The 72,089-nt window shown below is 35.9% G+C and overlaps 1 protein-coding gene and 1 pseudogene across 4 annotated transcripts; both read right to left on the bottom strand.

Annotated features, from left to right (window-relative positions):
* Positions 1-16,580: 16,580 nt before the first annotated feature.
* Positions 16,581-63,485, bottom strand: LOC121319952 (transcription factor EC-like). Of its 4 annotated transcripts, none has more exons than XM_041257951.1 (9): positions 63,403-63,485; positions 50,597-50,828; positions 26,450-26,692; positions 25,603-25,704; positions 22,641-22,686; positions 20,896-20,952; positions 19,847-19,922; positions 19,067-19,214; positions 16,581-17,707 (listed from the first exon to the last, which is right to left on the bottom strand). In XM_041257951.1, exons 2-9 carry the CDS (start codon positions 50,822-50,824, stop codon positions 17,312-17,314), a joined length of 1,296 nt encoding a protein of 431 aa, XP_041113885.1. In that variant the 5' UTR covers positions 50,825-50,828; positions 63,403-63,485; the 3' UTR covers positions 16,581-17,311. The 4 variants fall into 4 exon arrangements, with proteins under 4 accessions (XP_041113885.1, XP_041113884.1, XP_041113886.1 ...); XM_041257950.1 differs by having other exon boundaries at positions 16,584-17,707; positions 22,566-22,686; XM_041257952.1 differs by lacking the exons at positions 50,597-50,828; positions 63,403-63,485 and adding an exon at positions 31,886-31,999 and having other exon boundaries at positions 16,584-17,707; positions 22,566-22,686.
* On the bottom strand, positions 51,381-70,487 carry LOC121319135 (annotated as a pseudogene).
* Positions 70,488-72,089: the final 1,602 nt, after the last annotated feature.

Raw genomic sequence — 72,089 nt, 5'->3', positions numbered from 1 at the left:
AACAATACATAATACATAAAATACAAGGCTAGAATGTAAAAAATCTAAAACATTGTGGGTGCGTATGTCGTATAGATTCATGAGTATAAAAAAGTTAAAAATAGCAAAGACGCAGCAGCTAATAACAGATATCAGGCTTAAAGAGCTTGGAAAGCAAGGGAGAAAAAGTGGGTTTTGAGGGTTGATTTAAAGCGAGCGATGGTGGGAGCATCATGCACCAAAGCTGAGAGAGAGTTCCAGAGTGTCGGAGCCATGAAGCTAAACGAGTGTTCTCCAAGTGTGGTGCACTTTTGATTGGGGATACAAGCTGGCCAGAGTCAGAGGACCTCAGCTTGCAGACAGGGACATATCGGGTCAGCAGGTTGAAGAGGTACTCAGGATCTGTGTGATGAAGGGCATTGTAGGTGAGCAGGAGCAAGACGGGGGGTAATGTGTTCACATTTTTTTACATCTGGGAAGGATCCTGGTGGCAGCATTCTGAACTAGCTGCAGTCGGTTGATGGTTGACCACCATAGAGAGAATTGCAATAGTCGAGTCGAGAGACAAATGCATGACAGAGTATCTCCACATCTAGGAGGGAAAGGTAGGGATGGAGTTTGGAGATGTTTTGAAGGTGGTAGATTTGACCATGGAGATGTGGGCATCAAAGGAGGTTTACACCAACACTTCATACATTGGGGGAAGCCAGCAGCAGACAGTTTCCAAGGTTTAGGGCAGCTATATTGAGATTCTTAAGTTGAGTTTTAGATCCTACTAGAAGGAGTTCAGATTTGCTAGTGTTGAGCTGAAGAAAACTGGCAGACCTGCAGGCCTCGATGTCTTGAATGCAAGTCGCGATCAGGATCATAGCAAAGGGACATCCAGGGTCGAGTTTTAAATAGAGCTGGGTATAGTCAGCATAGGAGGGAAACAAGAGGCTATGTTCATGGATGAGATAACCTAAGTGAAGCATGTAGATGTTGAACAGGCTCAAGAATGGACCCTTGAGGGTCACCACAAGTGACTGGGTTTGCGACATCACTTCATCCAACACAGAAAACAGACTGCATGTGTCAGGATAGGTAAGATGACATCCAGGAGAGACAGGTTAGAGAGATCCCAGCATACTTCTGAAGGTGGTCAGGGAGCAGCAGCATCAGCATTAAGCAGAAGGTCAATCCGGAGCAGAACGATTTCGGTACTGTGATGCGGCCAGAAGCCAGACTGCAGAGATTCAAGCAGATTGTTGTCCGTGAGATGTTTCATCAGCTGACTGGCTACAGCCCTTTCAAGAGTTTTGGAGAGAAAAGTTTTAGCAGTAATCACTTGGTAGCCGTAGGCATTGAGGAACCTTTTCGCATGGAAGGCTTGTCAAACTGGAAAAAGACAACTGAAATATTTAGCGATTACCAAAAAGACAGTTCACTTGTGAAGTATCCGTGAATTTGGTTTGCCCCCTCTATACACATTTTTTTCATTACATTCAGTTTATCGTCCATTTCCACTGTTTAAATTGGTTTTCAATTTTCCATAATGTATCATAATTTACTACCATTTGCTATTTTACCAAACTTTAGATTTGGATTTGGCCATAAAAGCCTGCACTACATTGTTAAGCCATTACACTGGTGCAGTAGGGATATAACAAATCTAATGCTGTCTAATCAAGCATATCATTAAAGCCTGGTACACACAACCCTTTGAGATCGCTGAGCAACACACTAGCCGAGAGAATCGCATCGCAAAATATTAAACATTCTTAAACTTTGCGAGCCAACTGAAATTGCATAACACATTGCATCGGGCAGTGTGTACCAGGCTAAAGTCACTTACTCCTCAGTATACACTGTGTGTGTTTTTCTGTGTATAGCTTCATTTTGTCAGGATTTATCATTGGTGTTAACCAAACAATGGAAATGAATGCCTATGTAATTATGACAACAGACATAAAACAGACTCATGTGATGCGTGTCCTTGGTAAAATGTCAAGTGTTTGCATAATTTACTGTCTTGACTGGAATTATTAATGACAGTGACTTCAACTTTGGCATTTGTTTTTTTAATATAGATAATGCAATTAGAAGCTTTAGACTGTAAACATACAAACTCTGGTTTCTCTGATTTCCGGAGAAACCAGCACAGTTCTTTTCCAATTGGCAAGTAAGGTGTCGTCAAGCAGAAAAACAATTCTCTGGCAGAAGTCTAGTTCGTAGTGTGTAAAGCTTTTAGTTTTTACCATCAGTGCAAAAACTTTCTTGTGCTTGAAACCATTTAATATTCCCAGATACATCTTAACCCAATTGTTCAGACATTTTTAATGCTCTATTCTGTTTATTTGTATAGTTTGTTTTTTTCTTTATTACTAATTTACAGCAGAGGCAGTATTATTGAATTTGAACAAATGTGTGTATCGTTCATATATTTTTCTTGTTTCCCATCAAGTAAGAAAACTGGACTGCAGTAATGCAACTCTGCTGTTTGGGTTTATTTAAAATGTTCCTAGACATATGTTCAAATGGAAGCATATACAGTTTTGATAACTAATGATGCTGAGACCATTGTTTATTTGCTTGTTCTGAAACAGGATCATATTTATTCTGTGCCCCTCTTTTCTTCTTTCTGATATATAACTAATTGTTGGCAGATGTGGCAATATCTAAGGCCAAGACATATTTGTTTGCACAGTCTGATTTTTCAGACTAAACCGGTATCAGGCAGTTGCAGCTGGCTTTTATCAAGGCTCTGTACACTGTAGTCTCCACCTGGCAAAACAAGATGTGCACATGTGACTTATGCATAAAAGCTTAAAAAATGAGTCTTAACTTTGGCAACAAAGAAATATTGATACGCGTGTTAAATATTAAAATTGTAATTAGATCTATATATAATGCAATGGATAATACCTGGTAGACTGTCTTTATTTTTTATCATTTTGTAATATATTTTATTACTAAGTTTCTTTTTAGTTATATTGTATTTGATGTGTAGTTGGAAGTTACCAGAAATATGTTCTGTTGTATTCTGCATTGTCTGTAATCTTTACAGAAGACTTAACTTTAAAAATCTGACAAAAACAGGGAAGTCGTGTCTCAACAGCTAAATATTCAGTACAGAGAGGAAACTCTCACTCCTGTTGTGATTACATCTGTGTTACTAAAGGAAGAGTAGTCTTGCAGTGATGCATGTTCCAGCTATATTATCAGTTCTGATACATGTGGCTGTAATGAATCTCCTCCAAGCAGCTAATGAGTTAATAATACTGACACTAGCGTAAGACTCGTACTTGTCTTTTGACTACAGAGCTTGTTCTTGATGTTAAGTCGTTCGTCTTTGAAACGTATGGTTTGCAGCTCATGTCCGGCCATTGCCTTCCCATTCAATTCAAGTGAGCTGAGATGCTAATTCATTTCAGTAGAGCCAACTGGGATTAGCCCATTAGAAACAAGCAGCTAATATTAAGCAGTGATTGGCTGCCCAAGTCCCTGTCTCTTGTGTATTAGCATCCGGCTGTTCACAGAGCTAGACTTCCTAAGACGGAGGTGAACGGTGGCTCCTGATCATATTTTTGGTTGTTTTGGGTCACTCGTTAGTGGAGCACATGTGGGTTGGGATTAGTCACTGAAGGTGATTGGACCAGTGAAAACAGTCAAGGGGAGAGAGCTTAGGCTAGCATTTAGAGAGATGTGGAGTATGCAGGCTGTGTCAGATCTGTTACATTCCACACAATGCAGTCAGTGAGGAACTACTGTAGTCCCTGGCTGTGGTTCTTAGTTGTTTGTTATCTCATTATAAAATGACTCTTGTTGAGACACTTCTAAGATGGTTTTTCTTAATATCCAAATCAATAACCCCCTGGCTTAGTTATAATAATTTGAAAAAGTAATTTTTAATTATGAGACACTTCATGTAAAATTTCAGATATGTTTTAAATACCAGTTAACTTATTTGAATTCAACTCACAATTAATTTCTGCCACACATATCCTAATTAGGTGAGCAATTGTCAAATGGCAACAGGGACACCTGCTGGTATGGCGGGAGAATCGCAAGTCCACTGACCCACTGAACCTTGATTTAGCGGCTGCAGGCTATTCCAAACTTAAAACCCAAAATAGAACATCTATTTTCTTCATGAACTGAGAAAGATCATGATTGAGATTAGCAATATTAACACATTTTTATTGAAAGACATTTGCCAGGAAACTCCAGCTTATGGGGTGCAGGTGGGAAAAAAAAGTGCATTGCTTACATTAAACCTAGAGATGAATAATTGCTTAGTAATAATTATAATATAGCACCTTTCATAGTGAACCACCATCACAATGACCTTTACAAGACAAGTGTGTGTAAACTATGCATCAGCTGCAGAGTCACTTACAACAACTAATCACCCGAAAGACGGAGCACAAGGAGGTTAAGTGACTTGCTCAGGATCACATTGTGAGTCGGTCAGTGGCAGAGGTGGGATTTGAACCGGGAACCTCCTGGTTATAAGCCTGTTATTTAATTTCTGAACAACAAAGCCTCCTAATATGAGGTACTGTACTTCAAATTACATCCACATCATACATTTAAGGAGTAGGGTTTTGTTTTTCTGCTGTTTGTATTCTGGAAGTTAATGTATAAAATTGAGCATATTTATAATGCCAAGGATGAATAAAAATAATTATACCTATTATTGTTAATGTTTATTACCAGGGTCTCATCCAGGTTGCCATAATAGAAACAACTAATTAAGGATTTCAGTAGAACCCATGAAGTAAGAAACAGCAGGAGCAGAAGTATGACCCTATGGACATTTCCCAAGTGTTGCTATAGTTTAAATACATTAAGCCATGCCCACGCTGATGTAGGTTAGAATTTATAATGTTCTCATCACTCGCCAATGAGGGCTCACAAAATGATATTTCTGTGTACAGGTGCTTTTGACACACAAAAAAAGCCCATTTGTTCTATTTCCCAAGTCCTGAGTTTAAATATGACTTAAATAGTGTAATATATAACTCTTTCAATATAGGTTTTAACTTCTTTATTAGAGTACTTTGCACATCAAACAACAGTTGGAGGAATTATTTTTTGAAATTCAGCAAATAAATCCACGTTTGGTCGCTGGACTGTTGTTCTATGTGGTTTTATATTGATTTCTGTACAGTTCCTGAGCCTTGCTCAACTGTACACTAGCAATACTTGTGTGATCATCAGTACTCGACAGGACTGCTGCAACCAAATGTGTTTGTATACCTTGGTTAATGGAATTACAATGGAAAGCTCCAGTTCATTAAAATAAAAGCCTGTTGTGTCTTTGTTTCCCCCTGATTTTGCTACAGTAACGCAATCTCAAAAAGTATGATGCAATGGAATTCATTATTGTACTACACTATTTTTGTATTACATACCATCCTGTTTCTTAACCTTAACCCCTTCTCTGCTGAGGCTCTGGTGATTTTGGGACTTGCCTGTTTTACATCAAAATTACTATATGTTCCTTTTTAGATACTCTGAAGTTTATATTGGTGACAAGTTTTTGTGGTTTACTTGGTCATGTGACCACAAAATACAGCTGTTGTAAAAAATAAAAAAAACCTACTTTTTTGTAAAATGTATTATACCTGCATCACATTTTGTCCCTAAAATGCTAATGTTTGGTGTAAGAATGTACAAACTTTTAAGCTGCTGCATGTGCCCATGCCTAGGTGTTTATATTTTCATTGATTTTGTGGGGGTCTACTTGCTCTAGACAGACAGCAGACAACTTTGACTTTTCCACTTCAAAATATGCAGCCCACGGTCCATAGCACCCACCCCAATTTTAAGTGCCCAGTGCTCCACCTGGTATAAGTACACTTTTTTTTTTTTTAAACTGCACAAAACTGGGGTTTATTTAGTCTTTCCAGTACTCATGTATTGTGTGGTATCTTACAAGGTTGTCCTAGAAGAAAACTTGCTTCCTTCTGCTCTGACAATGTTCCCCAACTCTGAGGATTGGTTTTTCCAGCAGGACAATGCTCCATGCCACACAGCCAGGTCAATCAAGGTGTGGATGGAGGACCACCAGATCAAGACCCTGTCATGGCCAGCCCAATCTCCAGACCTGAACCCCACTGAATACCTCTGGAATGTGATCAAGAGGAAGACGAATGGTCACAAGCCATCAAACAAAGCCGAGCTGCTTGAATTTTTGCACCAGGAGTCAGCCAACATCAATGTGAAAGACTGGTGGAGAGCATGCCAAGACGCATGAAAGCTGTGCTTGAAAATCAGGGTTATTCCACCAAATATTGATTTCTGAACTCTTCCTAAGTTAAAACATTAGTATTGTGTTGTTTAAAAATAAATATGAACTTATTTTCTTTGCATTATTCAAGGTCTGACAACAGTGCTTCTTTTTTCTTATTTTGACCAGTTGTCATTTTCTGCAAATAAATGCTCTAAATGACAATATTTTTATTTGGAATTTGGGAGAAATGTTGTCAGTAGTTTATAGAATAAAACAAAAATGTTCATTTTACCCAAACACATACCTATAAATAGTAAAACCAGAGAAACTGATAATTTTGCAGCGGTCTCTTAATTTTTTCCAGAGCAGTATATATATATAACTCTATAATAATTTTTTTCCAGAGCATGTATATAGTATATATCTATATATATATATTAATAATATATAATATATAGAATTAAATAAATTTATTTTTACAAAGACGTGAATTAACCTGAATTAACTTTATTAATATTATTTCAAATGTTTCTGCACTGAATTGGAATTGAAAAATATTAGCACTACAGAATTTTTTAAACTGTTAAGAACAGTAAAGAATAGTAAAGATGTACACATCATACGAATGGCCATTATTATTTTTAACTAATTTAACTACACAATTTTAGTATTTCATGTACTGGAATTGGAATTTAATTCGAATTGATTCATTTTAATTGATTAATTGGAATTGGAATTGAATATTTATGGGTATAATTAGAATTGACCTATTTGAATTGAGGTGGAATTTTAATTGGAGTTGGAATTAAAAATAGGAATTGATCCTAACTCAGCACTGCAGTTTTTACAGTCCTGTACTTTTGTCAGTCAGTGATGCACTGCCTATCACATGCAAAGACGGAAGTGCATTGAAGTCTTGCTTTTGCACAGCTGCATCAGCTGGAACACCTCTTTTGCAGCCACAACAGACCAGTTACTAGCAACTCTTAGTTGCTTCTGCTAATGTTGTCCAGAAAGGGCAATAAATGTTTGGCCATGTCCGTTGAATGTTCTTGGCTATTGCACAGAGTGGCTGGTTACAAGCAAGAATGGGGATCTGACCAGGGTTCCATTGCTGTACTGCATTATGTACAATTGTCATAGCATGTTACATCATTGCAATTGAGTCTTCAAACAGTGGCAATAATGCACTTTTTGGCAGCATATTAGAGGACTGACTATTTGCATGGTATGCAGACCAGGAGGTGGGTGGACTCTCATCTTTATCAGGTAAATAGATATATGAATTTTGACTTTCTCTAACTGGATATGTGTCTTTGCCCTGTGCCCATCAACTGAAAGAGCAACAGTTGTAGCTGGCAATGGTGGATACTGTACTGGCAGAGGATAGATACTGGTATTTTTTCCATATATAGCAATTGAGAAAAACTGTAATAAACCTTTTCTAGCCACATTTCTAGTGCCAATAATTTTGAATCTTAAATACACACACACACACCCACACACACGCACATATAGTTTGGATTCTCTGAACAGAATACTCTACTGATTTTAAAGAAAGAGGATAGTTTTCACTGTGTCTTCTTTCTAGCACCGCTGTCAGCTGTCAGTCCAAAAGTGTTGACAGAGAGAATTAACAGCAGTGGGAAAGTTTTTTTTTTTTTTTTACTGGTACAGTAAGCAACGTCGTGACCCCGCTCGCCTCTACTGTCACATCAACAAAACAAGACGTAGACAAATAGTCAGATGTTACTTAAAAGTTGATTTCATGAAGCACAGCTCGATAAAACAGCTACTGATCAAAGGTAAACTTTTTTTTTTTATTATTATTTTCGATCCTCATTGAAAAGAAAACGAAAGTTACACACAGATTGTTTTAAATTAATTCGGAAAGTTTCACAGTACAAGCCAAGGATATAGCCCGCTTGCGTTCAAATGGGCTGTAAATTACATTTAACAACTATGTCACATCAAATATATTTAATCCATGCAATAGAATGAAATTAAAGCCACCTTTAAGTCCTGGATGAACGACCCTGAGAGAAAAAAAAAATGCAATCCAACTTTTTTAATTATGACGCACCAGATACAAATATAAAGTTACCACCATAAATGGTCTCTGAGATATTTTCCAAATAGTGTTTCCAAATAGTTGCCATAATAATTTTTTTTTTTAAAAAAAGGGCAGAAACTTTTCTTTTTACATTCACTGACAAGCAAGGTTAACCCAAACAATTAAAATAATGAAAGCAAGTGTACAGCTGGAAGACTGAACAGCCCATTCTCTCTGTTTGGTGACACCCACCTTATAATGTATTCAGATCTTTTATTCAGAACTATTAAATCTGTGCCCTTTGGGTGCTCGGTGGAGTGCCTAATCCCTCTTAGATCCTGGGGCAGTGCATCTTTCTACAGTATCAATACAAAGAGGTGCTGATACAGCTACCACATGTACATCAATAAACCTTTCCACAGACCACTCACAATGGTAAAGATTCAAACAAACGTGAAGCGCAAAGTGAATTGGTCTGAAGGAAATTATTAACTAACAATTACATTTACAGTATGTTGCATTTCCTCCTCTTTCCTGCCAATGGTCAAAGTGGACAGTGTCTTCTATAAAGAGGAGCAGAAGAAAATCATACAGTCTGGGGTCAAGGATTTAATTAAGAAATAAGTATTTGTAACCCACCAGGTGTCTAGCTGTTTGCATTTCTGAAATGTTCTGAATAATATTTCTACAAGCCAGCATCCGCTAAAAACCCTCATTATTTACTAAACAGGTCTTCTAACAAGAGAAGACTGATTACCATGAAAACTGCAATAAAACCACACGCTTGAGGAATATCAATCATAATTGAAGTGTTGCAAAGCAGATTACACACATTAGCCTGCACAGCTTTAAATATGACAGCTGCAACTTAACATGACACATGTTATAATATATAAAAAAGGATTTATAAAGTGTTGCAAGTAACATGCAATAGAAGAGGGTTTTTTTTTCCTGTTGCCTTAATGCTTAAGTATTTTACTACCAGGGTATTAGAATGCTCTTCAAGTAACATTCAACAGAATAATTTTTATTTGCGTTGCTTTAATCCTTAATTATGTTTTACTTGTTACAATCCCAGCAGTTAAAAGCATCCAGTAAACAGTTTTGGCTTGGCAAGGATATCCTGGGTATTATAGGATTGCATATGCTATTAAATATGTGGACATGTTTCAACTCATGTTGGAGTATTATTTACTGCACTAGCTGCTAAGGCAAAGGATAAGCTTGTTCAGATTGCTTGTTTATTTATTGAACGCTATTAAAAGCGCTTGCCAAGTTTGGTTATATGAACTGGCTGACATTTATTAAATAAAACCACTTAGAAAACAAAATAATACAGCTGACAGAAATTTATATTTTTGATTGGGCCCGAGTTACTTTTGCCCTTTTTAGTGTGTCTCAGATGTTAGAGGCTGAAATATTGTATGAAGACAGATGCAAATGAGTTGGTGCTCAGATAAGGAATATCATTTTGTTATCAGCTAAATAAACCTTTTTTTATATAATATGCCTGTATACCGCACAAACAGAAGAGACTATAAATCATCAAATACACATATAATAGTAAAATATTGGTAACAGCTATAGTGTTATATATTTTATATGTTATATATAGTGTATAAATTGCATATCACACTTCCAAAGCAAGACATACAGTACTACCCCAATATGGAAATCTGGCTGTGGTGAAGCAATATAGTTTTTTGTAAATAGGGATACTACAGAATGTTTTCATATGAGGCAGGGGACATACCCTTGTGTAATTCACTGTGGGCCTAAGCCACTTACTAATATTTTTGTTTACAGATACATTTTTGTTTGTTTGCAGTTAACAGGTCAAATGATATTCTCATCATTATAACCAACATGCTCTAGTTCACAGCTGCAACATTCAAAGATTGGTAGGATTAACAGACGGTAATAAAATATATCTTAAACACTCAAGTCCTTCAATAAAAACACACGGCACACTAAGGTTTGTTTTGACATTTTGGGGTAGATGTAAAGATATGCGCAAAGTGATCTGTGGGTGCAAAACCGTGTTTAGAAGTCGTAAAGTCCGATTTTAGCGGCCACAAATAATGCAGCGTATGTAAAGAATGGTGTTCACCTGGTGTTCTGCACCCACTATCCAATTAGTACTTTGCCATCATTACTTCATTAAAATGAGCACACACCTGCAGAGACCTGTCACTGGCTTCAGGATGGCTGCTGTGGTGCACTTCCTGATGCGGCAACGCTTGGCTCTTGTTGAGGAGATGCAGAAACAAGTTTGAAGGAGAAGGGCAAGACGAAGAAGACCCTGCATATTCAATCCCAGGGTTACTTTGTTTGGGATGCCTGAGGATCGGGTGCTAAAACATTATCGTCTCACTCCGCAGGTCATACTAGGCCTAATAGTTGAATTGAGGGATGAGCTAGGGGCTGCTATCCCTTCGCCTCTGGTTACTTTCAGACCACAGTTGGAATGTCTGGAGGGATAGCCCAATTCACTTTTTCCAGAGTGCTAGGCAAATTTGTGGATGTCATGCTGAAAAGGGCAGACCAGCACATATCCTTTCCTAAGGATACTAGCATAACTGATGTTGGCTGAGGCTTTTTCAAACAACTCCATTTCATGCTGAGTGACCTCAGCCATGAGGACTCTGCTCCTTCTCAGAAAACTTTTCTTTTCCATGCGCCAAAAAGAGGACTTTGCTAGCCTTCCTCTGACATATATATTTCTTTGTTTGTATTTTCGTGGTATTCAAATGTCACACAGCACCTACTGCTCTTTGTACTTTTGTGGCCACTAAATAGACCGATGCACTCATTGAGACCCTCATTATCATAATTGCGTGCGTGTTGAGTAATTTGCATTGCTGTTAAGCTTATATAGGGTGCAGTGCAAAATAATTGCCTGGCTGCAATGCAATTTGAATTTTGCATCCGCAGTTATTTGCACTGTGCCTTTACTTATATCTACCCCTTTATCTTCAACTTATTTATTTTTAATAGAGCATATTAGAGTTGAGTCCCTCAGGTCTATCAGTATTGCATTTATTTTCATGATGATGTTCATAACAAGAAATGAATTAATATGCACAGGGTGTTTTTAAATAACTACCCCACTAAAAAAAAGGTTGTCCAAGTTCCTCAGGTCAAGAAGCATAGAGCACTTCAAGACAAAAAAATAAGACTGTGAGGTTCTGTCACATAAATATATTCTTAAGCATAAATGAAACAAAACTGAATATTTATGTAAAGCTTTGATCGAATGTTATTACATTCCTTGCATTAGAACATAAAACACAAGATTTATATTTACAAGATTTGCAAGAAATCAACCATTGAAATGTTTTATTTTGAATAGGATGCACAATTGTTCTCTCTGAATAATATCCCAGTGCAGTTACTGCATTTTAAAGACTCTACATTATATTATGCATCCCTTTTGTTGCTTAAAAATGTCAAGATAATAAACATGTGCAGTACAGGGATAACTAAGCATGTCTAAGCATGAATTAATTTCAATGTAAGTCTTCTCAGATATCACAGTGCACAAGTCTAAAGACAGATGCTCCTTAAGTCTAATTTTGAAACTGATGTGGTTTAATTTGCTCAAAGAATGTCTTTCAAATCGTGTGTGGAATAACAGTTTCATTTTATTTTTTCCAGATTAATCTGGTTTTGAGCAGAAAGAAAAATATAAGCTAATTTGCCTATCATACTTTTTAAAAAGATTTGTTAAACTGCATATTCATTTGAAATAAGGTTTGAAATTCATTCACAAGGCCCTGAGTATATTGTGACTGTTTAATTCTGAATTTCAGTAATTATGAGTTTGACTTCTGCAGTTAAGGTTGTACATGACCTTTGATATAAAACTGTAACGAGAGAGACCTCTAGTGGTCCACATTATGTACTGGTTTTGACCAATTAAATTAATCTTCAGTGATGCTTGTTACTAATTTTTCCACATTACCGGAAACAGTTGTATTTTGCTTTCCCTTCAGAGAAAAGACATTGATAAATTCAGTGTGCCTTTTGTGCTAAAACAGCCCACAGAAATTGAATATATGAATATAAATTCACATTTATATGTATTATGGTTGGGTCATATTTTTCTTTCAAGTAGGTTTGGTTATTTTAATGACCTTAAAGTGCCATCTCAATACATAATAGATCATTATAAGAATATAAATGCAGTTACGACTGGCTTAATGTATGTATGCTTGAGAACTTTGCCATTAACACAGACTTGCTTTTAATTGCATGCACATTCAAGTGAGGGTTTAGCTTAATAGGGTCAGGGCTGTGCATTTAATAAACAATTACACATTAATTATAAATGAGCCAGTCTCAAAAGGTTTGTTGGGTGGAGACTAAATTAATAATGCAAAATGATGCATATGAGGTCTAATCGGCAGGGTTAGGACTGCAGCTTTATACTCCAGCATGTTTAGGTAGTAATAATGATCCAAAATCTGGCATTTACATTAAAAAGTTCAGTTAACTGAAGAGATCAAAATTAGAATGGGTTATACAGCCATCATATTAAAGTTTGTATTTGTCTACATCCTCAAGTGTTTAGGCTATTGAGTCCCAGTGCAGCAGACCTGTCAGTCCTATTCTGCACTACAAATCAATCTGAGCTTTACAGCTGTCTCTCCAAGGTCCATATGATTTAGGAAAGGTTCCCCACACATTCCTGGCAGGTGAAAGGATTAGCATAGTTTTTAGAGACACTTGTAAATTAAGCAAAAGTAGACAGTGGACAGGTTCTCTTTTCAGCTTCATTCAAATATCCCCCCTGAAATATTAAGAAGGGGATTTGACCTCACAGATTAGAAAAGTACTACCAGAACAAAATCTATTAACTGTCAAGCCCACAGTCCTATATCTCTCCAGACACCTATGCATGACCAGTGTTATAATAACCTATCCATTAGGCATCCCTCAGGCAAAAGTACATAGGCTATAATAGGATCAGTATAAAATTCCATGGAGGATAACAAGCATATCCTTATTGTCAGTCTCTGGGCCAAGGGTGCTCTCTGCTCCCTTAAAGACAACCTCAAGTTTTATTCATGCTGCACTTTTTATATGCTACCTATCTGTGCATTTTTAAATGTGATTTGGTTGCAAGCCTGTAGTAGCTGACTATTGTACTGCGCACAAACTGATTGCAGATTACCAGAGCATATTGCAGCATACGATTGTTTGAGAGAATTGTCGTGAAATACTGTATAGAGTCTAGTATCCAAAAAAGTCTATTTACCAGATTGTCAATTAAGTGAACCATTACCTGGGGGCAGATTGTGCCTGTGTCAGTTAAGGCGGGATAAATGTTGGTTTTAAAACCAAACTTTCCATACAATACAATGCTTGGCATACAATATAAAATTGAAGGCACTGCACAAAATGGATTTTGCGGCATCTCTAACATGGCGCCTCGTTTGGAGGTGTATCACTTTAACCTAATATGAAAACATATTCATTCAAGCATTGTAGAGTCTGCATTAGGTAACACACGTCCTTTTTTTAAAGACAGCTCCAGAGTTGCTGTTCTATAGCATTCTTTAAGATTCACATTTAAAAAACAAGAACACAACATATAAAGTGTATATGAAATGGGCATTATATCATACTAAAGTACACCAAGCACAAGTATGGACTATACAAGTGTAAATTACACAAAATAACTACTAAGAAAATATATAGAGTATTTAAAGAGACTGTAACCAAGTGCACAGTAAAACCTGTCTAACTTTTCCATTTACATACTGGCACTTTGGATCTGCATAATTTTGGGGTTCCAATCAAATGGAATGCTGTATGAGTTGTAGGTCTCGTCTGTCTAATGTAAACCTTACTGTGCAGTCAATTCCCGTATCTCCTTTTCTAAATGTATAATCAAGCATATTGCTGGGAGAAGGAAAATACCTGAAAAGAAATCAGGAAGTGCAACAGTTGATTTTCCAAAAGCACAATGGCAGTATTTTGAAGTACTGGACTTTCTCACACACGTAGAGTTATTGCCAGATGCTTAGCAGCATTGTCTTGTGATGATCGGACTTACTTGAGTCAACAAGTAAAAAAAATCTTAAATCCTGCAGGATACTCCGAACTAAGCATGATATGCAGCACAGACATTCTGCCGTCCACACTCGAGTTTTTCCATGCCAGTCCTTTCAAAATGATAGGTTGCATTTTGTTTTAAGCCAGTGTAATTATGTAGCATTTTTCAAACTAAAAAAAAAAAAAAAAAAAAAAACGATTTACTGAAAGTGCACAGTATACATACATACATTGCCACTTGGTGGTCAAAAGCAGTAACTGAGCTTCCTATTAGTGAGCAAATGTGCATTTTCTTTTCCTTAAAGACAATGGCAATAATCTGAAAAGCAGTTTCTTGCATTAGCGGGGAAAGGAGAAACTAGTAAAACGAGCATACTCTTCCTCTAGAACTCGTATAAAGATTGAATGAACCAGAAACCACCTATGCTGGTGACTGACTATTATACAATAACTACTGCATCTGTACAAGATGGTAATCACACGAGAATGTCTATATGTGAATGAAGTAAACCGTATTTACTTAGTCAAATTATACGAGTACAAGGAGTGTAAAAGTATAATAGAGTATAAGCACCTTTTTTTCCCTCTGCGAACAGGTTTCTATTATCAAAAAGAGAGGGGGCATGGCCTCTGGTAATATATATTTTCTGTAGATTTGGAACCATGTATGGTTGCATAAATTCCACATACATATTTTAGTAAATAGAGTAAACATTGCTAAAACCTCTTCAAAAATGTTTTGTAGATTGATGATTAAAACCAATTGTGCAAATCTTGAGGTTTTTTATTTATTTCTTTTTTTGCTTTACAGTAAGAGAGAATTACTTTTGTACTGAACTCAGTTTTTCTTGGTTTCCATCTGTTAATGTTTCTTTTTATATACACATAGTTCAGTAATTAAGAAGCCAGAGAGAGAGAGAGAGAGAGAGAGAGAAGCTGTTGCCCAGGCTACTTCGTGATGTTGCTGCCATCATTCCACTTGACTGCAGTTTTTCAAAATTTTCAGAATATTTGCAATAAATCATACCGATAATGGCTATAAAAAAAACAGATGGCAGGAGATTCCATTTCCCACTGCATTATTACATTTAGGGCTGTAATAGATTACCTCTGTATTGCAAGATCCTAAGGGTGGTTTAGTATTGCATTCACGTTATATCTGCTCTGGATCTTGTGAATAGGTTGCCTTTTGTAGCATCTCATTATTATGTTGGATGTGCTTCAAAGATAATATTGCAGATTTCAAGAATGTGTCCATAGATGGGCAGTTCACTTGAGACTGCCTTGAAATGTTTAGACAAAAGTTAAGTTATTACCTCCTTGGAAAAACCAACTAATCACTGAGTTGTTCTTTTAATTGGTCTGATTTATGGTTCATTGATTTTAGCTTTGGGCCATCTACATATTTAGCTAAATAAAAGAGTACTGTACTGATAATCACATTTGTCAATGGAAAGAGCTTGAACTACAATGTTTTTTTTTTTTACTTGCTGTCAAAGTAGTTTTTATTCCTTACTATTTTTTCTTGAATGTTTTTTAAGAAGCTTTCGCATGATTTTTTTTTTTTTTTTTTTTTTTGAGAAAGCAACAAAAAACCCTACCCTTTGGGGAACAACAGAAAGGTGTTCAGTACACAGTACTGAGCACAGTTTATATTAAAAATAAACTTGAAGTATAAAAGCCTGTCAAGTACCAATGCATATAATAGAATATAGAATAATATACTGTAGACATTAATATTGAAAAATGTGAATTTTGGGAATGTACTTTAACATACTAAGCATACCTACTTAAGACATCTCTAACATACAGTATATATCAGTATTGTTTATCAGACACCTCTATCCAAGGCAACTTACAGAGACTAGGGTGTGTGAACGATGCATCAGCTGCAAAGTTACTTACAACAACATCTCACCCAAAAGACTGTTTTGTATTATGCCCTTAATTGAGTTAAAGGCTGAACTGTCCCAAACTCATTTTAATGTGAAGCTTGGCCTGTAGGGACCACTATTGGTTTGGTAACCGAACAGGTCTTTTACTGTGACATCCAATATTTGCTGTCTTTTTGATTACTTTCTCAGCGTCAGCTGTACGAAGTGGTGGTGGTTTTGTAATAGGATTACTTTGAGACTGCCAAACTCATTTCATTTTAACCCGTGTGATCAGGGGTAGTTAGCCTAGTGTATGAACCTACTGTGCCATCTAGCACCTATATTAGCTTAGGTTAAGTAAAATGTCAACTACGGTAAAGTGTAAGAGAAGCTTTATTAAGCATATTGCACACCTGTTTATATTTGTGTAAAACTCTCCAAGTGGAGTGGTCTGTAAAAATAAATCATTTACTAATAATGTGCTTGCATATAAGGCATACAATCATGGGTATATCAAAAAGGCATTTAATTTTCTTTTCACCAACAAAAAAAAAAAATGTGTTACAGGTTAGATAACATAATGAATCATCAATGTAAAATTATTTGAAGAGATTTGATTAAAACATGTATCAGTATACACAGATATTAAAATATACATATATATAAAAGACAAAACACGTACAAATTCTGAAGGCCTCTAAGTTATTGTGGCGCTAGCAAAGAAAATCTCTTCTTGACTTGCTAAAGTATGTTTACGCATCAATCTGACAGTCAATAGCCTTCATTTTTCTTAAACAAATGTAATAATTACAGCCACCCTGTTTAACATTATTGGGCAAGGTGGTGACAGTATGCGCTCCATGAACTTTGCGCCAAAGTTTCCTGAATCCTTACAGCCGATGTCTCCCTTTACTTTACTAGATATGCTGAAGTTTGCTACTGTCCAAGTCATCAGTGCTGAAACTAGTCTCCTTGACCTGTTTTGAATACAATCTTCACAAAAAGTCTGATCAAAAGGAAATGATGGGATTAGTGCTTGGCAGGACAGCCCCAAAACGGGCCAGGATAGAGTCTGTCAACGGGCAGAGTTGTGAAGAAATGCAAACGGCAGTAAAAATCTATCAGCTATCATAAGTCATCCCCATCATCTGTGCTAAAGCTGCTCCTCCTGCTGCTCCCTTTGGAAACGACGGGCGACGTGGCAGACAAGAGAGGATCAGTCCCAAATGGAGACAAGTTCTCATCCATCAGAACCTCATCCAGCCGGTGTTCTTCTTTTAGTGTGGCGCTGAAGGAGAAGTCTGTGAAGTGTGACAGTGGATCGGAGAAGGTCGTTGAGCCGTGATTGAGGTCATTGCCTGAGATCTGAGACATTGCCATCTGCTGCATATACTCTCCGTTTGTGTCCTCCCGGTAAGGGTGCTGCTGTTGCTGCTGCTTCATGAGATGGGAGGCGAGGTCCACAGTCGCTAATGAAGAGACCATGGTAGGGAGTCCATGTGCACGGGCCTGCATTTCCAGCTCCTGCATCAATGAATAAAGAGACAGTTGTTGTTTTTTTTGTCTGTGTGCCTTAATGAACCACTTGAAAATACTTTCCTCTATATCTTACAAAAGTTGTTTAATTGAACCCAGCCTAGGAGGTTGTATCACAAACCCCATAGAGCTTTGCATTATACCTTCTACATCTTATGAGGGCCGTTCAAGGGAACCTTGCCCAGGAGAGTGTATCATGGCACAATGATCTTAGGAAATTGTTATTATTTCCCTCTGAGTATTCCAGGTCAGGTGACATCTGCTCCTTAAAAAGTTGGTGATGTTATTCAGAAGTGTTATACTTGCAGGTGTTGCCCAGGAATGTTTAACCAATGCTTCATCTTTTATAAAAAGGAGTTTCAGGCACACACCTCTTCATTGATTTCTGAAGCACCTTGGAGGATGTGAAAGTCCATGCCCTGGACTGGCCTTACACTGCATCCAGCTATTTTATTTGATAAAACATCATCACTGTAGTACAACAATGGGACAATTGTGTACACATATGTTTTAATCAGAAAGAAAAAACAGTCATAATCAAAATAACTACATAAGAGACAAAGGATTGCATTTGTAGTTTGAGTATGACATTACCTGTTATACATCCCTGTAATTGTTAAAATGTAGTTAACACACCCAATTAACTTTGTATATAAACTAAACACAGGTTCTTCGTATTATGGCAATTGTACAAACTGGCACTAAAAAAGCATAAACTACTAAAATACAGCAGACATTTATAAACTTGAGCAAGTCTGTTTTAGGGCTATATTTGTTAAGGTCCTGGTTTGTATCAACCAAAGCTGCTTCATTCTGTGTATCTAATGAGGTATCACTGGATGTGTGGCAGCATTTCAAAATACATAATTACACAAATATTGTAATCTGATTGTGTCAGCCTTCTCTGTGTCTGTTCCACAAAGGAAAAATTATAGTAACAATTTGTATACAATTGCATTTTTACTGATAACTGCAGCTTGAATGGGGGAATTGCATGTCTTATCGTGATACAGAGTAATTCATTTTGTAAATAATTGGGATGCATCAGGAGGTGATGAGTTCTGTAATGCTTCTGCAACATCCTCTATAAATAGGTCAATATAAACCGCTTCATTTTAATGAATAATTTTAAAAAGAGGTAAGCTACATTTGTCTTCGGTAGATTAGGCGAATCGAATCCACAGCTAATTTCTTTCCTCCTGACACAGCTGTTGTTTGTATGTATTAATCAGGTAATTACTGCTACCCGGTGCAGTTAAAAGCATAGGGAAACTTGTATGCAAATGAGAACCCCACTTGTTTTTTTAGTTGTTTTAAACTGTTGCCGTGTCTGCAGCCTCTACAGACCTGAATTTGCAGGAGAAGCCTCCTGTTGACATGTTCCAGTTTCTTTTGCCTGTTCTCAAGCTCTCTCACTCGCTGCTGCTCTTTCTGGAGCCATTTAATATACTCCACTGATGCTTTTAGAATCGTTCCTTTGTTCCATCGCATATCACTGCAGGATGTAAAGATAACCTTTTCACAAATGTGCACATCAGCAGAATTTTTAAAAACTTACAAAGGCTTTTTATATTAACAAGAAATGATGATTTACATGACCATTATTCACTCTTGGACATTATTGCTTCTGAATAGGGAATTTTAATAGAATAGTTAAGTATTTCTGCAGAAAGTCAATTCCGGAGCCCTTATATGGTAAAAAAAAAATTAATCCCTGAATTAAAATTGATGTCAAAAAAAAAAAAAAATGGGACTTTGGGAGCGAAGCTATATACAGCACATTCCTGATGTCATTACTCCTTTAAGAAATGAGTGGCTGTAAAATGGTCCTTTTCTTCAGAATAAGACGTTTGTCTGATCTTAACTAATAATCTCTTTTATCATGTGCTAATAGCATGGCAGAAACTGTAACCTTCACTTTAATTTTTAGCACAAGTTAAATTGCATTACAGCACTGCCTGCTTTCTATAGTTGATAGGAACTACACTGGCAGATGCTTTGTGTACAGACTTTTACACACGTACTTGGATCTTTACTTTGTATCTCATATATGTATGTGATAGTTTGGACAGTATATGATGCATATAATTCAGCATGCCTACACATATTGTTTTTATTTATACTTACGGATCATTTGACTTTGGAATTAGTGTGCCAAGTTCCTTGATTCTGTAATTAATATTGTATCTTCGTCTTCTTTCAACTGTTAACAAAAAACAGTGCAGGGTTATTTCGTAGGCTTGCTTTAAAATGAATACTGTGTACAGTACAAACATTTTCATAGAGAAGGTACTGCATAGGCAGCTACCAAATATTTCCCAACACACTGTCTGGTCAATGCTAGTCTCCCCTAGAGGAATGTTATAACTTAATAGGAAGAGGGAGGTTCAGTCTCAGCAGCAATGATCATGCCATTACATTACATTACAGTAAAGCCTAGCATCTTTCAACTAGGTATTCAAATGTGCTTGGAAAACTAACAGACTTTAGGTAACACAAGGGCAGCCGTAAGACTTAGGTGCTGTAAAGGCTCTTACCAAACAACAAGTAATGATGTTTTGTTTGCATTGATGTGACATTAATATCCCTTGAATTGAGCATTTTTGTTATAGAATAGCAAGGTTAGTTTGTTAGTGACCGTAGCAGAGAGTTATTAAACTCAAAGTCCGAGATTTCTATACAGCAATGATACATAAATGCCACTGGTTTTGTCTCAAGCTGCCTGGTGATAATAAAGAACTGTCTTGGAGTTCTTACTCCTTCACTCCTGTCAGACATACTGTCTGTAAGACAACGTCACCCCCTTGTGGACAAAGGCCCCTAGATCAAGCACCCTGTGTCAAAGGCCCTGTTCACAAAGCCTAAACTCTGATGTTTTTCAAAGAGTTTTCTGTTGTCGTTCAAAATACATTTTTATGAATAAAATAAACAGATTAGAACTGTGTTGTATTCATAAAAAAAAACACTTTCATGCAAAAAAAAACATTCTTTAAAATAACTTAAAGCTTTGTCTAATCTTACAATGTACTGTTTCCCCTACTGTTAAGAACTAAGGACCTGTTTCTACAAAACTGTTACTTAAACATGTAAAGTGTGTGGGAAGGAGGTGAATATGGTCAATAGGCATATATATAGATGCAGATCTAAAACAGATATATACTGTAAAATGTTCTTACTTAAATTGTGGTTGTCTTTTTTCTGTCGTTCTTTGGCTAGAGCACGTGTGTCAAATTCTGAAAAACACAAAAAAGAAAAATTGTGGCATGAAGTTTCAGTACATTGTATAAGTGGTATTATGACTAGGTTACTGCTTCAGCTGTTTATCCAGATTAACTCGGATTCTTCCTCCACAGGACATGCCCAGACCTTGCATGACCTTGCATGACCCCCTTTGATATTTCTTTCAAGCCGTGTGCCCTCTGATACCAAATGCATTTAACATTTGTTCATAATCAGATCAGTTTGTCAGAAACTAACTCGCAGTTCCAAGTTTGCTTGCTCACACAAACTGTACATTCTATTTCAATTTTTTCTAAAATGATCTAATTGTGTTTTTGATTGAATTAATCAATTAGTGTTTGTTGGTTTAATAAGGTCACTTGAACTTACTATAATGGCCCATTGTCCTACTGCTCAGTTATATGAAAAGATACTAATTTACTTATATATTCTTTGAAGGGAAAAGATCTGGAGACACGGTTTCTATTTCCTAAATCAATTAGGTTTACTTGATGCATGACATTCATAAAAAGTCACAGTGTGCTTTGTGTCTGTGTTGCCAGACTGGGAGTACAGGCATCCAGCTAATGTGTACTGAACCATTGATAATTGGTAATGCTGCTAATACATTTTGAAACCCAAACGTTCCTCCGTTTTAAACAATACTTAGCTGAAGAGATACATCAGTGTTCTTTGGCCTCCCTACATAATATCATTCAGTGTACTTCACTGGTTTTACATTTTGTTCATTAGGGTCTGACAGGGAAATGTGTTGTTTTCTATCTTTTTTTTTTATTGTAACATCAGTGCACATCTGTTGAATATGTAATGGACTTGAAATGGTATTATTGATAGTAAGCTGAGCACATTCTGTGCACAATGTATTATTTGATTACTGCTGTCTATCCACACAGCTGCAGTAGCAGAACTGACAGTAAACCTGTGTTGCTTTTGTAGCACTGCTCAGTGTTTAAAATGCAAACATACAGTACAGTACACTAAGAGCTCTTTTAAGAAGACACAGCATGCACACTGTACTCCAACAGCACCAGGTTTAGGTTCCTTAATAGTTTTTATTTTATTTCACAAATTAGGACTAATGCATTAAGCTAATACACTGACTCGTTTCTATGTGTGCTAAAGGACTTTTAATCCTCAGTAACATTCAAAGGGTAATGCCACGCTTTTTTCCAGTTGAAGTGAAAATATGACAGAGAATGTGGGGTGCTGTTTCTGTGTGGTTTACTGTAAATGTGGGATTTCTTCTTAGCAAAGCAGCCAATAATATTTCTGTAGAAATATTTTTAAATTTGCCACGGATTCTCCTTAAGATAAGAGCATTGATTAAAGCAGTGTACTAGTTAAGTAAGTCTATGTGTGGTAATCATGCTCAACTTCTCTTTGAGAGACACATATTTAACTCCTGAGTGTTTTTTTTTTTTTTTTTATATACCAAATTCATGAAACTATTTTTAAAAGGTTTGTTAAAGAGGTCATTCATATCAAACAGTATTTTATTCATTAACAAAAATGTTCTGTAAATACAGCAACTTGTGAGTTAAAGCTTTGTGAATACATCTCACAATAACTTCAGCTTCTTTTTTTTTTAGTGTGTTGTGTTTCGTACCTGTGGCTTCCCTTTTTTCATTGAGGTTTGTGGGACATGAACCAGATGTCAGTCCGTAGTTAGTAGCTGTCATACCTTGGTTACCGCCGTACGCATCCAAAATACTGCAGGTGAGTGGCAGCTTGTCATAAAAAAATAAAGAGGACTATTAGAATCTGCTCAGCACATGTCTGTGAGAAAAAATAAAAATTGTCATGAAAAACATGCTTCTGTATACAACTGGACTACAGTTTCCAAAAATACAAAGGTATCTGCCAAATAAATACATCATATTAAATATATTAAATACATAAACATGCCATTGTTTTAGAAGTTGTATTAAAACATTTATATTTTACATTTGGTACATGAAAATATGGCCTTATCTTGCTTTTTATTAACCAAGCAAGCACTTTACTGACCGATAACCTGACATAATCAGAGCGTATTCTTTTATGCTCAGGGTTTCACAGTGGATTTTGCAGCTCTTTCATCCCCTGAAACTCTGACTGAAGTCCAGACTAGCACTGTGGAAAGACTAGCCATTCAGGTCACTGCAATGCAGGCAATATTCTATATTGTAATAATCTTAACAGCTGAAAACCTAAATACCTCCATTGTTGAACTTAGTTTAATCCTCCTAATGTTTTCCCTCCAGGGGACCCCAATATTAACACCACTAAATACAATAAGAAATACACTGGAATGCAAATAAGCTGGTTTATGAATTGTAGGCTGCTGTTGTTAAGATCCTGCAATATTAACTAGACTGCTTCAAAAGTATGAACCAAGCTAATTGTATAGCAGACTAGGATAACCTCTGACTATCAGCACAATAGTACGAGCTTCACTAAATGCTGTCTTCTGATGTAACACTGATGGCGTTTGTTAAAGTGCTTTTCTAAGCAGGAGCATAAAAACTGTTGCCTAGTACTTTCTCTCTTTTTTTTTTTTGCAATCACTTAAGTCTAGTGCAATTCGTATGTACTTGTAAGATATGTTGACATAGCAAAATGATGTGATGCATTATATTTCTAATTAAAATTGAATGATCCATGTGAGCATCATATAATTTCATTAAACCCTGAAGGGAACATTTTAATAGCCCTTACACAGCTTGACTGAGCCATTCATCCTTGTACTTTTCTGACGCTACACCAGCTGCAGTTAACAAAATCTGCTTATAAATGTCACACCTCCAAAGGAATTAGCTCAGGTTAAAGAATGTAAGGAACCTGGTACTGCTAAAGTTTCAGCTGAGTTTCGTGTGTAGGATTACATGGATTAAGATATGTTAAGCACTTTCCATTTGAAGAATTCACTTTGTTCTAAATCTAACCATGATGCTGCAAGCATTGTAACTTTCAAATACATTGAAAAGAAAAGCACTGACCTATCATAAACGATGTATAATTTAAGTTATTATAGATCACTGTCTTGCAAAAACAACAGCACATCACAGACTCAACCAGACAGAAACATCTTTTCTCACTTTCTCATGTTTTCAGATAATTACAAACAATAAAATAGGATTTAATTACAGTTTTCTTGTAATTAACAAGTAGGCTATTAACCCAGGGATATAAAATGGTAAATAAAAGTAATATTTAATTTTAGAATTAGAGTTTCAGAAATACAGTTTGATAATCTGTATCTTTTGTGTAACAAGTAACACAAAGATACACAGTCCAACTGTATGAATGTAATTTCTGATAAGGATTCATTATTTCCACAGCCCTCATATTTACAGCTGCTTTCAATTACCATGCCAATGCACATTTTGCAGAAGGTTTTAGAGAAAAATCCAAACCAAACAGATAACCACTATCTTACTGATTACACTCAGCTTGGATATTAGCTGCTACTTTGTAAATTGGATAACTGATTATCAGAAGTATTCAGAAAGAATTACTATTTTTCTTACCTGCTTTATTTTCTGAGAGTCTATAATCTCCACAATTGCAATCGTTTTGCTTTTTTCCTTCATTTTGCCTTCCCTGCTAAAAGCTGACTTGCAAGCATTAATCAAGTGAAAATGTGCTTAGCTTTAGCTCCTGTAAGGAGATGAACTTTGACTCCCTCTTGGACTTTAAACCTAATCTGATCTAGAGTGTAATTCACAAAAGCATTTTCCGCTGTGCCAAAAGTAGCAAGTGTGCTTGTTCATGTTTCCTGAACCTCGTCCTCAGAACCCTCTCATTAGTTACAAAACTGCATGACACCAAATGAAGGTTTGTTCTCATAACCCTTGAGATATGTTGATGCATGCTCATCTATGGTATTATACTTTGTTTACTTTTCTTTACTACAATGGATGTTTCTTCTGTGCAGTAACAATACCTCTAGGGACGTGACATGCTAAACAGCAACATTTCAATTAATGATATGCTTTTTCCAAACAATTACATAATCTAAATACCCTTATAACATTGTTCAGCAGACTATAGCCCCTTAATATCCCCTATAGCTTAAAATTGTCTTTTTAAAAATATGTTTATTTTTCTGTTAAACTCAATTCTTAAGAATATAATAGGAATTTTGAGGCATTTCAAATGTTACTATTATTGTTGATGATGATGATAATAATTGTTAATTAATTCGTTTACAGTTCTTCGAAATGTAATCTTATAATATGTAATACTGCAATTTCCTAAAAAGCAAAGCAAAGCCTAGTCACCAGGCAGTTATGCAAATTCCTTTAGCCCCATCACAAAATGTTCTTGTATACAAACTTCCATCTCACGGGTCTGTATCCTAATCTGTGTTAGAATCAAAAGAAATATTTTAAATACACTAGGAGGCGAGCTGCTTTCATTCAGATGATGACAGATAATGAGTCCGGATGTTTGCTTCTGGTCCATTCTTTGTGAAGGACCGCATGTACGGGCAGAATGTCATATATTGCCAATTGCAATGTGATGTTGTATCTTTAACTCATTGCTCTCAACAGTTACTAAATTTAAATGCATTTTGATGACAAACATTGGAATCAATGAAAAATAATATGTAATGAATATGATAACAAACAATGTCTAATGAAAAACATTGCACAACTTACAGTGTTAGGCATGATAACATTTGGCTCCATACATTCCAAAGCATCATCATTGAAACCAGATTCAAGGCTCAATAAGTCGTCAATAACTTCATCCATTTGGAACTAAGTAAAAAAAAAAAAAAACTTTAAAAAATAAAATTGAAGGTGCACATTTAATAATGTCTTAAATGTGATTTTAAACAATACTCAGTTTTAAATGTAAACCTTGTACTTTTATAATACTCATTTAGGTTTTACTATGTTCACTGCAATTGCCTTCCATTCCTGGAAAAACCACATTACATTTGTATAGCATGCCACACATACAACTGCCATAATTGAACCATTTAAATAACAGATTTAAATAACATTATACACATAATAATACAACAGCAGCAATTTTAAAGTTACATTAAAACCCACTAAGAAAGCCATTTTATAAAAGCGCGTTTTTAGTCTTGACTTGAAAACTGTAACAGTGCCAGCTTCCTTGATAAAAGCCCTACCTCCTGTGTTGCTTTTGTTGACCCTAGGAATAACCAGCAGCCTGTGAGCTCAAATTGCGGTTTAGAAGATACAGGGTCAGTAACTCTTGCAAATAACTAGGTGCTAATCCATTCATGGTCTTAAAATCAATTATATACTGCACAGGGAGTCAGTGCAAATAGGTCAAAACAGGGGTAATATGTTCCCTTTTTTCTGGTTTTAGTCAGAATTTTAGCAGCAGTATTTTGAACAAGCTGCAAGCAGTATACCATTTGTTTTGGGACACCAGAAAAAAAGTGTGTTATTACACAATTATTATTACACAATAGTGATAGTCAATTCCCTTTAATAGAGAACATCAAGTCTGGTCCCTTTGATTTACCTCATTGTTATGGTTGGCTGCAAGTGTCAGTAGTGTCACTGGACTGTCTTGGGTACCGCTGTCATTTACAGATGGAGGATGTCCATTCTTTATAACCTGCCCTGTACCCAGCGACTGTACTGGATGGTGGTGAGAGATTGAATGTCTCTGATTGGCTAGCTTGGTACCTAGCGTTAGGTACTGCTTCTGTCTCTGGGCTTGTTGTATGTGGTACTTTGTTGAGTTTTCCAAGTGAGTCTGAACCTGTAGAAAGAGAAATGTTGTTTTTTTTGTTACATTTCATTATCAAATGACACTGCCATACCAGTCCTAAAGCTTCCTGTCCTCTACTGCTGCTGTTGTTTCATTCAACCTTTAACAGGTCTTTTCACTGAATGTTCACCAAAAAATAAGTAAAAAAAAAAAAAAAGATATAACAAGTTCTGAACAAAATATATTGTTCTGATATCGATAAAGCAGTATTTATATGGCTTGTTAGTTTCAGACTTTTTAAATTAGTTGAATTAGATTTGGGACCTAGATTTTAATTTCCCCAAATCAATATCTGTATTTAAATTTAAATCATACTTAAAAATGTAATTTAAAGTTATGAAAAATTGTCAGTTAAGCCATCTTGAATAAAAAAAAATAATAATAAAATTAAATCATCTGTTACAGAAAATGTTAAAACGTTCTATTCCTGCCCCTCACCTTGTAGTAGCTACAGTCTGAAAAATGTGGCATTCTTAAAGCAGACAGATACTTCACTCCAGGTCTTAATAGGGACTTTAGTGCGATCCAATGGGAAGACAAATCTTCTTCAGCCTGTACTAAAGGACTGCCAAATCTGATGCTCAGTTTTGACTTTATAAACTAACAGAGCATGCTTAAAGACCTAATTGGTTAAAGCCAGCCCAGGACTTGACTGATAAATACTTCAAGCAGAAAAATGTCACATTACTTTGGTTTGATCACAACAGGATATCTGCACTTTGCATATATCATCGATCCAACAGGACTGCCCTATACCGTTGTTACGGACAACCAATGGCAGACTTGTCTTTCACTGAATTTTCCTTGAGGGGGCTAAACATAAATACTACTTGTTCTTGTGGGTTTTTAAATAACTCTGCTGCCATTTTTATCACCAATTTCTGTAGCTCATTGTCTGTCTGATCCCAAAGAAAAACTGTCATGAACTTTGCCTTTTTAACAGCTCTAATCTATTTGTGGACTTCTCCAAAATATGACCCGAGTCTATACATAATACATTTTCCATTTCATCAATAGATTTGATACAGTCTATTTTCATCATACTCTTCAAATTATTTATAGTTTTAGCTGTTGATTAATGGCAAGTTAATTGTCGGCAGCATAAAGTATTTATAGATGCACAACGAAAAATGAATGGTAACTTTAAAATTTCGGTTGAATTGCAAGGAAGACATCACAAAGTTGTAATATATTTCACTATCATTTATATGAACTGTATGTATTCCACAACATATAGACTGACAACACATACATGTCTTGTTTTTTTCACTATGTGACTTTACAACCTCATGAAATACTGAGGGCAGTAAATAAGTGATGGGACCTTATAGAGTAAAGCACACCAGCTGTAACATGGACTTGGTCTTTCTGTGAATTAGTAGAATTTGTGAATTATCAACAGTGAAATACTGTAACAAAGATACATCCTAAAAAGAACTGGTACTGTTCTACCTACATATTAAAGTACAGCACCACTGTACGGTGTCTATTATCTGGTTATTGGGATGCAGCTTATTAAATTAGTGTCTGAATGTTTTCACAGCTGGTAATGCTTTGCCGAACAATCACTGGTCAAGTCTCTCACCCGTGTGAGGTGGCATGGCGCTCAGGATCAGACCTAATACCATGTTGCCTAGCATGCTGTCTTACGGAGACAGTAATGACTTTATTTTATTTTCAATGCTACACAGCAAACATAATGAGATCCAGGTCTACCAGATTCACAGTGATGAAGCAAAATATCTAGAGCCATTATTTTCTTTTTCACAAAAAGTGATGGAAAATGGCATGGACTACAATACAGCACAGTGCCCATCAAACAGTTTGGGCTTTAACCTCGTTCACCTGCAGTGTTTGATGCTGTAATGGTACAGTAGTACTTCACACAACACTGTTACACATACATGCACTGTTGGAGAGGTGGATGCAGTATTAAGATTAGTGCTTATTGTGAAACCAGCCATAAATGTTATAAAGGCAACAGGCTTGACAATTTGAAACCCTTGCTGTGTTTGCAGTCTAAAATAAAATACTAATTGCTTTTGCTTTAACAAAAACAACACATTAAAATTCATTTTGAATTTATTGGTTCTTTCTGAATGAAATACAGCCCTCATTTTGTTTCATTTCTTCAGTTATTTGTATGGAACAAACAAATTGCAGTCTGTTGGTCAGCTGGTCTGACTGACCTCACAACCAAATGCTTTAGAAGACTTAAACAAGCCAATGAAAAGTGGAAGCAGCCAGCTGTCTGAAGCTCACATTTCTATTTTCACAGCGGGGATTATAGTTAAAGAGATGGCTTCAAGATTTCAACCAAAATTCTATTCAATATAAAATTATCATTTTTCATCAAACTTAACCGTCTGACTCTGTATCCCTCATAAACACATCAAATGTTCTTTCAACAGTTAAGAGACCGCAAAAGCAGTATATCAGAGCGGTCGCGGCCCAAGTGCCCTATGAAAATGAACTATTTTTGGATTCCAAATCATTTTCACAATACAGTAGCACATAAATAGATGCTCAAAATTACAAAAAATAAAAAAATAAAAAAATAAAACATAGTTAAAGAGGGCCATGATACATTATTGGTTTGTATATAACCCATATATATATATATATATATATATATATATATATATATATATATATATATATATATATATATACTACACATACTACATGAATGTGTATTGTATGATTATATTTGAATTTCAATGCATATCTTATTTTACTATTGTTTTTCAACAATTGCTATTCCTCTGTAAATTTATTTATTTATTTGTTTTAAATAGCCAACATATCAAAACTCAGTGCTGGATTGTGGGTGGTTTTAATATGTTTGTAAATAAATGCAATGATACATACAGTATACTTAAAGGGGTTGCAACTAATAAAATAACTGAATACATCTTACATGTCATACACTTCCATTCACGATGAAGGACTCACACGTGCAGTTGTGAAAGAACAACACCTGACAGCACACATGTATTTATCTGGCACTGTACTAGCTCTCTCTTCTTGCTTTACTATCAGGTACTGTTGCACTTACAAGGTTTTTTACGCCCTGGAGAGTGAAATGTCCCCCAACCTTTTAAATGCCTCCTTTCCTGTCAACTTGCTGTTTCCCCTAACGACTAACACGCTTTGACCATGAATACTGCTGAGGTGAAACAATTTATTGTATTTAAGTGCAAAAGTCACAGACAACCTGATTAAATAAGGCATGCAAACTGAGCTGCAAAGCGAACGGCTGTGCACAATAGCTTTCTGCAGTTATTTCATCAGATGTAACCCCTTTAACACATGGTCAGGCTTGTATATTTGAAAATATATTCTGCTAAACCTCTCTGCTAAAATGCTGCTTTAGACATTTTCACTTCCTTGTCACTGTAGCGGTTTACAGCACTATACTGACATGCTGTTATTATTTTTAATTACAAACAATTTTCTTGTGAAGCGATGTTCTGTAATATTAAAAGAGAGGTACTGGTATGTATACATTTTTTAATTCAAGAATGGAAATCCCTCGCAGTTTCAGTTCTGCAATAGAAGCCTAACTCTAGCCATTTATTCCTGTAAATGTGATCATTGCCTGAACTTTGTAGGCATTTAGACTTAGTATGAATTTTATGAAATAATGTTCAATTCAAAATGTGCAAATGTAAACAATGCAATGAAAGTTACACTGGTAAGCAACATAGCCAAACTGTACTCTTCATAAAACATTACTATGCTATACATTCTTTCAGTGGCATTTTACTCTTTCCTGTGCATTCACAATCCTACTAAACTGCCAGTGAGCAGTAAATCAGAATTTACTATAGATTAAAATCTTCAACTTTGCTTCACTGTTACTGTGGACAATATGCATGCATCAATAATAAGTATGCAGTTCAAATTGTGAAACACTTATCTTACATTTGGCAACTTGTAAAAGACCCTGAGAAATGAGTTTTACTACCACTGATTTGTTTCCTGTACTCTCTGAGTACTTTCAGTTCAACAATATGAAGTAACCACACTGATTGCAGTGAAGTTTCAAAAGGAATGCTTATCATATATCTGAAATGAATATACCTCAGGATAAAATACAGTCTCGAGGCGTCTTTGGAATGGTCCTTTCTGTGTAGCCAGCTCTTCTCACCACCTTTTGTGTCGTCTCATTGAACAGCACACAGTGTAACATAAAATAAGCAATTCTAGAAACCCATTGCTTAACCATGTTTCAGAATTACTTCAGACCTAGTTTCACTTCCAAAAAAAAAAAATCCAGTGTTATGAAACAATGGGATGGTTGGTTTGATAACCAAGAGAAATGTATATCCCCGATATCTGTATACTAAATGTTAAAACAAATGTAGCATTTTAAGCATGGAATATGTGAAATCTCAATAGTTTAATATAAGTACAAATAAATGTAAGTGCAATACAGTTTGCAGGTTAGATTGTTATATGATTTGATTATCAATCAGACTGTGTGCAATAGACTAGTATTACTATTGTATAATTGTTATTGTTTTTCTTTTTTTTAACAACAAATAATATTAATGCTGAAAACCAATGCATAACAATGATTCTCTAAATGGCTTTTAAACACACCCATAAGTTATTCTTTTTTTTTCAGAAAGTGATACTGGTGCAAAAAAAAAAAAGTTATTGTAATTACTGTTACTGTCAAAAACAATATTGCATTGCACTCACCAATTAAGATATGTAGACCTCCAGAGGCTGCACAACCAGTTAGTGAAATTGCATATCTCAACAGGTGAGAGGGTGTCTACAGTGACACATTTCTGTGGCTGTTTCTTAACTGTCCAGTTAAACCATTTCAACCAAAAGCCTCTCTGTGTCCTACAGTAAATGGCAGTATATGAACAAACTGTCATCATTTCATCATTGAATTTGCTGATAAATACAGGATGTTACAAATACATTAATATTTTGTTTGGAAAAATGTGATAAAAATGATAATGTTCAAGAATATCATCATGATCAATATTTGAATCGAGGTACACACACACACACACACACACACACACACACACACACAGAGACAGCACCGATGGTTAACCTGTAATTAAGTTACAAACCTGAGATAAAGCGATTATCGATTGTAAGAGACATCATCTGTTTAGTGAGGTGGTGGAAACAAACCGTCCTAGCAGTGTTACCTACCGGCACTAATTGGATTTCTGTCAGTGTTATCACTTTGACAACACAGCATCGACTCATAGTTCCTGATGCATAAGCAGCAGTTAAAAAAGAGCTTCAGCAGATGGAGGTTTCGGAATGAATTTCACACTGATTTGGTTTAGCACTGATCTGCAGCGAGTCACTGTGAGCGGGGGGGATAAACGAGAAGTGGTAATTGGAGTGCACATCCTGAACTCTTGCTTGTAAGTCAGTTCTAGAGGGAGAAATGACACAGCAGCTTTCAAGGAAAGAAACTTCCTTTCTTTTGTTTTGTGATGGAGCAAGCAAAGCAAGAATTAGGTAGAGGGCCTGGGAGACAGGTGGCAGGCTGACAGTGTTGCTGCCCTATTGACTCTGTTTTCCGACTCCAGTGCAGAAAGTTTATTTTATCATATATCCTCCTTCCTGGTACTCTCAGTTTATCTACCCCTGCACTCGCTTCCTGCATGTTGTACACTCACACAAAAAGAATAACTGGCAGCCAAAAATGCACTGTGCACATTCAGCTTGTGTTCTGGTAAGGCATTGAGTTCAAAGCAGCTCCTCAGTTTTTTTGTATGCGTCAAATAGAAGTGCACTGTCACAGATTCATTTTTACACATTTTAAAACAGATTTATTATATTCTTTACATTGATATTTAGAACAAATATTCTCTTTTAGAGAAACAGTCTTACAAAGACCATATCTCTCTCTCTCTCTCTCTCTCTCTCTCTCTCTCTCTCTCTCTCTCTCTCTCTCTCTCTCTCTCTCTCTATATATATATATATATATATATATATTATATATATAATATATATATATATATATATATTCCTCTCAAGTCTTCAATCCGACCAACTCCCCTCCCCCCCCCCTTCCCCCTCCCTCTCTCTTATAAGCCACAAGACCTTGGATAGAAACAAACAAACAAGAAACGTACAATCGCAGAATATGGCTGAGCATGTACCTCTCATGACAAGTAACACACTACTCGTGAGGTTAAATCAAGGAATCAGAGTTCTGCTTAAGTTGTTTGTTGCTAGTTATGTAACAGTTAGACTTCTATTTTCAAAACTACATCTCGCTGTAGGGACCCCGATACATCTGGGCCAATGTTCTTTATTGTATTAAATCCAAACTTCTGATCCTGGTGACAGAGGAGGTTTTAAAAAGCCAGAAACATATAAATGCTAGCAGAGAATAATGTGCTAGTGAAAAGGGATTCTCTGGGCATCAGTTGCTGGAGTGTGTTTGCCACCATTTAAATGGATTTTGTGTTGCGGGAATCAGCTGTGAAAACTCAGCAGAATAAACAGCTTTCCTAACAGAATAGTAGTCCCAGATTGTACTATCTGGGACTGTTCTTCTGTTAGGAAAGCTGCCAGGTGGGGCTAACTGACCCTTTAACAGAAAGCAGGTCTCTTACCAGCTGTAAAAAAAAAAAAGTTTTGTGAAATACGACAAATCAGTAATGCTGCAGTGGGTTGCTGTTTTCTATTATTTTGTACTCTGGTTATAAATGAGGCAATTCAAAAACTGACTCTGTAACAAACATGACATCTTTGAGATTATCCTGGTATGTGAAATGTTATATAAGGTACTGTGATAACAATCGCACTGGTATCAAGTGACCATGAGTGGTACTCTGTGTTATCCACCACATAGAGAAGATTTTTATGACCTTCCCAACTAATAGGGTTTATGAGGGTTGGAACGCTTTGGTAATGTAATGCAATTCTGTTTAGATGAGAGAGAAAAAGCCATGAATGATTGCAGTCATGTTGTGCAGAACAAACACTGTGTTTATCAATGCAGGCTGAGCAGAGGCATATTAATAACAGCTGCTTTACTGGATGAACAGTAACCTGCCTCACAAGTGGAGTTTTATTAACACTCAAAAATAAAGCAGCATACAGTATATGCTTGTTAAAGCACCAGAGGGTTTTCTCTTCAGTCTGGGGCATTAACACTATTGTATAGTGACTATTTTCTCAGTCCCCAGGGCACCCATTGCTTTCAGATCTTAGAGAGAAGTCTTTGTCAATATCAATGTCCTTATACATCTTATGAGAGTTTAAAGGTTTAGGATAAACATTTTTATTTATGATCAGCATACTTATTTATTGCTTCCAGAAAAGTTAAATTTTAAAATATATATATATATAGAATGTAGAGAATTTCTATAGTAAGTTCATAATGAACATAATGAATTTCTTTCAATCTAGATTCTGTATAGTATGTTTGTGGTAAGTTGTATCATATACTGCAGTAGGTGAGTGATATTTATATATGCACTTCACGTAAACATAACATAAGAATGAGAGAAGACTGCTCAGCCCATCGAGATCCGTCCCTAAGCTTTCTCACACATCAGCAAAGCTATCCAGATATACAAGGGAGTGCAGGTTTTCTCCAGATCCAAGCCTTTCTGATGGGTTACTTTATATCCCTTTGCTTTTAGTAAGGTTTGTTCCCATCGCTGCTGTTCCTTGTTTGCAGGGGATTATACACTAATGCTACCCTCTGGTGAATCTCTGAATTTCTTCTCTATGAGGGTTGATATTGAGCATTTTTGCTACAGTGAAACCCAACATGCTGCTCCAGCATACACTATGTATAACACATATGAAGAACTTTCTCTAAGAGTTCAGTTGCTTCAGAAACAAGACTTCAAAGTGCTGCTACCAACATCTAAGGACTGTTTTATCCAAGTAGAAAAGGAATGCATAATAAGCACTGTACTTTAATGATTTATATATAAATTAAAGATGCTAGCATTTTCAGGATTATAATATATATGCCTGTGACCTTGCTCTGAAAAAAGCAAGAGATAGATGAAAATCCTGATGAAGGTGTCTGGCACCAAAACGTTGATTCAGCTTGTTCAATTTTTAACCTTGATGTTGCACAGACAAAAGTTACAAATATTTAGGTGAACAAATTCTGAGTGCGGATATTCATTGTTGCAGGGTATATGCCAAGATATAAATAAAGCATGTTCATCCAGTTGAAAAAGATTATATAATTAAAAGAAATTCAGTAATATAATTTCCCCTTTAAAATGAATTAGGAATTTCCTGACAGACATGACAAAAATGCTATTTACAAGTTTTAAATGATTTATCTCTTCAGCATCCAACCACTGAATTATAGTGCTGATATGTTTGTTTGTTTGTTTCTTTTAATGTATTTAGTGTTCCCAATTATTTTACCCTCAATTTTCACCCCAATATGAAATATTTAAAAATGTTTCCCCAAACCGCAGCAATTCCCACACAGCTCAGGAGAACTGAAGGTTCAGTGGGCGTCCTCCTATCCCAGAACTGAGCTAGCTTCCTCTTATAACCCTAACACAAGAGCTGTCAGCGAGCTACCAACCTCTGGAGGGCAAAGGCCAGCTCTGCCTCCCTAACCAACGGGTGTGCCAACGCTCCCTTCAGAATCCCCAGCGAAGACTGCTGACTTTGCACAGCCAGGACGTGAACCTGCGCTGTGCTTTTACCAGGTGAGCCACTCGGGGACCCCTAGTGCTGATATTTTGTATTGCAGTACTGAAGCTAACAGGGGTAACATTGATGCAAGCTGTACAGTCAGCCCTAGACATTACAATATATAGTATGGTTTTATGAATCTTTAGCTTTTTTTCAGTGTGTCTTTTAAATATGTACACCTGCTCCATTGAAGACTGCCTTAGAGTTTATTTGTTATGGTATTTAGTAATTAAGAAACCAACTCTTGTTATGGATTAATCCAAAGTTTAACAGCACTTTGACCAGCCCTTATTAAACTGCCCTTTCTTTTACATGAGCTTATAGCTTTAACTTTTAAAATGTCATACAAAGGCAATATAGCAATATCTACCATCCATAACTAATACTGTATAGGTATACAGCTTAAAAACTTACAAAAACAATACAGTCAGTGGGAGACAAACTTGGCAGCTGGTAATATTGATCTCAACCTAAATACGGTTTATTTAAACTGGGGGAACCATAACAGAGTATCGCATAACACAATGATTACCTTCGTATTAATAATATGAAATATTTTTTTTGGAGCTTTCATAGCCATCAACATATCCAGCTTCAGGAAGACATATTGGGGTCTATTCAATTGCTGTAATCTGTGTGAAATACTGTATAGGTATACAGCTTAAAAACTTACAAAAACAATACAGTCAGTGAGACAAACTTGGCAGCTGGTAATATTGATCTCAACCTAAATACGGTTTATTTAAACTGGGGGAACCATATATCGCATATATATATAATATATATATATATATATATATATATATATATATATATATATATATATATATATTTATGACCCCCTTTAATATAGCTATACCAATATAATTTAAGTACAATTGTGTTTACACAAATGTCGTATGACTTGAGTTTTTTATTATTAATAAAAAAAAAACACATTTTAATTTATCTCCTTTGAATATTACAAAATTAGTCGTATAAATCAGTATTTTTAAGAAAGTGTCATTTTTATCATCTGGTGTGGGCCACATATCTGTTACGTTTTTATAATCGCATCTGAAGTGCAAAATACATTTTCACTGTATAGCCAGTGGACATGTAAAAGTAAAAATCTTCTCTGTTTTGCAATCGCAGTGGCAATTACTTTTAAAGAGCTTTTTGTCAGCCAGAGGCTGATTGATATTTTGTATAAGGAATGTATTTCTTGCTATTCCTGCACTTTAGCTAATGCAAATAGATTGTGTATTTCTGAGTGCAAAGTACAACAGTGAGAAACAGAGCCTTTGGCTTTGAAGTTCTGTTGAAGATATGCATGTGTTAAAGGGCTTTTGATTAAAAGGACAAATTAAATCAAATAGGAAGTGATATCATCAACGAAAATAAAAAATTTAGAAAGCAGTGTTCCTGTTTGAATCATTTACTCATTAAGCTGGCCCGCTGGGCGCTACAACTATTATTAGCCTGTCAAAAACTGACCACCAAAATAATATAACAGTAGAATATGAAGCCATAGACAACAGAAATGTTTAAATATGAAATAAAATTCAATTTTATTCAAAAGATTCAATTTTGGAGGAGGGAATATAAAAACCAGTTGATTTGCTTATTTTAACTTTTAAATCTTAAACAGTGAAAAGAGAAGGGAATCAATAAATAAGACTGAAGAATGATACTTAAGATAATTACAATGGTATAACTGTATCACTTTTATCCACTTTTATTTTGAAGCAGTAACCAATAACACTAGGACAAACTAAGAAAATGCTTAATTTGTATGATGTAACAAATATTTTAAAAGTAAACTTATCTTGTTGGCTTTGAAAAGTGATTTATGGCAAGCAAAGGGGAAATGAATAGTCTGTCTAGTACAGTGAGTCATGTACAATGCCGTTTTGACAAATATCTTCCTCTTTAGGGTGTAGTAATTCTTCAGGGATTATCGATATAGAGATTTTAAAGTTGCATTTCTTAAAAAAAAAAGGAACGAATGTGAGAGTGGCAAGCATGATCAAAAATATTGAGTTATCTGAATAAAAATGCATAATTTATTTCCCATGTATTTACTCTCATGGCAATTACAGTATGGAGTCAGTTCTTGACAAGATGCATGTCAAGGACCATAGCAACAAAAAAGTCTTATTATTAATTTACAATTCTGTAATTGTGATGATGATGACACTCTTTTTATTAACAACTTGTATTTAACTTTAAAAGTACCATTAAACAAATGTAACCCTATTTAATATATATATATATATATATAAAACATAACTGAGCTGATTTTACTAGAGTGTTACTAGTGCACTAGAGTGTGCATTTTGAAAAGATCTTTGAAACAGACTAAAGTTATAGGTGTAAAAAGTTGTCAGGATGTTAACAATGAAAAGAAAAATTACACATATGTTATTTAAACTTAACATGTGGGGACATGTAACGCTATATTTTTCAGAACCCAGCTACTTTAGAGGGCTTTTTTAATGATTCTTTGTGGAATATATTTTACTTTTTTTCCCACATTGGGGGAGTGCATGGGGAGCTAAATTCACAAAACCTTGTTCAAAAGGTTTTCCGCTGAGATATACTATATTAGTAATAAACATAACTGGATTTTAGAAAATGCAATAATTTAATAGCTGTTTAATGAGAACTAAGCAGAAAATTAGATCAGCTTTGACCTTAGTTGCACTCATCAAAAGTAGAGGAGTAAGTCAGTAAATATATGAAGGGCTGTTTGTCATACATGGCTTTTCAATATTGCAACTTGAATGTGGATGTTGTGTGACTTATTAACTACTTGAGCAGTGACAATATACATCTTAATATATTCAAGAACAATGTGTTATTCAGGTCTTGAAAATCTAAAAGGGTTTCAATGACCTATACCTATATATTTATACAAAAGAGCCAACCAAAATGTTTTCCAGCAGATGAATAGAGCACATCAGATAGGCAATAAAGTTAAATATATGTGATTCTGCTTTGCTTCTCCCAAAACCCTTTAGTAGTCATGATTTTACTTCCTAAAAATCTTTTGAAACAGCCTTTAAAAATGCCATAACATTTGGAAAAAGCAGAAACACGGCTGTAAAATTAAGTAAAATATTGACCGGCTTGTATTAGTTACATCAGCAATGTCTTGCTCTGTAACATTGGGATCTTAAGAGCAATCGTGATAGTTCTTAGTCGTGGATAAAATAACGGACACCAATTTTGTAAAAGGTCTCTTTGTTCTAGCCTTGGTGTAGTACACATGACAACTGACTGAAAATATTAAATGTGGTTCATTCGTTGCCAAGTTTCAAGATGCAGTCACTTGAATAAAACATAAAATGCACCTTTAACAGAAGTCAATGAAACATACATCATTAATTATTTAACCCTTGAACTGTAAGGCTTCACTGGAGAGGTGTCATGAAAATCACTTAAGTTATTTCAGAGTGTGTTTGTTAAAGTGAAGAACTGTGCATTCTTGAAATATTTTGAATTGTAAACTTTTCAAGCAGCTACAACATCATAGTGATCTGAGCTTTTTAGAAAAACATGTGAAGTTAATGTGAGATGACAAATCTTCTTTCATCACAGCAGGCAACGATTTAGACCAGAAGAAGACCCTAATACTAAAGGTATTAATTGCTTGACATGGCATAGTCAGGTATGGGAACCCTCTAACCAGCACTCAGGGTTCACTTGAAGTTTGGAACCAGTCTAACAAAGCAAAGCAATGATGTTCATGCAGCTTACAGTAACGGTAAACATTATTTTAATGAAATACTCTTTTCAATAAAATGACACAGTGTATGTTTTTCTTTTTTCTTTTACAAACCAAAAGGTCAAGGAATGATCTACCTTTGTCCATTCATGACTGTAATTTGCCTTAACCCCTTATATACGTGTCCTACAATGTAGCAACAGTACACACACAGAACCTTTTTGGGACATTTACACATTTGCAGCTTTTGGTTGAATTCAATTGCCACATTTGCATGGATGGAATTATAAATGATCAAATTTTCTTATTGCTTAATTTTGTCACTGAGTGTAGCAATCTGTTATAAATATAGTATTTAAATTAGATGAAAAGTTAAATAGATTTAAAGTCTTGTCTGACTAGACATTTTTAACAGCGGCACACATCCTGAACAAGGCAGATTGCTACCCCTCCAATGATAAAGTATTCACTTTGGAAAGGCAAACATTTGAGATAATGCATTTATCTGTGTTAATACTATTAACTTTAATTCAGTAAGCTTCTGACTAACATATCCTATAATCTGCCAGTGATTGGTAAATTCAATCAATGATAAGATAAAGGTATCAGAAAACCCCATGCTTGATCTTGGGAGAAAATAGTGTTCAAAATATTGTAGTTAAATAGCAGCTGATGCAAGTACAGGCACTCCATCTATCAACAAAAACTGACACAGTGAAAGTTCAAATGCTTCAATTAAGCTTGACCTTTATAACTTGAACTATTAAGAGTAATTGATCTGCCCTGCTTTACAAGATTTGACCCTCTCTGATCCAAATTGACCTCAAACAGACTGTTTGATGATCCATGGGGCAGTAATCACATATCATTTTAAAACAAGGAGAAATTAAAACATATTATATCACTTTGGGTTGACTCCGAACTTGACCACATTCAATCTATACTAGCAAGTGTTTTAATACCTATGGATTGCATATCAAAGTCCTAAATACAAAATTATTTAAAAAATAATATAAAAATAAATAAATAAATAAATCTATTCTGAACATACAGTTTCGTTCTTCAATAAGTAACTTTACAAAGAATGAATGAGTCCCAAAGTCTTTATTCTACTTTAACAAAAGATGTTAAATGCTTATAAGCTTTTAAAGCTATGAAGTATAAACTATTATCAAACCATGAATATCCAATTCAGGCATCTTCTATATTTTTGGTGATAATTGTTTTTATGATGTATTTGGTTATATTAGTGCGTTATTAACTTTAATTATTTTCAATGTTTATGGGTTTGCTTAAAAAATTATGTGTTTGTTTTTGTTAAAAAAACAAATACAAACTACTTCTTTCTTAACTACATTTTCATGATAATTAAAAACAACAGTTGTCCCACTGATTTGCCATCCACATTTAAAAAAAAAACTTCAGAATGGTAATACCAGAGACTTCTGTTCCCTATATAATAACAAAAGCTTTTGGTTAAATAATTTTCTAAATAGACCTGAACATCTTGTCAGGCATTTCCTATTAAAAGGTGTGTGTAGCCTCGCTGGTTTTAGTAATTTCAAGTTAAGTTCTACATACCTGCCCATACCATCTGTATTCCAGCATTGTGAGGATGAAGAAGCGTGGTGTTTGTTAATTCTGAAATTGCTTGTTAAAGTTTACTGCCTGCCGTGTTAATACAATACTGGTCCAAAACTTTGAGTTACTTTCTCTTTTTAAGTAAACGTCTACGCAGGTCTACGACTTGTACTTGGCCACCAGCATGGCCACAATTGGAGCTTTGTTGAAGTGTTGCACTTTTAGTGCTTAGACCTGTTGATAATGAACCTGAACCCATTATTTTGAGTCAATGAATTGAAAGAAATAGGGCAAAGAATGAAAGCCACAGGGCCAATTACCAGCATTCTTTGATGTATTACATGCTAGCACTCACCAAATCACTCTGTGCCTTTGTCTTGATCTCTTATGTTATTCATTAATTATTCTGGCAGGGTTAGAGTTCAGATAGATAATTTGCGCAGACTGTCTCACTTTGTGGGGATTCTCCCAACACTGACACTTTCTCCCGGCTGTGCCCAGCCACCTTGTATTATACCAATTAATCCAATTCTTGGCATTTTTTTTTGTACAGCTTCCCATTATTTTTTGTTATCTCCTGGTTGAAAGTTTTCATCGAACCCTTACCACACTGGACAAGGGATTTAGAGGGACTGGCAGGTTTTTCTTTTTTTTTTCCTAAGGTATTATTCCTCCCCACTGGATGCCTGTGGTTGCTGCCAGTCAGAGATGGGTTGATAAAACTCTATATAGATTTTACAGGATTTCCACTGGGGATCTTTATGTTTGTACTCATCCCAGCACAGCTTTCCACTTTATGCATATCAATAAAACATTAGCAATACATAACCACTCTGCTTTCTTTTACAGTTCAAACTTCAGTTGCATGCCCCATTGTTATGTACTAAAACATGCATACTACCATGCATCATAATTTTGCAAATAAACAGGATATAGCAGTTTTGTTTTGTTTTTAATTAATCATGCTATATCCTTGGCTCTAAAGTCTTAGCCACAAAGTACTAGTCACAAAATTTGGTTTAGTTGGGATGGGATGTGTTCTGTTGTTCGTTCAGTAATCCACCAATTAACAGTTGGATAAGGTGTCTCAGGATATAAGAAAGAAGATATGGGTTTACTAAGATTAACTAATGTCTTCACAGGAAGAATGGCAGCCTAGCTATCGACATCTTGACTTAACATTCTGTTACTAGTAAAAACCCATGGAAGCTGCTCAGGCCCTGAGGTGTATCCGTGAGTCTACCGTCAGAATTTGGCAGGCTCGGATAGGATTTAGACTGGGTTAGGGCTGGGTTGGGGTTGTTTCAAGTCAAAATGTGACAAAGTGTATGGGTGTCTGTGTAGATTGTTTCACTTTAATCTGGAGCGGTTCATTGTTCATATACGGACAGTGGGCAGGTCAAGGGATATGACGAAAGTTTGCCTTGCGGTTTTTAAACCAGTCGCTTGACTGGTGTATATATTCTTATTGAACACTGCTAATTGTAAGTTCATATTGAGATGTATCTTATCCCAGACACATTTATCAGGTTGTGTCCTGTCTTTACTTTTAGAGGAAAGATAGGAACCAGACTAAGCCAGCAAAAATGCAACCCAAACCATTCCAGAACATCCAGCCCTCTTAACATTAGGAAACGAGCACCGTGGGGTGTACACTTTCTTGGACTGAAGCCTATCACCACTAATCCTTTATCCAAGTTTTATGCTCCTTGCATCACAGGACATAAATTTGCATATTTAGATGCAAAGTGATGATTTTGGATTGCTGCCCTATCTCACTATGTGAAACTTCCTCAGCATCTTCACCAAAACCAGGCGCCAACATCTTACTTTTAATGCACATACTTTGGTTGCTGTTGTATTCCTATTGTGTCAATCCATCCTATTGGTCGGTGATTACAATCACAAAAGATTATTTTTCAACCACTGCAGTATTTTGATACTGTAATTTAATCCTCACATAGGAGAGCACCTGCCATCTGGGATCCTACCAGCCCTTTTTTAGTCTGTTAGATTTGCTTTCTTGGGGCTCCCGAGTGGTGTATGCAGTAAAGGCGCTCCGCATGTTGTGCAGGACTTGCCAGTTCGAGTCCAGGCTATTCCACTGTCAACCATGGACAGGAGTTCCCAGGGCGCACAATTGGCCAAGCGCTGCCCGGGCAGGGGGGCTTAGGTCAGCCAGGGTGTCCTCGGCTCACCGCGCACCAGCGACCCCTGTAGTCTGGTCGGGTGCTTGCGGGCTTGCATGTAAGCTGTCCAGAGCTGCGTTGTCCTCCGACACTGTAGCTCTGGGTTGGCTGCATATCGGACTGCAGAGTGAAAAAAAGTGGTCAGCTGACAGCACATGCTTCGGAGGATAGGGTGTGTTTGTCTTCGCCGCTCCAGAGTCAAGGGTGGTAGTGGTGAGCTGAGTCTAAAATACAATTGGATATTCCAAATTGGAAGTAAAATAGGGTAAAATCAATTGGCTACCACAAAATTATTTAAAAAAAAAGTTTGCTTTCTTGCCCACAATGCACTGAAAGTGGCTTGCAAATGTGATGCAGCCTTTTTATAGTATAGAACACATGTCATGGTTTCATCTTGCAATTCTGTGACTAATTCTGAAAAGAGGGCTTTGTCGTTAAAGTTAGTTACTACTGTAAAAAAGGTTGGCTGTGTGTCTATGTTTTAAAGCATTTTTTAACACACTTGTTCAAAATACCCAAGAGTAAGTTCTTAAAATATGTATCGATAATGAACACACTAATTAAAAATGTTGCCTGGAGCTAAAGAAGAAATTAACTGTCAATTGTCTTTTCCTAAATAAAAAAGGAGTCTACTTTTGATCTTAAAATAAATATGGCAACTCAAAAGCCCTCAGTGAAGCCGCTAAAATAATTATTACATTGTACAAGTTCTTCATTAGTAGAATGCAGCTTAACCTCTTCTGTGGTTTGTGCACTTAATTAACATGGCTAATAGGGTTAATACTTTGTTCTAGTTTATGTAGATTTTTTATGATGCTTTTGTTCTTTAGAATACAATAGGCCTACGGTAGTATTTCGAGAAGGCTGATAGCTGCTCTGAGAATTACGTTTATGTTAATAAATATTTACACTTAAGAAATATCTGCGTGAAAGTGGCAGAAATACTTTCAAAGCCTTAAGTCTGTTACATATGTGGCAGCACAGAAGCCCTGCTGCTGTAAATTGTGTGTGTGTGTGTGTGTGTGTGTGTGTGTGTGTGTGTGTGTGTGTGAATGTAAGGTTCGCAGGGAAGGGGTTAAATCTGTCCCTGCCAGCAATCACAGGTGTGGTCATTGTGTGGAAGGTGTGGAAGTTTTTTTTTCCTTCTTTGACTTGAAACACGCTCAGCTTGCCCATTACATAGTTGTTGTAGCTCTGTTTATTAATCTGTTTGTTTTTTAAGCCACCCCAAGACATTGTAACCCAATGTAATAAAACAGTGCTGTACGCTATTGTCACAAAGATGGCTGTAGTGGGTGACGTCAGACCAGAAACAGGAACCAGGAAATAAACAACAGAAGTGGAGTTGGGTGGAGCTGAGCAATTGGTTTCGCTCAGAATTTAATGAATGAACAGAACAGTAAACAAAAAGGTTGTAACAAACAAAAACACAGGACACAGCACTTTCGCCAAATTAGAGACAAACACGGTGAGCTGATAATTTAACTATTAACTATTATTATTATAACCTCCGTCTCCAATCCCGTTCTCCACTCACCGAACACACAACCCTGAGTGAGTGAAAACATGCTGCTTTTATGCAGCTGTACTGAGACTCAATTGCTAATCAATCATTCAATTGGAGTCGCGGTACAACTGCACGTGAATTAATAAAGTGCAATTCCCCGTGCTCACATATTACATTTTATTTGCACAAGAAGTGCTGTGCAATCCTTGTGCCTAAATACAAATATACATTTTAAACACTCGTGTTACACAGACCCGTTTATATCCCGTGTACCAATGACTATACACCAACATTAACACACAACATACAACACAAAATACACACATGGGCGAGGCACTTAGCTACAGCTATAGATGTTGCAAGGATGCTATTTCAAGATCGATGAAAATTAATAATGCTACCAAACAAAGCTGTGTGGGATAATGACTATGTAATATAACTTCAGTAATTAAATTATTACTTCAATTGTTTGTACTATTCATAAACAGCTACAAATTATTGATTTTACTTGCACTAATTGCCTGCTGACATTAGCCTCTGTAATCTGTGTCAAATAAGATTAGAAACATCCAATGAATTACATCACTGATTTGTATAACACAAATAAATAAATAACTCAAGCATTTTAGATAACAAATGAAGATCATTACAAAAGAGAGTCTTTTTACATAATATGCTTTGCAGGTAAAAAAAAAAAAAACTTTTTCGTTCAATTGTAATTCCATTATGAAAACAGCAGGCCTTCACAAACAACTAATGTCCTTATGTTCTCTTTACATCACGACTAAGTATCTATATCCCCTGGAAGACCTCACCCTTGCATAGTCTTTGATACCTCTTTGTTTGGTGTGAGGTTTTCAATTATAATTTTTTTAATTATGAGGGGGCTTACAAAAAAGGGGAAAGAATCTCAATTGCTGTTCAATACACCTTGATTTTTTACAACTTATTTTAATAATCTAAACATCTTAATACATGTACCTCACAACTCATTGTATTTAGTATTGTGATGTTAATGAGCACTATTCCGATCTGCCCAAATAGAATTATTGGTCACTTATACTGAGCCAGTTAACTATTTTATTCTTTTCTCCTTTCGTTTTTTGTTAGCTTATTTGATGTAGTTCAGGGGTATTAAAATATAATTTAAAAAAATAAAACAAATCCTTTAATTCCCCTTTCAGTTTATCCTCTCAGAAATACAATTCCCTATTCACATTAATTAAAATAAGGCATTAAAGTTAAAGAATTCCCATTTCCTAGTAGCACTGGCATTAACAAACATTGTGAGCTGTAACTGCTCATTAATGGGATTCCATGGATGCATTAGAGGGAAATTAACAAAGGTTTTTACTACAGTGTCATTAGCACCATGTTACTAAAAAGAGAAAAACACCAATTAGTGATGTAAATGAGTAAAAAATGGTTTTGTAGCGTGGATGGGTGTTTTTCTCTGTTATTTATTCTCATTTTCTGTGTTTATTTGTAGAAATGTTCAGATTTTTTGTAGACGACCAATAAATCTGTGTTTACAAAATCCACGCATAGTCACATTGATAATTTAGATGTTAAACAGAGTTTTTATTTTTTATTTTGGATAGTTCTGTTTTCCAGCACAGTCCTGCCACAGGGTAGGGAAGTTGTGGGTGATTCTTTAGAGCCTCTAAAAGCCTTGTCTTGACTATAAGATAGTGTCTCCATACAAGAAAATTCCACCCTCCTGTCACAAACATGAGATCCTTACACATGCTTTATTACAACACAGTGTAAGCAGTTGTCGCCAGTGTGTAATAGGTGTGGCAGTGTTTAAAACGAGGAATCCACAGGCAGAAGGCTAATGATGTTAGACTTAATGAAAGTTTAAAAAGGCGCAGTGTAAACAGCCTTCTTCTCTGGCTCTCCACTCATCTACAAAGAAATGAAGCTCACAGGGGTTAGTTAGATAACATCTTGAAAGGGCCTGTGTAATTATCAATATACTGTAATGCCTTTCACACAACTGCTAAGAAATACTATTGACAACATTTAATAACATAGCAAAACAACTTCAGTTACAGTGTTGTTTTACTACATTAATCATGTTCTTGTTTTTTGGGGTTTTCTTTTGCTGCTGCTGCTCCCAAAGGGTGAGGGATGGTTTTGCTGGCTGCTGTTTTATTTATAATTATGTATTGTTACATTACTGCAGGCTATGTCTGTAGATTAGATGCTGAAATTGGATTGGAAGTTTCTTTAAAGTCCCTATATGATGTCTAATTTTCAAATGTATGTTTAATTCTTAGGAGACAGTAATAAAACATATAGTATCCTCTGGAATAGCTATGCATTCCAAAATGCATTAAATAGTAGCTCATCATGACCTACATTCACATCATGCATAGATTAGCATATCCTAAGAAATGGTAAGGCAGTTCCATGAAAATATAGCCTCCTTCAATGAGCTCGTGAAGGGCATACCAGCAAACAGACTTCAATAGTCAGTCAGTTCATTTAGTTAACCTAATATGAACAATAAGCTAAATGGTTTTATTAATTTAAAAAATAAACCCTTATTTGAAAACCATGTCCTGAAAATAAATGTCATCTTACTTAAAATAAAAAGAGATGTTTTTAACATGTGCTTGCCCTTTACACATGTGACCTAATTGCAATGGTTGAAACTGTATTTGTATTAGTCAAGATGAAATATAATGTTAGACAAAGACACTGGAATGGCTTTTTTTTAATGTATACCAGTCTATGAAAGAATTAGCATCCACATTTCACCACTCCTGCTATCTTCAAATAGAATCCATGCAAAATATGACTTAAAACTGCTGTGGAGTTTGAATCCTATTACAGCTTGAACTCTGTCTAACTGAAAAAGACTGCAGACTTCTCTCAATTAGCCATAACAGAATTAAACGATGATATGGAATGGGAGATTAAAATAGCAAGGAATTTTGGCAGACACCTGCTACAAGCACTAAATGAATTTTATAAAGTCTGGGTTGTAGCCTTGTAAAATGAACATGCATTTCAAATTCAAAGTAAGACTCTTCTGTACTACTAATAGATGCTGCTGCCAAGAAATCATAAGTTAGAAACATCTGTGTGGCATAGAGAAGGAGGAGATACTGTATTCGAGGTAAACTTTTGTTTACCTAAACTTTTGCTGTTACTAATCCTGCCAGCAAGCACAAACAAACATATAAAAGCAGTGATCTGAAAACACAAAAGAGGATCAAATTGAAAACAGTATGAACTTATACAAACTTATAGAAACTTCTCCTTTAGTTAAATGTGTCTTAGAAGTTACTTAATGTTTTCTGCATGCTTTCATAAGTACAGCTTAGACAACTCCACCATGCTTATACGTGCCTCATTATACACCTGGAAATGTTTGCTTTTTGAACCAGATGCAATTGATTCTTGGCACTCGAGATAAATAAAGTGATGATAAGTGATGGGCTCCTCAGATGTCTAGATATGCATCTAGACATATATTTGTCATTAAATGCACTGCATTGCAACCACAAGTAATCAAATGAAGGAAGAACTGCTATTCATTTTTTTTGCTCTGCTCTCCATGGGAGATCGATAACCATGACTTTGACAAATTCTGACTACGACATTGTAGTTAAATTGTCTTTTCAGTACTATCTGTAGCCGTTACAGCTATTTCTTTATTTTAGTTGAAAAAACACCTTTCAGGAGGGCCTCACTCATAATAAAAACTAATTCTCCATACAGAATTGTGTGTTAATGTTATGGTCTTAACTCTTTAGCCTAACCTAAATTATTTGTTAATTATTTAAAAAAACCCATTTGAGTTAAAGCTGTTAGGTTTTAATACAGTTCATTCTTTGTGTATGACAGAGAAAAGAAAAAGAATTGCATGTCTGAAAGTAGCCTCATGAAACAGGGCTTTTCAATAAGGGTGGTCAATAAGTTAAGAATGAAGTACATTAATGCTTAAATCCTTCGTTTGGAGGGTTTTTTTAGGATAGAAAAAAAAGGAAATCTATTCTAATACCTGCTCCTCAAAAGAGCAGCTGTCTTAATCCAAGTAAAACCTATGAAAGTGGTTACATCAAATCAGAAACATAGCAACTTTCCAGGTTTAAACCATGCATCACAAAGAAAGCTCCACTTTTACTTTGTGATGAGCCAAAACGAGGTATACAATATTTCCTCTATGAAAGAACAAGCCACTGGGGTAAATAACAGAGCTGTAGAGTTTAAAAGCAATGACATGTATACCTCCTAAATCCAGTCTGTTCAAAAGAGAAGCCCAAGACCTCTTTTCTTTAAGAGACACCAATCGTATTTGTAAAATACCTTTGGGTGGTATAAGTCCAAAGCATAGCGCAGAAGCCTTTTAATGCATCACCATGTGTTCCATAATCACATATCAGGGTTAAGGATGTGATCTGATTACCAGATCACAGAAAAAAGGATAATCTTAGCCATTGCTGACTGTCAATAGTAAAGGCTCACTTTGATCTCTTTTTCTATAAGAAGTTGTTTGACCATGTAGAAATCCAGAGCAACAGGGGTAAACAAGCGCACTGTGTAGAGTCTGCTGTGGGCAAAGTGGTTTATTTATTCAATTAGCAAACTAGACAATTGCGTTTTCAGAACAAAATTTAAAGCATGCCCTATGGCTCACCTTACTTTAGGTGCTCTATTACAAAAAAATCGCGGAAAAGAGATCTTGAAATTATGCTATTTCAATAGGTTTGAGGTGGGGTTTATAGTTTGTTAACCCTCACTATAATTTAGTTAGCACACATTTCTAGGATGGATATCCATCAATTTAAATAAGGAATTATATTATACCTTAAATGCATAGGAAATAAACGCTAGCCGATATCGTTCATCAATCAATAATTAATGTCAATAAAACAATTACCATCCAAGCTATCGACAATTAATTTAGCCACAGCTAATGTGGAAACATTTGCAATAGATATAATCCTTCCCTCATGGATAAGCTTAGTTAGTTGTTGATATTTACAGCTTGGCTTCTGGTGTGGTGTGGATACAACAGCTCGAATTGCAACGCATCCAGATGATGTTTTGCTCCCATTAAAGTCATTCATCACAAATTAACACACACTATCCCTGGGTTGTAATGTTTTTTAATGTGTGGAATGTATTCTGTATGATGAATGCAAACAGTTTAACAGCCTGCCAATATGTGTTCTTGTTTTTGTTCTCATTAGCCAAGAATATCAATTATCAATTAAATTTATTTTGGTGTTGTAGAATATAATCTGTATCACTTATGACTTGACAGTTTTTTTTTTTTTTTAGCGAGACAGCTACATTACAATTAATAAATATTAGTCAACAAAGGTGTAAGCCATTTTACGAAAAATCGACCTGAATTCAGCAAATCCATTTAAAGCTTTTCACAGGCTCCTCTGAAGTTTAAAGTGTGCCTCCCCAGAGGACTGGCAGGCCAGTAGGTTAATTAGAAACCTTAATGCTCTGCTTATTGAAAGCTGTCCAGACCACTGTGACTAAAAATCGTTTCATACTGACAGATGCAAAGATCCATCCAGGTAGAATCCTGTGATATACATCACAAAGCTCCTAAAATTATCCTAATTGAGCTCCACCAGGCCTTGTATCCAGGGGGGCCTCGTTAATAATTTTATGAGGAACAGGTTTGAATCATCCCCTATTAAACAACAAAATACAGACCTGTTTTTTTCACAATTCAGTACGACTTTTGGACCTGTTCTGTTTGCCCATCATTTAAAACAGAAATATGCTACTCAAGTAGTAGGTTTGATAGAATTATCCTACGTATTGGGAAATAAAGCAATCTGATTGAATTCTCCACCCCAGTAATCTGAAATAGTGGTGTATGGGTCATTTGTATTTCTGGAACATTCTATTGGATTCAAAAAAAGAGCTGCTATATGAATCATATTGAATAATAAAATTGAATAATAAAATAAAGATATAATGTGTGTGTGTGTGTGTGTGTGTGTGTGTGTGTGTGTGTGTGTATATATATATATATATATATATATATATAGATATATATATATATATATATATATATATTCAAATTCAAAGTTAATTATAAAGGCTTTCTCTACAGTGTATAAGTTTCATGAACATCATCGGGTAGATAAAGCTATGGTGAACAGGGTCCTTTGTTTTGAAGTGGACTAACCAGGCACAACATATTGCACTTTGCAAACTGTTAATACAAAGGAGATAGTTTATGGTTCCTTTACCTTGTGGATATTGTTTGGCGTATGTCTGGCAGTCTGTGGTTCCTCGTGGAAGGAGCTGGTGAAGGGGTGCGGCGGGCAGGGCAGCTGAGGTGTGAAGTAGTGCGCTCCAGCCTGTCCCTGCTGCTCTCTGCCTCTCCTTTCCCGCTTGTCAAGATGCTCCCTCATCAGCTGCATGCGGAGTCCCAGTTGTGAGGGGAACATCACCTTTCCCGTCGGTCCACTGTCCATTGAGCTGAAAACAGCCAAATACAGAATCAAATTTAAATATATGAGATTTCAACTCTGTGGGGGTTAATATAATTGGTTTTATATGTGTGTACAGCGTCCTAAACATAATTGTTAAACTGACAGGGGGGGTTGTTTGTTTTCATAATGGTTCATTTGCAGTGGGTCTTAGGTACAGAGTGTTTGAAACTGCTGCACCACCTTTTTAAAAATACAATTAAAAAAAAGACTTGAGTTGCAGCCATTTTCTTCAAAGTCTGAACCCACTGTATATGCGGAGCTCATTCTATGAACAGCATGGTATGAAGAAAGGGCTTTGTTAAACTTCATTTGGAGGTGATTGCAAGACAGCAAGTAGCTTTCCGTGACTCATACATGCCTGAATAACCTTCTTTTAAAAGAACATTCTTATTAGATATTAAAGTGGAACAATTTGGGATACTAATGTAACCTTTTCCTTAGTAATGATTTTTGATAGCAACATACAGCTTTCCACGCCATATTTTGTATTAATTAAAATTAATCCACAGTTACAGGGTCTGTGTCCTACTGTGCGCCTTTAAACAGGCAAAAACTCCAACACCTAAAACCAATTAAGACACAGCATGTCCTGTGTACAGCATATAGTCAAACCAGCTTACAGCTTCTTAAGGAAACACCTGAGGTAAATATACCAGTGTAATATGCAGTATAGAAAATCAAGACAATCAATTTAACATCTTAACATCAACTATATGTTTGCAACACATTACATTGTAAATAATAAATCATTATCTTAACTGGTCGCATAATACATTTATAAAACAAAAAAAATAGCAGAAAAAAAACAGTAAGGTTCCAAGTGGTTCATCCAGTAAAGGCACCGTTGCGGGGAGCTGGAAGAGGGTCTGCAGAGACACTCTGTTGGGGAGCTGGAAGAGGGTCTGCAGAGACACTCTGTTGGGGAGCTGGAAGAGGGTCTGCAGAGACACTCTGTTGGGGAGCTGGAAGAGGGTCTGCAGAGGCATGCTGTTGGGGAGCTGGAAGAGGGTCTGCAGAGACACTCTGTTGGGGAGCTGGAAGAGGGTCTGCAGAGGCATGCTGTTGGAGAGCTGGAAGAGGGTTTGCAGAGACACTCTGCTGGGGAGCTGGAAGAGGGTCTGCAGAGACACTCTGTTGGGGAGCTGGAAGAGGGTCTGCAGAGACACTCTGTTGGGGAGCTGGAAGAGGGTCTGCAGAGGCATGCTGCTGGGGAGCTGGAAGAGGGTCTGCAGAGACATAAAAAAAATTAACAATTTTAATATATTGTAGAGGGGCATCACATAGGGCAAGGCAATCCACATACAGGCAGAGGGCGGGAGTGAACCCGGGACCTCTCGCACTAAAACATAGCGCCGATATCACTGTACCTGGCAGTAATGGAATATACCACTGAAGGCATCACTTAAAAAAACAAAACAAAACAAAAAAAACATCATGATGCAATAACTGAAAGAGATTTTCAAATAATCAAACATTCTGAAGCCCTGAACCCTGCACAGCTGTTGGTCTTGTGAGTAAAGTTTGGTTTAACGTCCAATTAGATTTTGGACGCAGGGGAAAAGAAACAGACAACGCACCAAGCAGTGACAATATCCATGGTAACCCACTCCCTCTCGTACCTTAATCCTTTATTATAAAAGATGTCTCAAAATTACCACTTGGCGGTTTATGTGCACAAACAGCATTACCTTCAAACAGAAGCAGTGGCAGCTTATTCCACTGTGAGTCATTGTGACTCAAAACCTGTGCACAAATTCGGCTTCTGTTGACCACTTTTGATTAATAGTATCACAAGGATAGAAAAATAAAAATAAAAAAAAATACAAAATAAGAGCAGCATTTATATACTATTAAGTTAAATATAATGATAATAATTCATAGTACTGGCAAGCAATATATATATATATATATATATATATATATATATATATATATATATATATATATATATATATATATATATATATATATATATATATATATATATCTATTGAAGTCATAAATGTTGATACAAAGTTCTGAAATGCTTATTCAATAGAATTCCAAAGCGTACTCACTAATACATGTCTTTCAGTGTTTCCACATCACAGTTATTCCACTGCCACAGTGGTGCGCTTGCTTCATTTTTAGGTATGTTTTCACGAGTCCCGCTAGCCATTATTATGGACCCCCAGAAATGTTAGTAAAATGAAAAACAGGTTAGTAATCCTAAAATGGGAATCCTTTACATATCCTCCCTTCCATGTCGTAAACTTCACTTTGGACATGAACTATGTATAAATCACACTGGTTTGGAAAGGCACTTCCTGTAGCTAATTGGCTATCACAGATAGGTCTTTTCTGTGTTTAATGAATGATATACATGGCCCTTCTTAGACAAGAGGATAAGGGGGGGTTTGAATATGAGAATGACAATACAGAGGGAGACATAAAACTTGGCAGATTAGGCCAAACTCCCAGGCCCTGCTTATTGTCTGTTTAAGTCTGCTATTAAGACACAGAGCATCAATCCATAGAAAAAAGGATTAGACTTTTCCACAGGATAATCAACAAACACGGCTAGTCTTTGTGGGAACTGTTACTTCAGCCTACTCCTCCAGTCTATATGGATTTGCTTGAAATATCAATTGTCATGGCTCATCAGTATGCAGCATTGAAAGTAAAACAGAAAGGGAGATTTCGGCTTTGTAAAAACATTACTTTGAAAACAAACAGACCAAATACACGAACAGTCTCTTAACAAGGTTGCGGGGCAGCACAGACACTGGGCAGTAACCATGGTTTGAACCTTAGATGCAAGGTAATTGGCAAGCCTTGTGTACTCTGTCTCTTTAATTCCTTTTACTATGCAGTGCAAGCATTCTTTAATAGTGTGCTGGGTGCAGACTGCAGTTTCTGCTTAATTGCCATAAAAGCCAGTGGTAGATTTTCTAAACAAATAAAGCTTTATGCATCAGTTTCCACTATCTGAGCAAAAAAATATAGCAGAAGATGCTTTACACTCATTTTGGTTGTGAAAGGAACCAAAACATTTCCATTGTGTAATATTGTCTTAAAGTGGCTAGCAAAATACTACAGCGTAACCTGTTGTGCATGTCCACTGTCTACAGTACATTGGCCTACAATGAGCAATTTTGAAAGAAAACCATGTTGAGGTAAACATTTATCATTTAAAAGCATATCTGTTGCTACACTAGATTGAAGACAATTCTCAGTTTGCTGTCCTTACTTTGAGGCAGTCTGTTACTATTTCACTGCCTTGGTCATTCCATCTCAGCAGTGTCTTCTGGGTCAAATGGCTGCAAAGCATGTAGTCTATAGGGGAAATAGCTTGTTGGTTAATGACAAGAAAGAAGGTGTTGAAGTGGAGACAATGTCACTCTGCTATGTTAGCCTACCTGCAAGCAAGCACATGCAAACAGATATTATTTAACCTTTGTATACTATGAAAAATCATGTTTGTATAAGAAAAACACATGCTTGCTGTAATATGTGTTTCTATTAACCCTGCATATTTGAGACCTACATATAGCAAATGAAAGTGCATAAGTGGTTTATTGAGTGATTTTGTCTAGAGTGTATGGTGTGTCAGTGAGTGGAGGTGCGAGGATAGCCATGACCGTACAGTTCAGTGATCCACAGTATAAACACTCAGGCTTCACACCACATTGTGGGTCATCACTATTCATGTAATATTTGTTTAGAAGAATAACCAATTCTTCTACCTGTAAAACTTGATTCTGGAAATGTATAGTCCTTACACTAAGATTAAATATGTGTGCAATTGAGACTTAACACACAAATGAGAAGCACGCATTAAAAAGAGTAAGAAGGTGTATATAACAATTCTGGATAGTAAAAACTATTAAAAGCATTTTCGAAAGCTGGTTGATCTGCAGGCATAAAAAAGGGCCTCACAAAGAAAATAAAGCCTTCCAATTAGGGGCTAATATATTAGAAACTAACTATGATAAAACATTTTAAAAAATACAAAAACATTTAAAATGTTTAAAACATGGTCTACAGGAGCACTATGAAGCAAAATTCCCAGGCAAAATTTTTAATAATGCATGGAACAGAACAAGCAAGGATGTTAAAAGGAGATTTGAGAAAGCCTACATCCTAAAAAAATGATGAGTTGCTGGTACTAGCTCCTATTAACTATCTTCTTGAGAATGACCTTCCTGCCAACTTGGACCGTCTTGAGACATTTTTTATCTCGAAGTGGTTGAAAGTCACCAAGTGACAATCTCCCTCAAAGCGTCCTAGCTAGCGTTCCTTGAAAGACTTGTAAGCTATAAGGACTCTTAAATCATAGAAGAAATTCAGTCGCTTCAATTTGGTTTTTCAACTTCACAGGCACTGGGTATCTGTGAACAAAGTTCTAAGAGGACAACAAAATGAGCATTGTTCTCCCCTGGAACATGGTTCAGAAGTTGCACTTCAGCTGTGAGGACAGTTTTTTTCTTGTTTTTTTTCACTTTAGAAACAAGAAGGCTACGTTGTTCTTGAGGAACTTTGAAAGTAGTGTTACAGTCTGGTGACCTGTTCTCATTAAAACATTCCCATTGACAGCTCTCTGCATGGTGCCATGTAACTCCAGCAGCCATGAACTCATTTGGACTCTTATTTTGATCATACACTGCTGAAAAGACTAAACAATATGTTTCTCTTACAACACACATATGTCTTTCAGCGGCTCATCAGGCTTTGTTACTTGCCTTTCAAGTAAAAGCACCTATTTATATGCTCTTTTCACCACCAAGTCTCTTTTTGTCCTCTGTGCCTCCTGCAAAGCTAGCAGTCAAACTCTTCAGCAAAACCTTTCACAGCTAAAGACCTGAATCAGTGAGCAGCGACAATAGCATGACTGAGATAGAAAGGATAGAATCCGGAGACAAGCTATAAATCATTTATAAACTCCATATACTGGCAAATGTTTGAATGGTATGTGTTTTTCTTTTTCCCTTTTAAATATATTTTGTCATTTCCAATATAAAATCAGTCATTAAACTAAAACAACATTCTTTGGAGAGGCTGAGTAGCTCAATAGACTGACAGTAGGATTAAGCCTCTCCCTGATGGGTCCTCATCCAATTTCAGTCCACATCAGATTGGAAACACAACTGGAATAAGGTTTGGTGGTCTCAGCCCAGTTCCTTTCAGTTGCTATCATAATAACGCTTACTCTCATAAAATGTAATGTCCTCACAGTCAGTTTCAAGTGTGCCATAGTGCTCCTGAAAGAATGGAGCAATCGAGTACATGTAGCTTGATTCAATGCTCATTTAGCCCTGGGCCTCTTCAGGTGCAAAGACTGATGTGGGTGTTCAGTTGTACAGTAGTTTGCCACTGTGGACCTTATAGCTATACTGATAAAGGGCTAAGCTGCGATAACCAACTCTATGAACGCGTATTGTTTCAATCCAGAGCAGATACATAATGTTCTGGACCACAGTCTATACAATTCATACAGAACAATTGGCCAAAATGGTTTAATAGACCAATTAAAAAATAAATAAATCAGAGAAAAAAGGCACTTTACAGAATGTTTAAAGGGGACCAAGAACAAAGTTCACAGAAAGAGTACTTGGAACTGCAAACGCAAGTCAAAAAGGAAGTTAGAAAGGCCAAGAGAGAGATAGAAATGAACACTGCCAAGGGGGCTAAAACCAATTCCAAAAAGTGTTTCCAGCATTATAACAGCAAAGGAACATTCAAGGAGGAAGTAAAATGTCTAAAAGATACAAATGGCAAAATTACAAAGGAGGATTTGGACAACATGCCACACTTGTCAACCTCTTCCTATCCAGTTTTAAATAGCATAACAGAGGCAGAAGTGTTAAAGGGACTAGGAGCTCTTAAATTAAACCGGATGAGTTCCTCCCAATAGTACTCAAAGAAATGAAAGAAGTTATTTACAAACCACTAACCAAGATCAAACAACATTCTCTTGACACGGGATGTATCGACAGACTGGAGAATTGCAAACGTAATACCAAACCACAAAAATGGAGACAAAACCGAACCAGGTAACTACAGACCAATAAGCCTGACTTCTATTATATGTAAACTTATAGAAACTATAGTAAGATCCAAAATGGAAAATGACCTATATGGTAACAGTATCCTGGGAGACAGTCAGCATGGTTTTAGGAAAGGGAGATCGTGTTTAACTAACCTGTTTGATTTTTTTGAGGATACAACATCAATAATGGCTAATTGCAAAGCCTATGACATGGTTTATTTAGCTTTTGTCAAAGTCCCACATAAAAGATTAATTCTCAAACTGAACACAGTAGTGATTCAAGGAAATGCATGCACATGAATTAGGGAGCAGTTAACATGTAGAAAACAAAAAGTATTGATTAGAGGAGAAACCTCAAAATGGAGCGAGGTAACCAGTGGAGTACCACAGGGATCAGTATTAGGTACTCCGCTATTCCTACATTAATGATTTAGATTCTGGTATAGTAAGTAAACTTGTTAAATTTGCAGATGACACAGAAATAGAAGGAGTGGCAAACATGTTGCAGCAGCAAAGGTCATTCAAAATTATCTAGACTGGGCAGACGCATGGCAAATGACATTTAATTTAGAAAAGTGTAAGGTACTGCACGCAGGCAATACAAATGTGAATTGTAAATACCATATAGGGAGATATTGAACTTGAAGAAGGAATCTATGAAAAGATCTAGTTTATGTTGACTCAGAAATGGCTTCATCTAGACAATGTGGGGAAGCTATAAAAAAAAGCCACAAAATGCTCGGATATATAGTGAAAAGTGTTGAATTTAAATCAAGGGTAGTAATGTTAAAACTTTACAGTGCATTAGCATCTAGAATAGTATGTTCCGTTCTGGTCACCTTGCTAAAAAAAAAAAGTAAAAAAAAAAAAAAAAAAAATGATATTGCTGCTCTAGAAAGAATGTGATTGGAATTATTCCAGGTTTAAAAGGCATGGCATGTGCAGACAGGCTAAAAGAATTGAATCTATTAAGTCTTGAACAAAGACGACTACACAGCGATTAGAATTAAGCATTCAGAATTATAAAAGGTGTCACAATGTCGACAGAGGGGACTTTTTCGACCTGAAAAAAGAAACAAGGACCAGCGGTCACAAATGGAAATTAGATAAAGGGGCATTCAGAACAGAAAATAGGAGTCACTTTTTTTACACAGAGAATTGTGAGTGTCTGGAACCAACTCCCCAGTAATATTGTTGAAGCTGACCCTCTGGGATCTTTGAAGAAGCTGGTTGATGAGATTCTGGGATCAATAAGCTACTAACAACCAAACAAGCAACATAGGCCGAATGGCTTCCTCTCATTTGTAAACTTTCTTATGTTCTAATTCACAGGGTTCACAGAATCTGCCAATACCCAATTCCTTTGGCGTTACTGTTGCCACCTCTTAAAGGGCTGAGCAAGAATGTAGTAGGTATTTTGATGCATGCATATTTATTGTTTGATGCAGTAAAACTACCGGGTGGATCAAACAGGGTCTATGTTTCTTCTAACTTAACATTGTTTATTTATTTATTTGTCCATATACTTTCTTTTTGCATGTTCATTTGTTTTAGAAAATAAAAAATAGTAAAAATGTATGTGGTATACACCTAGCCTTTAACAAATTGGACATTTATAGATATTAATGGCAAACTGAAATGTTTCCAGATGTGTTTTTATGCTTTAATTTCTGTGTATATATACAGTTCTGGAAAAAATTAAGAGACCACTGCAAATTTTTCTTAAATCAGCATCTCTACATGTATGACAGCCATTCCATTCCAGTGTCTGTTGAATTCCAACACAGGCACACCTCATTCTACTGAATGAGGTACTGATTAGGGATTACTGATTAGTACTGAACCAAATCTTATTTAACGAGGAAAAGTATAAAAACCACCCCTGTGGTCATCACTATCCTCTTGCAATAGGACCAGCTGGATGGCAAAACAGTGTTAGTAGTACCTCAAAAGTAATTGGAATAAAAAAATAACTACTGACCATGCCCAAAGAGTTGAAAAGGAAAGTTTTGAGTGAGGAAAAGAAGGGTTCAGTTCTGGCTTTACTGGCAGAGGGATACGGTGAGCGTCGGGTTGCTTCCATCCTTAAAATTTCAAAGATGGCGGTTCATAAGAACAAGGTCAAGCAGCACACATTGGGGACAACAAAGCTACAGACCGGCAGAGGGCGAAAACGACTCTCCACTGACCAGGATGACCACCAACTCATTCAAATGTCACTCAGCAACCGTAGGATGACATCAAGTGACCTACAAAAAGAATGGCAAATGGCAGCTTGGGTGAAGTGCGCGGCGAGGAAGGTTCGAAACAGGCTCCTAGGGGCAGGGCCGAAGTTGTGCAAAGCTAGAAAAAAGCCCTTCATCAATGAGAAGCAAAGAAGAGCCAGGCTGAGGTTTGCAAAAGACCATAAGGATTGGACCGTATAGGACTGGAGTAAGGTCATCTTCTCTGATGAGTCCAATTTTCAGCTTTGCCCAACACCTGGTCATCTAATAGTTAGACAGAGACCTGGAGAGGCCTACAAGCCACAGTGTCTCGCACCCACTGTGAAATGTGGTGGAGGATCGGTGATGATCTGGGGGTGCTTTAGCAAGGCTGGAATCAGGCAGATTTGTCTTTGTGAAGGACGCATGAATCAAGCCAAGTACAAGGTTGTCCTGGAAGAAAACTTGCTTCCTTCTGCTCTGACAATGTTCCCCAACTCTGAGGATTGGTTTTTCCAGCAGGACAATACTCCATGCCACACAGCCAGGTCAATCAAGGTGTGGATGGAGGACCACCAGATCAAGACCCTGTCATGGCCAGCCCAATCTCCAGACCTGAACCCCATTGAAAACCTCTGGAATGTGATCAAGAGGAAGATGGACGGTCACAAGCCATCAAACAAAGCCGAGCTGCTAGAATTTTTGCACCAGGAGTGGCATAAAGTCACCCAACATCATTGTGAAAGACTGGTGGAGAGCATGCCAAGATGCATGAAAGCTGTAATTGAAAATCAGGGTTATTCCACCAAATATTGATTTCTGAACTCTTCCTAAGTTGAAACATTAGTATTGTGTTGTTTAAAAATGAATATGAACATATTTTCTTTGCATTATTCGAGGTCTGACAACACTGCATCTTTTTTTTTTATTTTGACCAGTTGTCATTTTCTGCAAATAAATGCTCTAAATGACAACATTTTAATTTGGAATTTGGGAGAAATGTTGGCAGTAGTTTATAGAATAAAACAAAAATGTTCATTTTACCCAAACACATACCTATAAATAGTAAAACCAGAGAAGCTGATAAATTTGCAGTGGTCTCTTAATTTTTTCCAGAGCTGTATATATATATATATATATATATATATATAGATATATGAGCTTAACATGCAGCCTACAGCACTCAGTATTCCCAGGTGGTCTCCCATCCAAGTACTAACCAAGCCCAACATTGCTTTGCTTAAGCATTGCATGGTAAGTTCGATTTGAAGAGCTTTTTGTCGTCAGAGACGTTGCCCAGGGGTCACTACGAGGAAGTAGCTCTTCTTGACCCCCTAATTTCTGTGTGTGCCTGTTTATAAATGTGTACTACTTGCAGTTTCAAATGTAAACACCAGATGTCCCCATAACACCATCAGCGTCTGCACAACAGATTTTTTTTTTTTTTTTTTTTCTGGTCGGAAATATATCAACACAGAAAATACAAAATACAGAATTTATATTAATAATTCGTTACTCTGGCAATGGTTCTTCTGTTTTGTGTTTATTATAGTGATAAACAATAGTACCGAAACAGTGTATCTTAACTTCATAAACTGAATCAGAAGATACACACTAGTGTAAAAAAGAAACGGGCTTGCAGGGTCAGTCGTGTTACAATTGTTGTCTACCTAGGTTTATTTTTTTACTACAACTGGTTAGTATAGTATTTCAAAATAACTATTTGGTGAAAAAAACAAAAATGAGAAATAAAGATTTTCAAGTTGGAAGCTATATCCTCTAAGTGGCAGCAATATCATTGAATACAAGCTGAAATAATATTTGCTAAATAGATCTACATATCCCAAATTAAGACTGAATTATATTTATTCCCTCTGTGTTTCGTGAAACTTAGGTTTTTGCAATAAATAAATAAATAAATAAAGTTTATTTTATTGTGGAGGAAATTTGAAAAGGTCATCTATATTACGACTTAAATATTATTTAAACGAATCTCATGTATATTCCTGGTTTATTACCTGCCAAAAGTTGATGTAAATACCCGATATATGTTTATGCACAGTCACGGTGAGGTCTTCATTAAAATATATATTATTCAGTGGGTGTCAGTTGCTGACATTTGCTGTTGAATGATACACGTACTCCCACACCCAAAATCAAGTATTATCTAATAAACCGCTTAGAAAAAGAGCATTTTTCCTGCCTTGTCATCCTGTCAGTCACAGTAGGTTCCTTGTATTTGTCTTTCTGTAGATCTGTGTAACCCATATCACTATATTGTATCAAAAATGTGTCAACCGAAGTTGTATCCAGTACAGAGATAATTCTGCTGATAAACTAGTCTGTCGCAAAGTGTAGTAAAACCTAGAGAAACGCTGGCAAATGGTAACGATAAAAATTCACAATGCATGCATGTGAGAACAACAAAGATACCGTTCTACAAGGGTGACCATAGCCCCCCCTTATTGCTGAGCAAAAGTAATGTGAGCATGAGTCATGCGGTCATATGTCTCTCGACTCCCCACCGCAGCCCACCTTTAAAAGCTTGAACTCGTTACCAAATGAAGCATGTATCAGCCTGGTAATGGATTGGACAGTACAATATGCTACATATGTTATAACAGATTGGAGATGTTTAAAATGTGTTTATGTGACAGTATGTAAAATGTTTAACGCTATATACCATCTCTGGATATGTGGTTATTCCAATGCAAAATAACAATAAACAGAAATACTGTGATAATAAAAAAAGAGGAAGCTGATCTAAATAAAAGCTTTGCAGGGGTATTCCTGCTTTGTCATCCTGTGGTTTTTAAAAGTTTTCACAGCACAACAAAATCCTTCACCTAAAATGCCCCACAAATAGGGTAAAACCATGTTTTCTGTTAACTACTTCTACCTACTTTTCAAAATGGTACAGCATTTGAATATTTAAACAATGTAATCTATTTTAAGTATTTTTAATACTATCAAATAATGTAAACAAATATATTGATATCAACCTGTTTTAACAGAGCTTTAAATATAAACTTCAGTGCTTATCAATTACTTGCTATGCAACTCTATCTGCAGTTACAGTAAACCACGCAACATACCAATAAAAATATGTATCAAAGACTTTGAAACGTAAGACTTTAAATAATGTATATAATTATAATAACTAATATGTGAAAGTATGCGCTAACAGCTAAAATCACTGTGGTGGTATAATTTGTTGTATACATGTAACCCTGCTTGGTGTATTCTTGTGACACATACAATGCAAAACACATGTTTATAGTTTATTAGTCTAATATTTTTACATCTCCACATGCCACCTCCATATGTATTTATAGCAGCCATAGGTTACATCTTCAAAATAGCACAGCTAAATACAGTTTTATTTTGTGAAATCACATCTTTAAAAGTCTTGTCATTTTGACAATTAAAACTCCCTATACTGTAATTTTATATATTATACATATAGTTAAACAACTAAATAGCAAAGCTAATCTTAATGTCTTTTACCGTCTAATATAAACTATTTGATACAAAGACACTTCAGATGACTGTATCTCATCAATATAAGGTTCTGATATATATTCAAAATGAATCACATAGACCCTTCATATTAAGAATATATTACAAAGCAAATCTAGAAACACAAAGAAAAAACATAAAAGAATGCAAGAGAAGTAAGCTTTGTTATAACAACAATAATAATAATAATAATAATAATAATAATAATAATAATAATAATAATAATAATACAGTAACTAATGCAAAGTATGTACGAACATGTCCATAACTTTTAAGAACTATAAGAAATGTATATTATAAAAAATATCAAAAGCATCAAAGTATTGCGGCAGCTTTTTTGTTCAGTCCTGTGGCTTGCTGTGAGTTCATCAGGATTCTCTATCCTGTTCAGCTTGTTCTGTATCAGTGTAGTGAAGACAAGTTCTTCTTTACTATAGTATACTACACACTAAGTAAACCATGCACCTTAGAACATATATAATTCAGCCCATTTATAGCATGCAGAATTGTATTTTTATAAAAGAGTGTGGTGTATATTATAAATAGTACAGTATATATGATAGCTTGTGATATAGGTACAGGTGTGTTTATTTTATTAACTATATCCATGTCCACACAAATAAAATAATTGTTTCCTTAACAATATATATATGTTATATTATAAGGAATTGTTAATATATATATGTATATGTATGTGTGTGTGTGTGTGTGTGTGTGTGTGTGTTTGTGTGTATAGATAGATAGATAGATAGACACAGTACAGTAACAATAAGTATTCCTACAATGTGATTAATAAGTAAAAGGGTTACCTCAAATCGAGTGTCTTAGGGCTGAGGGGAGACTCACATTGTGAATCTTCTAGGTATTCTACATAGCGATATGTCCCTCTGCATTTGGATGTCAGCATTTTGAAGTGAAAGGGCTGATGTATATTTATACATAAAGCAAGACCTATTTCCTCTTTTTGGTTACAGTCTTTTATTTTATTTTTTTTAGTACTTAAAGTTCTGGGTGCAAACAGGAAGTCATTACATCATCAAACTCGATAATGAGAGCAGAGCTTGAGAACTGCTTGCACATATTTCAAATTGTGTTAATACTTGAGGAATTCAAATTGTGTTAATACTTGAGGAATTCAAATTGTGTTAATACTTGAGGAATTCTTAACGTTGGACACTTTCTTTCTATGTTTCTTTTTTTTTTGTTATTCTGTAATTGTATGTTTATTTCAGATGGTCTTACCTGGGTTTATCTAATGGGATGCCATCAGTGCTAATTACAATTAGGCCTACTGATGTCAAAATCTAAATTTGCTTTATGAAGACATGTTTCTTAATGTAGACAATGCTACCTTGAGACCCAGCATTCCATAGTGATCGTTAAATACATTTTCTTGAACTTGAACTCACCACTTAATTCATTCTAGATGTGATTAGATAGTCTGAAATGACAGGAATATTAATACAGTATATTATCATTATTTGTGCTTTACCAAGGAGGGCATCTAATAATACAAACATGTGGATTTTATTGCCTCTTCAGCGAGCATTTGGGAGGAAGAAAAACAAAGGGACATTATACTTTTTATATATAATTTATGTAAGGAAGCTTCTTTTTTTAACTTAAAAATATTCTCCTAGTTGCAAATTTTCATAATGGTACCAGTTATTTCATATGGCTACAGGATTGATTGCTATCAGGGTAACACACAGATACAGTATCAACACAACAGCCCATTCGAAGGTTAACTTTATTACACTTGTCCCATTTTGATTTTGTTTGTTTGTATACCATACCTTCATTTAGCAACACAGTCATCCCTGCCAGCACACCTATTGGAAATGGAAATTTCCCTGCTGAGTACCTATGAGTTGCATTTCTCTATTAACATACAACTGGATTTGTCAGAATGTGCTTGACCACACTGTGGTATATTGAATAGTATCAGTTTATGTAAACAGCTGTCAGTGTTGTCCACCCTATCGCCCTTCCCCTTCTGTAAGGGTTCAGAATGTCAGCTTAACAAGCAGCATGTGTTCTTTTGTATATGTAAATTAAGACTTGAATACAAGCTTTAGCAACTTGCTTTATTTTTGGTAGTAGCTGTTTCATTACATTTTATATTGTAGAATTTACAGACATAAAAAATAAGACAAATATCGAAACAAAGGCTTTGTCTGGAATCAATACACAGAGAGACTGGCAAGTCAGCATTTGTGGTTTTACAATAAAAACACTGGTTTTGATGAGTCATCAAATCATCTGATAGCACTATGCATATGACCATAATAGCGTATTGTTAGAGAAACAAAAAGCATGTAATAAATCAGTTATAACAAGGCAAAAATTAAAAGAGTCCTCAAGTAAATATAGTTTGTCCAATTCTTGATGAAGGCAATAGTCTTATTTAGTTTCTTAAAGTATTGAACCTCAATATATGTTATTGAGTTGTGTAGTCACTTTTTGTGGATACATTATTTGCAATAGAGGTATTTAATACACTGAAAACAGTTTTTGTCACTAATTATGTTAGAAGAGCTTCATAAAATACATTTCAGGTAAAGGCTGAAACATTGGGGACAAAGTGGCTGGAGATGAAATCACAAGATTTTAAAGCTGCAGTCGCCTGCAAATCTATCGGCACAGAAATGAGAAAGTATATAAATATATTTCTGTTATTATGAATCATCCCCACATTAGCAGACAAATCTCCTGGCATTCTGTTGATTCCCAGTTGATTGCTAACTTTGATATAATAGACATGTTCATTCAAACTGAACTTTAAAGCAGCATATGCCATGCTACAGACCAATAAAATATAGAATATTGTTCATACCCCTAGATTGCAATTCTAAACACAATTGACTAAAATAGCATCACATGACCACAAATTGTTTTACCCACAAAACAATTATTGCCCATGATACACTGGTACTTACTGTAACTCTGTTCTCTTTTCAAATATAATATATTTTATATAGCAAGCTCAAAATATTCATGACAGAATATGTCATGTTTACAGTGTTAATTGGACAAAAACTGACAAGAATAGAGCGAAGAAAAATACAGAACAAAAGCAAACAGTATGGGTATATATATTTTTTTAAACCAATGCTCAGTTTTTTCTCATTCAAAATGGTTTTATAAACTAGTATTGTTATTTTTTTAGGTTAAAACTGGAAATATTATTAAAACCCTTATACCTAAAATGAGGTTCATCAATACAAATGGCAATGGACTTACAATTTAATGTCTAACTTTTAGAGTTATCATATAGTGGAAAATACCACTACTGTATTACCTCGTGTAGTATAGTACCATACAGAATTTGTGTTCACTGTGGTTTGGCTTAATAAATGACTCAAGTTAAAACTACAAAAATGACTAAACCGTTGTAGGGTGTACATAAAATGTCTGCTGCTGCTTTAGTTTAACACATTTTAAGTAAATCACAGCAAAGTTGTTTATTTATAATCCCATGTTGAAAATATGAGCTCTATGAAAATCACATGCTGTACATAGCAAGATATAAACAAGGGAACTGTTTTATTAAGAATTCAAGAACTGTAATTCTGCAACATTTACTACCAAAAAGACCTTCACAATACGAGACCAACCTCAATGACTTATTGGTTCATTTATATTTCATTCATTTGTATTATAACCATTGGGCCCACCACATTCTAAATCTTGTGTAAATTACAATACCACCACAACAGAAAAGACACATTGCTGTAGCATACCATTTGAAGGTAATGGGATAGTTTAGCTTTTGCACCTGAATGCAACTTCATTAGATAAGCTTTTAAAAAAAATATCATTAAGAAATAGTGTGGGGAACTAGAAGTTATGCTTCCAGCATCGCCTGCAAACACACCCTATCTGAACCACAAACACTAACACAGAGTGGAAAGTTTAGAATTAGCGCTAACATTTAATACTGAGTTTTACGTTCTGGGCTGTGTTTGGGTTTCTCATCTAGCCAGAAAAATCTCACAGCTTGGGGCTGATCACCCCCGTGATCTGTAGAGATTACCTGTATCTCTATACAACTGGATAGTTTGATACTTCTTTGGGTTCACTTAGTTAAATGAAGCAGCTATAATCTGTAGGATGCCTCTGACTCTTCCTTTCTGGTACTTTTAAACCTCATTTATCAGAAATGTTAACTTACAGATAATGTCACAGATGTTTCCAACCCGGTAGCTGGTTCCATGCAGAGATTTCAAGGCACTTGCTGCTGATTGTCCAACATTCTCCTATAAAAAAAAAATAAAAAAATACAAAAAACAATTGTGTAAGATTACTTCAAACTGTTCAGTTTTACACACAAAAAAACCCACTTTTCTGTGCACTATATGGAATATGGAATAATAGTTTGTTTGCATAACCTAGGTAGTTAGCTTCATCATTTGGAGAACTACGTGTACAATCTTTAAATCTTAACAAGACAATTTGAACAGTATGAAACTATCAAGGAATTGCTCAGACCAGTAATTTAGCTGTTCCAAGCTGCAAATAAGATTTCTGCTGCAAATATAGATTTCTTTCTTTCAGACCTGTTGCTAAATATGGCGCTGAAGGAATTTACTCATGACAGATATGCCTCTGCTGAGTAGAAATAAGTGTAAAGAATGTACCAGTTCTTGGTAGTCAGCAGGTTTGCTGATGAAAGACTTGATCTGGCCATGCTGCTGGATGAAAGTCACCATGTTGTTTGCCTCCACTTCAGACTGAATCAGAGCAGGGGTAGTTACTGGCTCCAGGACCTTTATATAGGAATTAGATGAAGAAAGGTGAGTAGAGGATACACAAGGTGACATGTACTGTCTGGGACCAGACCAGATCCACAGAACACATTATTGAAAGAATGAATTGGCAGTGTGATGAGTGAGCAATACAGGGGTGCTAATGCTGACCAGTGTGGAAGCTTAACAGCATGTGATATGAGAAAAGCTTGAACCACCTCATACATCTGCATGCCACGCAGCTGCTAGTGAAACATTGTAGAAGTCCTACTTGCATTTGTTTCCCCTACTACAGTAAATTTGCACAGGTCTTTAAAGCTTCCTATGGTATTCATTTTGACTGTACAGTGTTTTATAATGTTTAACCAAGGGTGACGAAGTATAATGACATCACTAAGATAATGGAACCACACCCTACTTGTGAAATGCAGGATTTACATTATTGGTTCCATGAGATTCCATACCTATTCAGTTGTCCATATAAACTGAGCAGCAAAAGAAACTTAACACTTATATTTGAGCATCAGAAGAAACTTATATTTGGATAAAATTCACTAGATGTGATCATAAAATGACAAGCTCTGTTTTAGAGCAGGTGCAGTGACTTTTTATTGTGCTGATTAACAATTGACCTCACGAAGATGCTGCAAAATGATCTGTCAATCTTGGGCGGGTGTTGTGACTCTTGGTCTCCCAGTTCATGGCCTGTCATTGACAGAGTGTGTCTGGTTATATTATCTCGCCAGGTTTGAAATTGCTGGCTGTGAGGACCCAAGACAACGAGCCACAGTACGCTGCCCTAGTCCAGCCTCCAACATGCCGATTGCACAAAGGTGCTGCTCTCCTAATAGATGTGGCATATTGTTTGTTTTTTTTTCTGTGATTTTCTTTATTGCTTTTATTCAAGCTTGCAATTCAACACCTGAAATCACTCCATATCCAGTGTCCAATCAACTGTCTCACTAATTAGGTGATTAAGTGCATCTGCTTCAGTCACAGTCACTTAAGTGTGTCATGGTGATTAAAAAGAAACCAAAAACATTTAGTCAATGTCCATCATTTATATACTTTTTTTTCAAAAATAAATGTGATAAGTGATAATAGTGATACATTTCTTTTGATGCTCTGCATAGTTATTCAATTGTTACATGTGTAATAAAGACATGATAGAATTATCTGTAAAATTACTTGTATGGGTCAGTGATACTTTTTATTTTTATTTTTTAAATACAGAAATAAAATACCAGAAAAAGCAGCATCCCAGTTTCTGTTTGGAGCGACTCCAATGCAGCTTCCGGAAGTCCTGGAACGTGTTTTACACCACATATGGTTCTGCAATGAGAATAGGATTCTGCTTTGTAAACCTTTCAAATGGAATTGAGCTAGACATGTCAATATAACGGGTACAATACGGGACAGCTGCAATGTGTAACTGTTTACTGCTCCTCAGATGACTGATTCATCTGTTATGGTAGTAGAATCTGTGCATGTATATTACAAAAAGCTGCCTGTCCTAATTGCTGTTTCGTCAGGTCCTCAGATTCAACGGACTTTGATAGTAGGCTGCCAGTAAGTGCTTGGTTGGCAGGTTCTTCTGATCCAAGCATGCACAGATGAATGGTGTTTTAAGAGGAACAGTCATCAAAGTAATAACTTTATTATGCTCAGGAGAACAGACTTTACTGCACCTGTTGTACTTGCATTGGAGTGAGTGAATGCATAACCATCTGGGTTGGCCAAAATCAGTAAGAAAACATCCATGCTATTCAGCAGAGTTGTGATGGAGGAATCCCTCCCATAGACAGTAGCTATCTAAATTAAAAAAGACTGTTAATTGATGTGGAGGTATAATACTGGTCACTAAAAGAATGGCAGGGGTTATTTCAGTTAAACGTGTCATTTTCTCCATGCAAACATTGTGAGTTACTTAGACAAAATATGGTCCTAAGACACAAAAGATTGTTATCCTTTTTTCTTCTTAACTTCTTATCTGAAAGGATGAAGGAGGCTGTGTGGTCCTGTGGTTAAAAAGACGAGCATTAACCAGGAGGTCCCCATTTCAAATCCCAGCTCAGCCACTGACTCGCTGTGTGACCCTGAACAAGTTACTTAATCTCCTTGTGCTCCATCTTTCGGGTGAGATGTTGTTGTAAGTGACTCTGCCACTGATACAGAGTTCACACACCCTAGTCACATATCTTGTAAAGCGTTTTGTGATTGTAGTCCACTATGAACGGTGATATATAAAGATTATTATTATTAAACCTTGCAGTGGAAGGACACCATCCCTCACTGGAACACCTTTATTTCCAGCAGAATCATCACTTTTGGGCAATGACAGTATATTTGACAGTGTTTGTTTTGAACCTTTGCAATGTTAAAGATGCTGTCCAAAATAAAAATAAAATTAAAATCGAGCAGCAAAACAATGAATTCCACACTCGGGAAATGATATTCTTTGTCAGGCCCTGTTAAGAGTTCCCTCATGTTATGTCTGTTGGAGTTCCTTTCCATTTAAAAGTCCATAAAACCCTTGAAAGTTAAATATTTCCTCTGGGTCGCACAGAAAGACACGGGGCGGTGCAAAGTGATCTGGAGCTGTTTTTGACAGGTACAAGAATATTAATATAAACAGTACACTACATTACTTTTTACCAGGAATACTATAATGAACTTGAACTAACTGTAAATGTTTGTTTACTGTCGAGACTCCAGTAGCCTGAATCACCCATTCACATGCGTTAATACCAGTATCAATCCAAATGGCTTGGCGGTTATATCCTCCAGTGCTAAACTACACACGCCATGTCAGCTTGGGATTGGATAAGAAACATGTGTTTAACTTCAATATTAACTTCTATGTACATGTTTAGGTAAACATTTTTAAGCAGCGTTATCCAGATTTTGAAATGTTGGAGAGTAACTTGTAGCAAAACAAAGGTTCTCTCCTTGTTGGAGGATTGCATTTTTTGGCATTTAGGCAGCTCAGTTTTAAATGATGCATTAAAAAAAAATAGATGAATGGGATGCTCTTGGAAGTGAGCACTTTTTCATACCTTAACAACGTACATAGGGCGACCTTCATATGTTGATCCCATATTGATTTTGGAGATGAGGTTAGGATACTGAGCTACAAGGGTATCCATCCATCCATAGATCTGTGATAAAGACAGCGCTCCTGGGTACTTCAGATCCTCAATTTTTCTCTTTGTTTGCTTTAAAGGTTCCGGTTTATCAAAGTGTACCAGTAAGTGGATTGATTTAATTTGTACAAACAGGTCAGAACTCCCAAATACTTACTGAAGTGTTGGGCACTAAATATGATTAAATATGTCTTGACTGACAGCAACAGTTTAGAAAAAAATCCAATGAAGTGGGAACACTAACTAATTCAACTTTAACTAATTAAACTATTCACAAACTTATTTTATAAAGTCTATGGTCCAGATCAATTTACTTTTTGTTGAGAAAAATTATGACATCCACATTCTCTGGTTTTAAAGAACAGAGTTTGTTAACTATCATTGCGGCCCAGCTGAACACACGCTCACTTGAGACCGATGTTGCTGGGATACTCAACACGTTCATTGCCAAGGTGGCTAGTTTTGGAAAGCGAGTCTGGTTATTTTTCCTCCACAGCAGTGGATGTTTGTTTCAGAGGTATATGTCATCACTTCTTGTCTGATTAGGGTTTCCTTGGCGGTCATCTCTTGTTGCTGCCATCCAAGAAATAACAATGCGAAGAAGAAAATATGTTGATTATATGTCACTCTTAAAAATGTAAGGGGGCACATTGTTTAAAAAAAAAAAATTAGAACTATATAAAAAAACATACATATTAAACAAAAAATATATAATATATATATATATATATATAGATATATATATATATATATATATATATATATAATATATATGTAAAAAGAACAAAAAAAAATTGGATAAACTCTAATATTTTTGTCTTTTATAAAACACAGAACTTATAAATATAGCAATAATCTGGCGTCTGTTTTATGGACCTCTTTAACTGTTCCAATTGAGTTCTTCCTCAGGGTACTGACCCATTTATTATCATTATTGCATACAATAAAGGCCTGCAAAAAAAACAGGTTTTCACATGTGTGGGCGAAGGAATTAAGATCCTCCACTGTTTAGATCATTAAAGCTGACCAGTGTAATTTCCAGCTCTTTTTACTCTCCATCTAATACCGCCTTAAAACACACGTCATAGTCTGGATTAAAAAAAAAAAAAAACTTTTGTGCACATTTAGAATACAAACGAAATACTGCATTTTCTCAGTGAAACTCAAATTCAGCATTTGTGACAATTTCTTTTTTTTTTTTACTTTCTTAGTAAATCTGCCAAACCTACAATGTAGACACCTCTAGGTTTGGACAGGTAATCTGATAGGGGTCCTTGAACAAAATGCAGAATGCAATTTAAAATCAGCGTTGCGTTTTACACTACAGTTATGGATTCTGACTCCTGGTGGTGAGATGATGTTAAAAGCTCCATCACCACAGCTCCACAGGAGCTCAGCTTTTTTGCATAGTGTTAAGATACTCATTTGCGCCAGCTGGCAGCCAGCCTTTGCCCTGTTATACATATAGATTACCATTATGGAGGATAATAACCTAGAGATGTTTTACCTGCACGTCATCAATTAAGACAGAATATTGGATATTGTTGGACTCCAACAAGACTTTAACAGCGTTCATATTGGAAAGGGAACCGGGATATCTACTGG

This window comes from Polyodon spathula, chromosome 8, assembly GCF_017654505.1.
Source record: "Polyodon spathula isolate WHYD16114869_AA chromosome 8, ASM1765450v1, whole genome shotgun sequence".
NCBI lineage: Eukaryota > Metazoa > Chordata > Actinopteri > Acipenseriformes > Polyodontidae > Polyodon > Polyodon spathula.
The sequence above is the reverse complement of the archived record's forward strand: the minus strand, read 5'-3'. Positions and strand labels throughout refer to the sequence as shown.

Coding starts and splice junctions, on each gene's coding strand:
- LOC121319952 (XM_041257950.1), bottom strand. CDS start 50,824: ATGGACAGTGGACCGACGGGAAAGGTGATGTTCCCCTCACAACTGGGA. Junction 25,705..26,449: donor CAGCCAACCATAACAATGAG/GTAAATCAAAGG, acceptor TTTTTTACTTAG/TTCCAAATGGATGAAGTTAT. Junction 22,687..25,602: donor ATGTTATCATGCCTAACACT/GTAAGTTGTGCA, acceptor TTTTATGACAAG/CTGCCACTCACCTGCAGTAT.